This window comes from Notamacropus eugenii, chromosome 2, assembly GCF_028372415.1.
Source record: "Notamacropus eugenii isolate mMacEug1 chromosome 2, mMacEug1.pri_v2, whole genome shotgun sequence".
NCBI classification, from domain to species: Eukaryota; Metazoa; Chordata; class Mammalia; order Diprotodontia; family Macropodidae; genus Notamacropus; species Notamacropus eugenii.
The window spans coordinates 198316241-198373929 of record NC_092873.1 but is presented as its reverse complement, the minus strand read 5'-3'; the positions used below and the strand labels follow the sequence as shown (position 1 = coordinate 198373929).

General features: G+C 37.0%; 2 protein-coding genes across 9 annotated transcripts; one reads left to right on the top strand and one right to left on the bottom strand.

The window, feature by feature from the left end:
• Positions 1–3135: 3135 nt before the first annotated feature.
• ZUP1 (zinc finger containing ubiquitin peptidase 1) lies at positions 3136–30191 on the top strand. Of its 8 annotated transcripts, none has more exons than XM_072643129.1 (10): positions 3136–3257; positions 8326–8896; positions 12304–12411; positions 14952–15067; positions 18328–18496; positions 19093–19281; positions 21150–21315; positions 22982–23133; positions 23505–23725; positions 29935–30191. In XM_072643129.1, the coding sequence occupies exons 2-10, from the start codon at positions 8341–8343 to the stop codon at positions 29980–29982; spliced, it is 1725 nt and encodes a 574-aa protein (XP_072499230.1). In that variant the 5' UTR covers positions 3136–3257; positions 8326–8340; the 3' UTR covers positions 29983–30191. The 8 variants fall into 8 exon arrangements, with proteins under 8 accessions (XP_072499230.1, XP_072499229.1, XP_072499235.1 ...); XM_072643128.1 differs by having other exon boundaries at positions 3150–3274; XM_072643127.1 differs by lacking the exon at positions 3136–3257 and adding an exon at positions 3571–3713.
• Positions 30192–37212: 7021 nt separating this feature from the next.
• RSPH4A (radial spoke head component 4A) lies at positions 37213–56536 on the bottom strand. The gene is made up of 6 exons (XM_072643126.1): positions 55677–56536; positions 54375–54606; positions 41931–42653; positions 40033–40192; positions 38511–38628; positions 37213–37565 (listed from the first exon to the last, which is right to left on the bottom strand). Exons 1-6 carry the CDS (start codon positions 56387–56389, stop codon positions 37331–37333), a joined length of 2181 nt encoding a protein of 726 aa, XP_072499227.1. The 5' UTR covers positions 56390–56536; the 3' UTR covers positions 37213–37330.
• Positions 56537–57689: the final 1153 nt, after the last annotated feature.

The window sequence follows — 57689 nt, the reverse complement described above, 5'->3', positions numbered from 1 at the left end:
CTCTGTTTGGTATTTAAAGTTCTTTACCACCTGGTCCCTTTCAGGGGCAAGGTATTACCAGGCCTTTAGAGCTTCCTCCCTGATCCATACAGTTGACCTTCTTATAGTTTTTTAAGAACTTGACTCTCTTCAATCTCTGTGCCTGGAATGCTCTGAACCCTCACCTCTGCCGAACTTTTCTTACATCCTTCAAGACAGCTGAAACCACACTTTCAACAGGAGGTCTTTCCTGGTCTCCACCACCCCTTCCCCCAAGCTTTGTATATATCTTATATATAACTAGGTATTTATATGTTCACACATGTAGTGTGTGGACCTTGAGGGAAGAGACTGTTTACATTTCTCTGTATACCTTCTACCTTCATCCCATCTCTTATAGTCTTCTCTCAGACACTTGTGTTATCCTTTGCAGACTCACATCCCCTCATGCCTGGATGATTACAATACCCTTGTTGCCTCAAGTCTCTGCCTACCCCAGTCCATCCTCTACTTAGCTGTCAAATTTATTTTCCTGAAGAACAGATTTTACTGTTACCTTCTATGCAAAGTGGCTCCTTATTATCCTCAGGATTGAATGAAAAATCAGGTTTGTTTTTTAAAGCCTTTAATAACCTGCCTTCTTCCTGCCATTCTGGTCTTCTATGTTACTTCCCACTCCTCTCCTGTGACACTAGTTTCTTTGCTGTAGTAGAATAAGATAGACCTTCCCTTAATTCTGTACACTTTCACTGGCTGTCTCTGGTGCCTAGAATTTTCTCCTTGCTCATCTCTGCCTCCCGACTTTAGGCCTCAGCTAAAGTCCCCCCTTCTACACTGCTCCTTAATCTTCATGATGCAAGTAGGTGGTGCAGTGGATAGAGCGTTGGGCCTGGAGTCAGGAAGACCTGAGTAAAAGGGTTTGGACCTCAGAAGCTTACTAGCTATGTGACCCTGAGCAAGTCACTTAACCTCTACTTGCTTCAGTTTCCTCAACTGTAAAATGGGGATATTAATAACACCTACCTGCCATGGTTATTATGAGGATCAAATGAGATAACATTTGTAAAGCACTTAGCACAGCATATGGCATGTAGTAGGTGCTTCATAAATCCTGATTGTCTTCCCAATTTATTTATGTATGTGTCATATGTATGTAACATTTTATTTATGTGTGTGTATGTGTTTCACAAATAACACATGGGAGGCACTGGAGTTTTTGGACTTTAGCCTCTAACAGGTTCACTCTTGATCTGGTCAGACAGGAAGGACAAGAAGACAAGTCTGGAGGGGTTAATAATCTTACTTTATTCTAGTCTAGTCTTCTCAAGAGGGTTTGCTGACAATGAGAGCACCAACTCCTACAGCATTCTCTAATCACCTTTCTTGAAGTGGCCATTGAGGATATGGTAGGAGCTACAACTCCTGTGGGATCCCCTAAGCCTCAATAGGGGCCAGTTGAAGCAAACACAGATTTTCTCCAAGCCTTGATGGGGGCTAATCAAGACACACACAGCATGACAGTGTCATAGTCCCCTATGGGTTCACCACTTACTGACCAACGCCCATTTGTTTTATAGGGCAATAGACAAAGAAGGCATATTGCCAACAATTGCCTCACAAGCTAACTTTAGCAATATTGTCATTTAGTGCAAGAGCAGTAAGTACTACATTATGTCACCCCATATCTCACCTTGCAGTCTCAGTAGGACTATTTTATCACTATGATTCTGGAAATTACTATGTAGGATCCTTGGTGCTACTCTGGGAGTTGTTATCTAACACCTGGAAATGAGAAATTGCCATGGCCATGGAGCATGGGAAACTGAATTCTAAAAAGGATAACAAAATCTTCCTTACAGTATATGTATATGTAGCACAGTACAGTGCATGTGTACAGTATATGTACTTATAATATATGTGTATATGTGTGTATTTTATATATATAAAATTTGTTTTTACATGGTAGTTTTCATATTGTTTTTCCTATTACACTATGAGCTCAGAGAGAAGGAGCACTATTTTTTGCCTTTCTTTGTATCCCTGGTGATTAATATAGTGCATGATACCTAATAAGCACATAATAAATGTTTTTTGACTCATTGACATTAGGTATCCCATTTAACTTTTCTGGTCCTCCCTTTTGTCATCTGTTGAGCAAGGAAAATTGGCAGGCTCTCTGTTAGGAAGTTCATCTTGTTTCAAGCCTCTACAAAAACAATAGTTCACAGCTTTAGAGCTGGAAACAATGTAAAAAACCATTTAATTCAACCTCTGCTCAGTTTACGGATGAGAAACAGACTTAGAGAAGTTAAATGACTTCCTTAAGACCAGTGTAAGAGGCAAAATTTGAACTCAGATGTTCCGGGTTCCAAGTACAGCATATTCACTTATGAATATTGTCAATATTGTGTCCTAGACATGCCAGTTGTAACTGTTAACTTATTTTTTAGGGTTGATGTAATCAATAAAGGTAATGTATATAAATGATACGTGGGTCGATGCTATTATTAGGGAAATGATATCACCTACCTCCTTTGCAAGATAACATGAAAAGTGTTAAAAACCTTAAACTTCTATGTTGGATTGGGTAGTTATGAGCTGAAGGATAGGTTTTTTCGGATATTTCAAAGAAAAATAAACATCGACTTTCTGTACCCTAAAAATTATTTTTCTTCATTTACTATTAACACAAATTTCTTGACAGGTATCTGAAATACTTTATTGACAAAAGGATTTGGTTGTGAAAGTCTTCTGGTTGCCTAGTTGTTCTGGAGCTCGTCCCACCAAGTCACGCAACAAACAGTTCTAGATGTTGCAGGCAGAAAACCAACTCAGCCAGTTCCGACTGGGAATTCTTCCAACTTTTACATTCATCCTCGCCTTGGATTAATTTGTTAATTTCAGGACAAATCCAAGCGAAGACTCCAAATCCCAGCATGCAGCGCGGTGAAGGGGGTTAGGTTAGGAAAGAGGAAATGGGTTGAGAATCCAGTCTGCGCAGTAACGGAAGGAGGGCTATTTAAAAATCGAGGAGCCCAAGACTTTCGAAAGCGTCGCTGGGTGCAATCGACGGGTTCACTCCCACTTCTCCTGGGGGCCCGTGGCCCTTCTGGGGTTCCCCTCTGCTTTCTGTCGAAGACCTGGGAAGGGCGGCAGTCAGGCGGTCGAGGCGGCCTTTTAGGACAGCGCGCTTGCGCAGTGCTCTCTCCCGGCGGGGGGTTGAGGAGCCGTTAAGAAGAAAGAAGCTACAGTTGCTACTACAGTTGACCGCCGCCTCGGTACCGGCCGCCGCGGGGTGAGGGTGGGGGCGCTTCTTGCGTTCCAGATGCCCCCGGGGGCGGGGGGAGGGTCGGACCCGGGTGCTGGGCCCAAGTGCTGGGTTTGAGGCTCCCCGGGGCCCCTCTTGGTTTCTCGGACTCGGCTCAGGTTTCGTTTCGGCGCTGCTGACGTCAGCCCGGGGTAGCTCCGGGTGCAGGCTGCGATCTCCCCCAGAAGCTGAGCGGAGGGACGCGGGGAGTCCCGCCAGCCGCCTGCTCCCGCTCCCCCTCCTTTCCTGAAGATGGGGGAGGAGAGGGATCCACACACGGTCCGCTTACTGAAGGCCCTCCCGGGGGTGGGGGGATTCTCCCCCGCTCACCCCCTCACCTTCCCGAGCCTCGGTGCCTGATCGGTAAAATGGGTGCCCATTGAGCCGAGAGACGCCCTGCTCGGTGCTAGAGATGCGAAAAGCAAAAGTGAGTGGCTGCCCTCTTGGAGTTGGCTTTCGGTGCCACCTGAGGAAGACGAAACAGGGGCCTTAGCGGCTAGCGGACCCCAAGCCCACACGGTTTACGGGCTTGGAAACTAAGGCTTAGGCACTTGTGTTTTGGCAAAGGTCAGTGGCAGGTCTGGCATTTAGTCGTAGGCTCTCAGCTTCCAAATACAGGGATCTCCTTCGCCCTCCTGGGTAAAAGCATAACTGGGGGAAGGAGAAGGGTAACAAAGGGAAGGGGTAGGGTAGGCTGGAGAAAGAGATACCATGAAAGGCGTGGTATTTTACCTCTTATACATCCTGGTCTGTCCTTCTGATTGTCCTCCTGTGTTCATCCTTGGTTTTCAAAGAGGACCATGACATCAGAGAAAGGATGCCATGACTTGCACTGGACTTTGTTTTGAGTGAGGGAAGACTGTGCAAGGTCACCACCCTCACTTCTCCTACTGAGCCGTCTGGGTCCAGTGACCAGATATTCATCAGGATGCCTGGAGACTGCCCAGGATGCACTGGCAGACCTTGGCCTTTTCAGCTACTCACTTAGAGGGAGGTAACCCCCATTGAGTGAATAGGCCTCTTTCAGAAGTAGTCAGAGAGTGGCCCTTTTAATGAGCAAAAGAAAAATAACTGAATCCACAGGCTCTGATTCTAGTGGTAAGCACTTTAAGCCAGCCATTAAGTGGAGCTTGGGCAGAGACCTATTGTTTTCCTATCCATGGGCTTCCCAGTGCCTTGGGTTTCCTCTGCCTTGAAGCAAGCTTTTTGCCTTTATCCAACACGATGCAGTCTTCATCTCTGCGTCTTTTCCAGGCTCCACTCTAAAGCTTAGATTTCTAGTACCCTCCCCTTTATGCCCCACCCCCAATTACTTTGTCATCATTTAACTGTTTTCATGATTTTTCCCTTAATGGAGTGTTGGTTCCTTGACTACTGTGATTGGGGTTTTTTTTTTTTTTTTGTCTTTGCATCCCAGTGCCTAGCATTTAGTGTGGACTGAGTAAATGCTTGTTGAATGGATTAACTCACAAGGTTCCTATGGAAAAATGTCTACTGCTAGTTCCACCCCTGTTTCTTTCCATTAAATGTGCAGCAATTCAAATGGGCCTGGTTATCCAGATCAAGGAATAATTTTCTCCAAAGAAGATAGATGGTATTACTCTCTCATGTACATTAGTCTCATGAAAAATCAGGAGAGTTTTTTGGGCATGTTTACGTTCTTTGTCTTACCTAATATTTGAGAACTCTGCTAGTAATTTAATGTTAAATGTAGGGTTCAGACAATTACAATCTAACTCCTCCCGATCTGTGAGTTGTGCACTTTTTATTGTCTTATGTAGTGTTCTGAGGGGAATTTTCCTCATCTAAAATCATGCTGATCAACATGAATTTGGAAATTTTTTCAAAATTGTGAATATCAAATCATACTAATTTTAGCTCTTATTTTGCTAAATCCATATGCTATTTTAAAAACACATCAATTGTGGTCTTTTTAGGTTCATGTCTGTCTCTACTAAAGCTCCCTTCCATTACTACGTGACTGTGGAAGTACTGAAGAGGTACAGTTCTAGGCCTTCATGTGTCTTGTTTGAGGACCATTGTAACTAAATTTAGAGATTCTCTTCACTAGTTAGGCCACAGGCTATTTAGGAATAGCAACTCTAGTGACCATCTTCTAAGTTGGAGAGGAGCTGAAGTGGTATAAAACAACATATAAACACTGAAGAGAAGAAAGTGTAAAACACATGAAAATAAAAATCAACCAAAAAAATGAACAAAAGCACTGCTCTGTGGAACATCTGAAAAAAAATAAAGTACCGTAGGGTAGGGAGATAGACAAAGAAACAGCCCAAGACATTTTCAAATATATTTTTTTATGTATCATATTTTAAATGATTAAGTAAGAATCAACAGTACTTAGACATGTATAAGACCAAAAAAAAAAAAAAACCCACATGAATAAAGCACTTCACACTTCTGAAATCAAGATGTACCAGATTGTAACAGATCGTTAAAACTGGCAGAATATTGTTTTGATTAAATCACCAAGTGGTTTAGAAGAATGTTTAAAAGAAACAGAAAATCAATAAGAGAATTATAGGCAAAGTAATCTTTTTTTTTTTTAATTTTTTTTTATTTTTTTATTTTTTAATGTTTAACAATCACTGCCATACAGTTGTGATTTTATCCCCCCACCTACCCCCCACTCCCCCCTTCCCTCCCCACGACTGCATACAATTCTGTATAGATTCTACATATACTTTCCTATTGAGTATATTTTCACTATAGTCATGCTATGTAGTCAGACTAAGATAAATGAAAGAAATCGTATAACAAATCAGAACATGATACACAAACACATACACATACACAAACATGACCTGTTACATTATGTGAGTGACTTCCATATTTCTCTCTCTGAGTGTGGAAGGCATTTTGTCTTGAGAACCACCATTGGGATTTTTTTTTTTTTTTGTAAGAAGTTCTTGTGTTATTACAAAAATCTAAGTCTACCAGAAAAAACTCTCACACACTGTGGTTGTTGCTGTGCATAAAGTTCTCCTGGTTCTGCTCCTTTCACTCAGCATCAGGTCATATAAGTCCTTCCAGGCCTCTCTGAAGTCTTCTTGTTCATCATTTCTTATGGCACAATAGTACTCCATTACATTCATATACCATAATTTATTCAGCCATTCCCCAATTGATGGACATCCCCTTGACTTCCAGTTCTTGGCAACTACATAGAGTGCTGCTATAAATATTTTTGTACATGTGGGACCCTTTCCCATTTTTATGATCTCTTGGGGATACAGTCCTAGTAGCGATATTGCTGGGTCAAAGGGTATGCACATTTTTGTAGCCCTTTGGGCATAGTTCCAAATTAGGCAAAGTAATCTTAAAGTAAAACTGCTATTTGTGATAAATGGGGAGTGCAAGTTAAAGATATGTATTTACAGGATAGAAAAACCTTTAAAATGATTTTTTGAGTTTGAATTAATAACATATAAGAATAGAAAGATGAATATAACCTTCTGATAGAATGATTTAAAGACAGAAACCCAAATCTAGTAAAACTAAATTAAGTGAACCAAAATCTCTAACAAATAATACAAAAACTAAGAGGATTTTGTATAAGAAGAAAGGTACTTCTAGAATGGAAAAAAAAACAAATAGGGAAAAAGAATTTGCAGTAAATACAGAGAATAAGATCAGAATTCTAGGATCTGTAAGGAAATGTTACATACCTGTAATACCTTCCAGTGAAGCAGTAGTCAATGAACTTGAACAGTTTTCAAGGAAGAAATAAAATTCCTAATAGTTAAACCTTTTTTGAGCACTTGTAAGTAGTATTATGCAAGGCATAAAACGGAGTTAGGTTTCCTAATATTGTTTGCTACGGTCTAAGTCTGGGTGGGTAATCTGCAACCTTAAGGCTTCGTGTCCTTAAGTTCAGCCTTTTGACGGAATGCATATTTCACAGAACAAATCAATTTGGTCTAGGTGGATGTCCATCTCAACTTTTCTGTGAAAGGGGACGTCTTCTAGATAATCCTTTTTGGGAATGATATGCTGATTTCATCCAGTAACCATAGAATATTGAATACCTTCCTTAATGTGGTCCATAGTCATTCAAAACAGGTCAACATAACTGTCTTCAGCAGGGAGAACAACAAGTGGATAAAGAATGCCTGTTGTCCAGAGGAAAGAACCTTTTGGAACTGTCCTATCCACATGTAGTTGGCTAGAAAATACAGAAAAACAACCAACTGGAATCAAATATTGGATAGGAAGAAAGGAGAGGTTTTGATTGCTTTGAGGAAATAGTGCAGTGCTTTTTTTTTACTTTATGCTCTTGAGCTTCTCCTTGAAATATAGGTCTTTTACACCCAGTTATGGTATATGACTGCAGATCATGGAGTACCAGTCTCTAAGGAATCAAAATTTGGAGGCATTAGATGAGAAGTGTGGTAGATGTGAATAAGATGTATTATGTTGTCAACAATGAATCACCTGAAGAAAGTGGTCTTAAAGACAATAAAATATGTATGAAATAGAAATAACCAGTTAATGTAGTTAGAGCAGGGTAGTAACTCAGATGCAGTGTTAGTATCCATGTACCTACAATAAGGTCCCCTTGTGAAAAATGTATGTAAATACATAGATGAGAGTCATACATAATGTAAATGTGTAGTTTATCAACCAGGTAATTCATTGAAGAATACTGTAGGGTCATACAGTTACAAATACCACTATGATGGCATATTATAAAATCTCTAAAGTGATATAAGTCAATTCCATTTAGCTGATAATATGTACATTAACTACAACTAAGTAAAAGAGAAGACAAAGCTGGAAGTAGAAAAAAATTCAAGTGAACTCAGGCAGTGAATTTAATAAAATAGTTTTTGTTTGGCATATGATCATTTGTTCCTGTTTTTTCAGTGTTCCGGTTTGATTTTTTTAATATTGTTAAAAACCCTAGAACCATTGGAATCTTTCATCAGTGCAACAGTTGCCTACATCTAGAAAATTAAAAGGCCTTGAAATATTGGAGTAATATTTACTAACTAGAAGTAATGGTGTGCTTTCACTTCTAGGCCCCTGTGATAACTATGTTTACATGTGATATTTGTGGAGAACTAGTAGCCTCTGAACAAGACATGAAGACTCATCTTCTTTTGACTCATATGGAAAATGAAGTGATTTGCCCATTTTGCAAGTTGTCTGGTGTGAATTATGATGAAATGTGTTTCCACATTGAAACAGCTCATTTTGAACAAAATGAAAATGAGAGAGACTTGGAGAAAGTTAACCAAGTACAACGTAGAACTGTTGATAGAAAAACTGAAAAAGAAAACTCTCATCAGTATAGAATGGAAGTTAATGAAGATGTTTATTCTGCTTGTGCATCAAATGATCTGAAAATTACAGATCACAGTCACTCTAAGGGTGCTTCTTTAAAGTGTAAAACCTTTCATTCAGAGAACTTGACTGAACTCAGAGAGTTACAGGAAAATAGACTGAATCAATCTGACTTAACTGAAATAAGTGAATCATTGTCCAGTATCCCAGAATGTCCGTTCTGTGGGAAAATAGAAGCATGTAATGAAGATTTGGAAACACATGTGAAAAAAAAGCATTCCAATCTTTTAGACACTCCTGCAGAAGGTATCGTATATATTTTGTAGTATGAAAAAGGAACAAGTATTTCCTATTTGTGCACTAATTGTATTTAAAAGTTTCAGTTATAACAGGAACTGGACCTGCTGTTTCACTAGCATAATGAATTCCCTCTACCATTGCAGTTTGATAACCTACTTTTCAAGTTATAGTCTTAAGAGACTTGCCTCGGGCACTGAGAGGTCAGGTCCCTTGCTCAGGGTTACATAGCCAGTGTTTGTCAGAGGCATGATGTGAACTCAGGTTTACTGGTTCCAAAGTTGATTGTCCACTATGCTACTCTAGCTTACATAATAACGTGCTTACAAATAATAAGTCATGTTTATTTAGCACTTTAGTTTATTTATACTTTCCTGTGAACAGCCTTGCGAGGGAGGTAGGGCAGTTACTATACACATTTTACAAATGAGAAACTTCATTTTAGACAAACTTCAGCTTAGCCAGCCACACAATTCTATTGAAATCAGCATTTCCTTAGTATCTCCTATGTTCTGGGCCAGGGGTGGCGAACCTGTGGCCTGGAGGCCTGCAAGTTCCCTGCTCCTGTTCTAGGCATTATGGTAAATTTTGGATAAAACAGACAAAAACTAAGGAACCATTCCCCTCAAAGTACTTATTCTTGTGGATATTAAATGTCCAGTACTTTTTTTTAACCTTATAATGTTTGAAACTTGGAAGAAACTCAGGAAGGCCTGTTCAAGTCATGGTGACTTGAGCAAGTCACTTTTGGTCGCATTATTTCCCCATCTTTCAGAGGATGGAATAGTATAATCTCTAAATTCATATCTAACTCTAAAATTCTAAAGTATGCAGTGTATTGATTTTTTTTGTTGTGAGAAATCAAGTAATAGAAAACAAAATTGTTGCAAGTTTTCGGTGTTGTGTAAACATCATAAGGAACAATGAAATATGGCCACTATAATATTATTCCTGTGGGAAATGCATAATGAGTTCAAGCTCCTTACTTAATCCTCTGTCATGACAGTGCAACAGAAAGAGACCAGTTTGTTATTCCTCTCTCCCTTCCCTCTACTTTGTTCATGTTACTGGAAAGGAATACCAAAGCTGTTATTCCTATATCAAAGTGTAGCTGCTAAATGTAGTTTAATTATTTGGAAGAATTAAGAAAAACCTATTTGAGTTATTTCATTTTAATAAAAGACATTCAATAAACATTAAATACCTACTACGTAAAAAGTTATTGTGCTAGATTAGGCCTTCACAACGTAGGGCTTGCAGCCCACCAAAGGGAGTTTGGGCAGCCCATGAAAAATGTAGAGGATATCAAAGAAAGTAAAGATGTAATTAGTACTTTGGCCATGCCCTGCTTAACCTGCCTTCCACTAGTCACTACTGTATCCTCATGTAACTCAGCAGGTGGGTTGCCTCTGCACACTCACTCCTATTTGTCCCTATGGCAACCAACCATCATCAGTCTGGCTCTAGTCTGAGAGGAGTGATTTCATGATAAATAAAAATCTCAAGTATTCAGTGTAATTAATTAATATTAATTGAAATTTCCCATTTTAAAATATCATTTATTTGCAAAGTAGTTTAATCATTAATTATGCCTTTACTTGGAAAGTGAGCTGCTAATTACCTATCTACGACCCAAAGAAATGTAGCCTATTTTAATTTTGGCCCCTACCTACTGCCAAGTTGTGCAGGTCTGCTAGATGGTGGGGAAGATACAGAATTTAGTTAAAACATGAAAAAAAACAACATGAGATGATTGGAAAGGTAGGGAAAGACCGGATTGTGAAGAGCCTTGAATTCCACTGAAACGAGTTTGAATTTTACTTGATAGGAAGTAAGGAGGCCCTGAAGATTTTTGAGCAAAGGAATCACTTAATCAGATCTCTGTGTGAAATAATTACAACCTTGGTAGCAGAAATCAGTTGGAAAAGTAGAGAACGGGTGGTAAGATCCGTTAAAAGGCTATTTCAATTATTTAGACTGGTTGTGATGAAGATTACAATGTTATCAGTAAGTACGGGAAGGAGGGCATTAATATGAGTTATGGTGTTGATTGGACAGGACTTGTAGCTTGGTAGTATCAAAGGACTCATGACGCTGGATAAAATGGTACCACCATACAAAAAGGAGCTAGTTTAGAAGAGAAAAACAAACTGTTGTCAGGCATGTTGCATTTGAGGTGCCAGTAAGACAGGCAAATGGAGATATTCTAGAGGCATTACTGATGTGGTTCTGGATCTCAGAACATGAAGCAATGGGAGTGAAAGAGATTGCCAAGAGAGAAAATGTGTATAGGGAGCTTGGTGACACAGTGGATAGAGCACCTGAACCTAGAGTCAGGAAGACCTGAGTGCAAGGGTCTGGAGCTCAGATGTGTGACCCTGGGCAGCTCACTGTTTCAGTTTCCTCATCTGTAAAATAGGGATAATAAATAGCACCTGCCTGCCAGGGTTATTGTGAGGATAAAAAGAGATAATAGTTATAAAGCATTTGGCACAGGGCCTGGCACGTAGTAAGCACCATATGAGTTTTGGCTATTATAATTATCATCATCATCATTATTAAATAAAGGAAGAGAAGAGGAACAAAGATGGACTCTTAGGAATACCATTTTAAGGAGTCAGGAAGAAGACAGAAATCTGCAGAGAGGTGAAAGAGAAACTTTGTGAGTTTAGTGTCTGAAACCAAGAAATTTGAGGGCATACCCAGTAGTGGGAGGAGTATTAAATACCTCGTATGTCAAGGAGAATGAAGACAGGAAAACAATTGGGAGGTCATTGGCCTTTTGAGAAAGTGTGGTTTTAATAGAGGAGGTAGAACTCACATTGGCAAAGGCTAGTGAAAAAGAAGGTAGTGAAGAAGTGGAAGGATTTAAGGTAACACTATTACAAGATTAGGGAAGGATTTATGTGTGGTTTATTATGGTAGCAGGTTGTCAGCTTCTGCACTTGAAGAGCTTCCAGGGTTATTGAGATGTTTGCTCAGGGTTACAGCTGCATATTCTTCATGTTTGGGGAAATGATATTTGGTACTTGTATACATCTTTCAATTATCTCTGTAGATTAAAGTTTGGGACAGTGACCTTGGAGATAAAAAAACTAGGATTTGTTATTCACTGCCATTTATTTTCTGTAACTTTACTATGATTTTAGCAAATTATTTTAATGTACTGTTTATTTCCCAAAAGTACCTTGTGTATCCCCAGTGCTGTTTTTAGCCCTTGGCTTAATCTACATAAACACCAGTAAAACAGGTCGAGGTACACTTATTTAAAGGGATCATCAATCTGCCTAAGGAGAGAAAATAGCAATATGGCTTATATATGGAAGGGATAGACAAAGGCCTAACCCTGGGAATGGATCTAAAGAGTAGTTGTGAAAAACAAACAAACAGAGCTAATTTGATTTATATTTGTACAGGTCAAGATGAGCCATTTTATGAATGTCCAATATGTGGTCTTATCTGCACAAATTATCAGATCCTACATGAACATATCGATTTGCATTTAGAAGAAGGACATTTTGAAGGTGAGTTGAAAAATGAAAATGTTGGTAATTGCTAGGAAATACTCTTATTATCTTGTAAATCTTGGTAATTGCTAGGAAATACTCTTATTATCTTGTAAATCCATTATGTGATTTGAATTTCCCAAGACAAAATCAATTTTGGAGAAATACCCAAAATTAATAACGAAATCATGTCAGTAAAAATAAAGATAGTTAGGAAAGATTGTTTTTGCTTCTCTCTTTCTTATTTTCCCTTTTCCAATCACTTGCAAAGTTTTGTCAGTTTTCCCTCCACACTCCATCTTGAACCTGTGCCCTTTGCTGTAATCACATTACCATCATTCAGGTACTTGACACCTCTCACCTGACTATCAATAACAATTCAGTCATTAAACTCATGTTTTCCAGTCTTGCCCCCCTTCCCATTTTGTCTTCCAGCATTTCCAGTGGAAAATGTTTATTTTTTTAACTTGTTTTCAATTGGAAGGAGTATTAATTTTAACTGCGTATTTCAGTGTGTCTGTGCCAGTAATGCTTCTAGGACATTTAAAGAATTTCAACTGTGTGTTAGTGTGGAAAAACATTTTTCTCTTGTGATTTTTGTACTATCTGACTATGTCACTCCCACTCTCAAGAACCATTGTCAGCTCCCTGATACCTTTGAAGGCCTTCCCAGTCTTTTTTCAGGCTACTTTCTGGACTTTTTTTTCACATTACTTCATGTTCTTTTGTGTTCCACCTAACTAGGCTTTTTGCTATTTCCCAAACTACTCATTCCATCTTGTACTTCTGTGCTTTTGTCTAGGCTATCTCCCATGCCTAAAATGCGTTTCCTTCTCACCCTCCTCTTCTCAGAGTCCCTGGTTTTATTCAAACCTCAGTATTAAATGTCAGAATTCCTTCCTGAAGCCTGTGGTTGTTAGTATTTTTTCCTTTCTCAAATTATCATGTATATTCTCACAGCACCTCACAGATCTCTGTGCTGGGCCATCTTCTCCTTCAATACTGTTCCACTTGGTGATTTCATCAGCTCTTACGGATTCAATTATCTCAAATCTACATATCCATCCCAAACCATTCTGCTAGCCTCTAGTCTCATCTCCAGCTGCCTATTAGACATCTAGAGCTGGATGTCTTGTAAGCAATAGTAACCTCAACATATCCAAAACTGAAATCATAATTTTTCCCTCCAAATCCTTTTCCCCTTACAAACTTCTCTGTTACTATAGCTAGCACCACTATCCTCTCAGTCCCCTTGTCTCACACAATCCTTGACTTCTCACACTGCGTATCCAATCTGTTGCCAAAACCTATCAATTTTACCTTTGTAACATCTCTCAAATGTGCCCTCTTCTCTCCTCTGTTACTGCCAACACTCTGGTCCAACCCCTTATCTTCTCACTCTTAGACTGTTGCAATAACTTGTCAGATAAATTGCTTTCCTCAGACCTCAGTCTGTCTTTCTCCACTCAGCCATCAAAGCGGTTTTCCTAAAGGGAAGATCTGAATGTGTCACACCTACCCAGTAAACTCCTAGGATCAAATAGAAAATCCTGTTTGGCATTCAGAGTCCTTTATAACCTCGCCCAGGGGTAGAGAAGCCTATGTCTTCGAGGCCACATGTGGTCTAGGTCCTTGGGTGTCTATAGCCTTTTGACTGAATCCAAGTTGTACAGAACAGATACTTTTATTGAGGGGATTTGTTCTATGAAGTTTGAATTCAATTAAAGGACCACACTTGAGGACCTAGAGGGCCACAGGCCTTGAGGCTGTAGGTTCCCCACCTCTAACCTAGCCCTACTCTCACCCCCACCCTACTTTGTACACCTTACATGACTTTTTTGTTTTTGTTTTTGTTTTTAAAAACTTTTTAATTTAATTTTAATCAAAATAATTAATCAAAATTAATTTTTAATCAAAATTGTTAGTTTTGTCTTCTACAATCCTCTCCATCCCTTGTTGCATCACGAACTCTTTCCGTGCTATAAATTCAAAAGGTAGGTTCTTTCTTGTTTCTGTGTAGTTTAGTTATGAAGCTTTTATATGTCTTGTATCCATTTGGAACTTATCTTGAGATACAGTGTTGATCTGCACCAATAGCAGTTCTTAACGTGGATTCTCTGAACTTGTTTTAAAAAATTTTTTTTGATAAATATATATATTTTGATCAATTTCCTTTGTAATTTTTTGTATTTTATTCATTTTAAAACATTATTTTGAGAATGGTTCCATAGGCTTTAGCAGACTGCTGAAAAACGATTAAAAACACTTGATTTGTATCTAGCCTTTATTCCAGGCAACTTCCTGTTCCAATATAAGGATTATCAGCTTATGTAAGAAAGTTTTGTTTATTGTTTTTCCATACATGGAAGATACCTTATCATTTTGGAGGGATGTTTGGGGCTCAATGATCCATGCAAAACTATTTTACTTAAAAGTCATAATATAATCCTATCCTATTTTAAAAAATAAAACTTCATAGTTAACTGTGAAAGATAGACACTTTATTGTGTATTATGTTAATAATTTTATCTTTGGCCCCTTTGAAACTATGCTCCCAGAGGTGAATAAAGGCTCTACTGACCTGGAATTGGCTCGTCAGCTCCAGCAAGAAGAAGACAGACAGAGGATGTCTGAGGGCTCAAGACAAGAAGTGGAAGAATTTCAAAAATTGCAAGTATGGAAAAAAATGCACATAATAACTAGATTTAGATTTTTAAAAATTTATACCTTTAAAAATTTGAATTTTTTTTAACTTCTTCAAAATACTTTAACCTGTACTGCCCTTTTAAGTTCACAGCCACTTTACATGTAAGGGCAGTTGTAGAAAAAGATAGAAAGAGGTTACATGTCTTTCTCAAGGCAGAATTTATAGAAAAACACAGGTTTCCTGATAGCTAGTTGTTAGGAATTTTTTCCCTGTGAATTATTAAAGTATTATTAAGGAACATTTGCAGTAGAAAATATTTGTTTGTTTTTTAACTCTGATCTTTGTATAATGTTGTGCTAGTCAAAGATGCAATTAGAAGGGGTGTTAATTTTAACTGCTTATTTCAGTGTGAATTTTTCAAAAATATACAGTATACTGTGTGCCAGTAATGCTTCTAGGACATTTAAAGAATCTCAGTTGCGTGTTAGTTTGGAAAAACGTTTATCTCTAGTGATTTCCTCATTTGCAAAATAATTGGTGGCTAGTATGGAGAAATAGAAAGGTTAGATATTCCCTCGTCTTCCTTACCTTATATAAGTATGTGGCTTTTATCAACATGGGAAGTTTCCAATATACAAAAAGATTTCAAATATATTGATTGTATGAAAATTGGAGCACATTTTGCCATAGAATATGGTAGTTAGATTTTGAATCCATTCCTCAAAAACCTTATGAAACCAGAATGTATCTGTAATACTTTTTGCAATGAAAAAAATAGTAGTAAACAATACTGTTGCAGATTCAGGCTGAGCCTCAGTTTCCTCATCTATAAAATGAGGAACATTGATCTCCATAAGCAGTTCTCAAACTTCTTGGTCTCAGGACCCTTTTATAGTCTTAAATAATTGATGAGGACTCCCAACAAGTTTTTGTTTATGTGGGTTTTATAAATAAGATCATGGTAATATCATGAAAATGCTTTTGACCTCAAAGACACCCTTAAAGAGTCTCCCCAGACCACACTTTGAAAACCACTGAGGTGTAGACAGTCTCAATTTTACATGTAAATATAGTGGCTCTTAATCTATCATATTACGTAGACCCATTTTTCCTGACTAATTTTTCCTTGTTACCAAAGATACAAATCTTTTCTACTATAGATGTATAAATCAAAGCCTATGTATGGTCATTGTAATTGTTGAGGGTAAAAAATTGCACCACATTTTGGGGACTAGTAGACCAGAAACCATTTTTATTCATTGAATTGTTCTAATTCCAAGCATCTCTGCTTAGTGAGAAGTGCTACAGGGCAGAGTTTTCCCTGTGCCTTTGAAAATCTCTTTCCCAAGTTATTTTCAAGTTACCATTTATAGCATTTCCAAGCTAAAGACAGGATTCCACAATAAAATAAAACATAGTAACAGAGTTTAGGTAAGTTTGCTGTCACTTAAAATGTTAGAGCATTCTGGAGAATTATTTCCCCAAAACCATTCAGTACTTCTTCAACTATTTCTTCATCTGTTCAGATGGTAAACTCAAAGAGAAACCTTAGAGTCAGCACTAAACCTCTACTCTTTGTCATCCCCCTTCTCCAGTTAATTCCTAGTTTCCACACCTCTTTAACTTTTCTTCTCTACATTCATCAGCCACCACCCTAGTGTTAGACCCTCATCCCCTCATATATCTGCCAAAACGTATTCTCAAGCACAGTGCAAACCATTTCACTCTCCTGCATAAGAAACTTCAGTGGTTCCCTATTTCAGCTGGAATAAAATATATATATATGTATATGGTATTTAAAGCCCTTCACAATTTGGCTCCAACTTAAACCAGATTTTTTGGTGTCATGAACTCCTTTGGCAGTGTAATGAAATCTACAAACCCCTTAAAATGATATTTTAAAATTTATCAAATACAGGATTACAAAGGAAACCAATTAAAAACAAGTTTCATGGACCTAGGTTTGAATCCTCATCTTAGACTGATTTCACATTACTTGCTTAGCACAGTACCTGGCAGATAGTGCTTAATAAATGCTTACTGACTGATGACTCCTGCTCTCTACGTTCCAACCAGACTGGTTCTTCCCCAAAAATGACATTCTAACGCCTTCCTTCATGCCTTTACACAGGCTATCCTCCATCTAGAATGTTCTCCCTCATGTCTGCCTCTGTACTCCTCACTCTCCCTCAGGGGTGAGCTCATGTGCCACCTCAATAGATAAGACCTTTTGCCTGATGCTCTCCCCCCACCAATTACTTTGTACTTACTTTAGATGCAGCTGTATTTACTTGTCTGTGTACATATTGTTTCCTCTGATAGAATTTATATTCATGAAGATATTTTTGTCCTTATTTTCCTAGCACTGAGTACAGTGCCCAGCATAGAATTAAGCATTTGATAAATGTGTGATCAGTTGAATTGAAATCAATTCAACTTAAAGTCAGGAAACCTGGGTGTAAGCCCATCCTCCACAATAGCTTTATAACCCTGGGAAATCTTTTAACTGTCCTAGTTTTTTCATCTGTAAAATAGCACCATGGGATCATAGATTTAAAGCTTGAAGGGACCTTAAGAATCATCCAGATCAGTCCCCTCATTTTACATCTGAGGAAACGGAGGCTTACAAAAAGTTAAGTGACTTGGCCAAGGTCATATAGTTAGTTATTCAGTGAAAGAAGTAGAGTTCAAATCATAATACTTGCAGTACCTACTTCACAGGGTGGTTGGGGGCAGTGTTTTCTAAATTTTCAAATGTTATATAAATTTAAATTACTGTTATTTATTTTTTTCTCTGAACCTATGATTTTATTACTTTAGGGAACACCTGGTGAGGAAACTTAGTTTATAAAGTCATGTTGGCAGCTGCTCTGAAACTTAGAAGGCACCGAGAGGTTAAAGTGACTTATCCACAGTCACATGGAAAATAAGACTGTCAGGACTTGAACCCAAATCTTCAGGGGCTCTGACGTCCATTCTCTTTCAACTACGCTATGCTGCCTTTTATAACATTATTTAAATGGTACATTTCCAAATAGGTTAAATAATATTGCATTATTATTCATGGGATCATAGATTTTTGAGTTGGAAGGGACCTTAGATGTAGTCTAATTTGTCCCTCTCATTTTATAGATTACTCTCTGTGGCCCAGAGAGGCTAAATGATTTGCCTGTGATTGCATCAGTAGTAATAGAGCTAGGATTTTTATTTGTCTAATCCACCTACTTTCCATCTGTATTGACCTAGATGGACCAAATAATTAAATTATACATTTTTATTTCCAATAGAGACAATATGGTTTAGATAATTCTGGAGGCTATAAACAGCAGCAGCTAAGAAATATGGAAATTGAAGTACGCAGAGGAAGGATGCAGCCAATTGAGTTTCATAAAAGAAAAGCTGACATGCTGGAATCATTAGCTTTTGGCATAGATGATGGCAAAACAAGGACTTCTGGTGGGTATTTAGATCTTATTTCACTGGATTAATAGGGAGTTTGATTTTTTGATTGACTTTAAAAAATTTTGGTAGGTGTGCTTAGATTGGTACCTACACTTAGACAGTTTTTATAAGTAATAAGATTATGTGAAGTGTATTTTCTTCCTGAAATTATCCTGGTGGCATTTGTGTAAATGTGATATTGCTTTAACTCACAGCACAAAGGAAAACAACCTCTTATGTCCTCTTATGTTGTTATGAAGAGTAAGAGGCTTTTATATTAAGTGTAGGCTTTTTAAAAAGTAATTATGTGAATGGTAATTGGATTAGCCAGTACTTTAAATTTCTCCATTTATACATTTGGAACCTTGAAAATACTATTTATTTTGAAGCTGAGTTCTAATTGTCTCTTCTGTGTGTTACCTTCCTAAACTTATTAATTGTTTGTAGTGTTCTAAAATATGCTTTATACTTATATCTCATTTAATGTAGTGCCTTTAGTAGGCATCCAACCAGCATCTATTCTTGGTTTGATTTCTTCTTTCTAAAAAAAAAATAATCACTGTGCTCTGGAATGCTCTTACCTAGCCTTTTCATCTTATTTTCTCCTTCAGGAATAATTGAAGCCCTCTGTAGGCATTATCAGAATGAAGCGAGAGAGGTGAGACGAGTGTGGCTTTCCACAGGAGTAGACCATTTTTCTTCATCCTTAGGAGACAAAGGCTGGGGTTGTGGCTACAGAAATTTCCAGATGCTACTTTCATCTCTGTTGCGAAATGATTCTTATAAAGACTGCTTGAAAGGTACGTAAAATATTGTTTGCCTCTCTGAACCATTATCTTCGCCCGCATATATGAAGTATATGTTGTTTAGGAGGCAGTTAGTGGCTTAGCAATTAAAGATCCTCACAAATATTTATAATAATAGCTTTTCTTACTTGTGAGTTTTCAGGAGGATGGAGGATAAAGGAGGGGGATGGAAAGGTGAACAAGCTCTCCTGTTCACTTTCCCCTCCATTTAGCAGCATATACATTCTAAATGAATGATTTTTTTTGTTTCAGACACTATACCATAGAAATGAAGTATAGGCAACGTATAAACTTAATATGTCCTCGCTCAGTTTCTTGATGGATATTTTATAGTCAGCCAAGGCCTCTGATAAAGGATCAAAAGCAAACATGAGCACAATAGATTTTCTTCCAAACATTTCTAGGAAGACTTCTTTTTTTATTTACATCTCTAGATCTGATCTTAAACCTTCCATCTGTGACATGTAAGTGCTGACATCCTTAAATGGATTTGTGAGGAAGACGTAGCACAAAAATGGCCTCCCTGCCTCCCATTTATGTGCAGATAAGGGTCATTTGTGACATGAGAGTGATTTTTCACCAAGTTTTGTCATATCCAAGGGGTTCTAGTGCAGTGATTAGTAGGGACATATGTTTTCTGTTGTTTCTGATCCCATATCTATGGTTTGAATTCTTTGAATATTATAATTGGTTGGAGGAGTGGAATATAGAAGGGAAGAAAAAGGGGAAAATGTGGCTAATCCACTGGCTTTCTTTGCAGATTTGTTAGTTCTATTGTTGTGACCCTGGCTAAGGTCTGTGAAACTTAATTACCTGGAAATCCCAGACAAAAGAAGACTACAAAAAGGCCATTCTACCACCCAGAAGTCCTTTACCTATAGAGTTATGGTTCACTGGGAACTAAGATGGAGAGCCTTAGTGACTAAACAAACAAAAAAGGTGCCATTAAGTTCCTAAGTGTCCTAGGTAGAAGTACAATAATCAGGTTAACATGCACTCAGTGCTTCTTTATACTGCTGTTTGTCCTTCATTCTCAAAGAGGACCATGACATCAGAGAAGTGATGCCATGACATGCAAGTGAAGGAGAACTATGCAGTCTCCAGCTTCACTCTCACCTCTGGAGTCATCTGGGGCCACTGGCCAGATACAGACCAGAGCAACTGGAGATAGCCCAACATGCAGTGGGGAACGTTGGTCTTTTCAGGCTAAGGTCTTTAACAGGTTTGTTTGACTGAAGCAAAGCCTATTCAGTGATAAGAAATGAGGCAAAGAATGGCCTCTTTTGAAAAATGAATACTTCGGGAAGGGTAAAACTCTCAGGGTTTCTGGCCAACACAGAAACAATTCATTGATTCTGAGTCAATCCGGACCCAAACACTGACCAAATAGGGCTTGACCTGTGACCTAGTATTGGCCAGTCAATGAGAGCAGTAGTGATTTGGAGAGCCAGAATGATTTGGGGTTAAGCTCGGTCTTTTAAAGAAAAGGGAAAAAATGTTTCAGAGATTATATACTTCCCATATTGAGGTGTCTGGCGTCAGTGGAGGTAGATCAGTAGGTATATAGAGGGACCAGAATATGTTTTTACTACAAAACTTAAATGTTAGTGTATAGAAAAAGAAGTGACATGAAAGCTATCAGAATTGGAATAAACGTGTTTCTGGGTTTATAACTATGCAAAAGAACAATTATGCTTTTGAAATTTTGACTGTGATTGTCCATATAGTTATCGCTTAGTGCATCCTAACTGGAATGTTATTGTTTGTTGTTTAAAAGCACCAAAATAGAATATTTTAATAATTCAGCTATTCATAATGCTTTTGTGTTTATAATATGTTGTACGTTATTAACATAATTTCAGATATGTCAATTCCTTGCATTCCAAAAATTCAGTCCATGATTGAAGATGCATGGAAAGAAGGGTTTGATCCTCAGGGTGCCTCTCAATTAAACAACAGGTTACAAGGAACAAGAGCCTGGATTGGAGCATGTGAAATATATTCACTACTAACGTCTCTCAGGCTAAAGTACGTATCCGTTAACAAGAACTCTTGTAATCCCTTATTTTTCTCTTACTATTTCATTGCTTTTATGTTTTACTTTTTTAGTAATTCAACTAATTTTTAAAATCATTTTTTGTCATTGAGATCACATATGAAAATAATTCTTGTTATAAATTGCTAAGATGTACCCTTTTGTAGCACATATTTAGGATTGTACTTTTAAAATTTAGCTAATTTAAATGACTGTCAGATTATATTTTTTGTTTGTCTTTTCTTTAATTCTGCGCTTATACATATTAAGTATATACTATGTCATACAACTAAACTTATAAATAATTTTGGAAAACGAGGAATATTTTCATTTGATTATCTTTTAGACAACAGCTTCTCTGTTAGTGCTGTTGTTGATTTTGTACTTTCAACCAGAGATTATGAATATAAGTTTATTTTCAGTCATTCAAACGGCATCCTTTTGTTTCTTGAGTTATATTATTTTGGGCAATACTGAAAAAATGGAATTTGTCTCAAATGACAAGTATTTTCCCAGCAATTAAATTTCCAGACCCAAAAGAAAAAGATTTTACTTTGCTGTGATTTTTTTTCTCACATCTTCACAGTCTATGTGGAAGATCATTCATTGATAAAACTACTGATTAGTAACTTGATAATCAGTATAGATTGTCAATAGATTGTCAGTATTAGAATTATTTATATACCCACCCACTGCTTACGATTTTAGGTACATCTTTAGATTTCATTTTCTCTAAGGAAGAATTTGAGGAGAGGATTTATTTATATGTGAGTCTTATCCAAATTTATGATAATGATATTGTGATTGTTGATGGGCTTGCATGTAGGCATTGAAATTTTTAACGCTATTACTGTTAAAATTTTATTTCAAGTTTGATAGTTTGACCTCTCTTAAGTGGAGAGAATATTAGTTAAAACATAGGCCAGATTCTAGGTATGGCTTACAATAATTTCACAACTCTTAACTATTACTTGAGTCCTTTTATTGCAGTTGTAGCAGTGTGGCAGTCAAATATGAGCATTTTTGCTTGATATTAATAGCTAAATTGAGAGAATAAAAATTGTCATTGCTCTCTTACCCACATGCTTGAAGAACTTAGAAGTTAATCTATATCCCAAACTCCGCATAGATTATTTGTAGAGTCATTTAGAGTTCAGATGAAACATGTTTTTTTAATACTTTTTCTACAGATTATTTGGGTATTAATGTAATTTGTTATTACTCTTTTTAAATGAGGCTAATTGAGTCTAGGGTGAAGTAATGGAAAGAGTGCTAGACTTCTTCATAACCCATGGGTTTAAATCCGGCTCCATATACATGTGACCATGGAACAGTCACTTACCCTTTTAGAAGCTCACTTTTCTCATCTGCAGAATGGGAATAATAAGAATTGTATGGTCAGTATCACAGTCTTACAGGGAAAGTTCTTTGGAACCTTAAAGAACTATTTAAATGTGAGTTGTTACTTGGACAGCTTTGCAAACAGTCACTTGTTCAACATAAATAACTGACAGAAATTAAAATATTCCCATTTTATTCTTGGAAAAACACAGGCAGACAAAAGTAAATTTATGGACTTTTTGTTTCTATTTCTAATCATGAGTGTAAATATATTTTAATATATACATTTCTGAGCCTTTTTTCACTGAATTTTGATAGGTGTCGAATTACTGATTTTCACAAGTCTACTGGTCCTTTGGGCACACACCCTCGATTATTTGAATGGATATTGAACTATTATTCTTCAGGCAGAGAAGGAGGTCCAAAGGTAGTATGCTCCTCCAAACCTCCCATCTATCTGCAGCATCAAGGTTAGCCCTGAGTTTACACTTTCGTGTGGTATTTCTAGGATGACACATCAAGTGACGTTTTCGTTACAGAGGAGAATGTTTGGTGGCAAGGCTGGGTTGTACCTCGTCGCGCCTCTTTTTTGAGTAGGTCTTCTAGACCTCCATTCTCAGGATGTAAAATGAAAGATAACTGACTGACAAAAACAAGGGGAAGCATATTAGGAGTAAAAGAATCCCATTGTCCTACAAAAAAATACAGTGTGGTTGTTTTGTAAGTTATATGTCATGTATTGTTTATTTATTGTCTAATCTTGCTGGAGCAATATAAAGCATAAATCACGTGGATAAAATATTCAACAGCTTTGTTAACGGTTATTTTATTTTCATGTTAGGACACAGCCGAACTGTTATTGGAATTGAAGAGAGAAAGAACAGAACCCTGTGTTTACTAATATTTGACCCCGGGTGTCCTTCTTGGGAAATGCAAAAACTATTAAAACCAGATATTGAGGGCACCAGTCTCAGACAGCTCTGGAAATTTGTGGGAAATTTAAAGCATAAGCAGTACCAGGTAGTAGCTGTAGAGGGCGTGCTTTCTTCAGAAGAGAAAGTTGTAAGTATCTTAACAAAACGTTTTTCATAAAGATATTGAGCTATTGGCAGTTTAAAATTTCTGAAAAAAGTAGAGATCTCAACATATAATTGCATTTATTAACTGAGTAATCAGAGAGCTTTTACTTATATTTTCATTCAGTTACTGAAAAAGAAATGCTTTCTAGAGTTTACTCTTATTTCATATTTTCATGGCATTCATTTAGGACTTCAGAGTTTCTTGTACATTTTAAATTTAATCTCATAACAAGTAATTGGTGACTACAAACATTTTATGTGTAAGGAAGCATAATAGTGAGAAAGAGCAAAATGATCATTGATGTTTCCCAAAAAGTTACTGTCCCTCATGCCGTGACTCAGTCACGTGGAAACTGTCAGAAATACCTGAATATCCAAGACCTCGTACATTTCACCCTCAAGGTGTTGCTTCATCTTTCATATGATAAATTATTAAGGTGATAATTTTCATATTGGGTGAAGTTAAATGGAGCCTTTATCCACTTTGGATGAATACATGTCACTCTACATCTCATTTCTTACGAGGAAAAAGCATAGACCGTGGTTCTTAAGGAAAAACTCCCTTTTTAGGGACATATAATGTGTGTGTGTGTGTGTGATATAAAACATAAGATAACTTCACGTTAGCTGTCAAACCTGTCTGGAAAACTATTTTAGGAAGTAGGAACTTAATGGAATATTTCTTAAATATTTTGAAGGCATATTTAAATTTATATTCATTATTTACCTGCCCTCATGTTTTTCCCCATTACCTAGACAAAGTCTGACACTTAGGATTTTATAGGACAAGAGCTGATGCTGACATAGTCATATTTAATAACAATAATAGCTAGGCAGTTTGGCATTTATTCACAATGTGGGTTATAAAGATAGCAGAAATTAATACATGAAAATTTTTAGAAAGTCTTCAGTTTAATATTTCTTGTCAAGTTAAAGAATTTTTCTCAATTATAAACATACTCAGTGCTCAACCCTACCTCTGATTTTAGCTGGATAAAACCGAAGATTAATCTAGTAATAGAATTTGTAAGTTGCACAGTTACTAAAGTATAAGTAACCGCTGAAATCCTATTTGGGGTTGAAGATTACCTTAGGGTTGTGGTGAAATTCTAGGGTTATTTCTTCCTATCTGAAGCCAATATTTTGGAAGTATAGTGCCAAAAACAGCTGCTTCTCAGATTGTTTTTTTACTGTCAATATTTTTTGAACTAGAAATAATAGTACTGGGCTTGAACCATAAGATCTATATCTTTAAGGAACATTAAGGTAGAATATTAAGGATAGAAGGAAGGTTTTTGGTAGTGAGGGATAAGACTATATGCCAGACTTTTGTTTCCATAGCTGAGTCAGCTATTCGTAGTGTATCTGAATTTTATATATATATATAGTCACCATGCTTCTTACCATAAATAAAACATCAGTCATAAAAGGCTATGATCATGTAATCTTGCAGTTGCCTGATTTAATTTTCTTTGTCATTTTTCAATCTGTAACAATATTAAATATTCATTTTTCCCTAGTTATCTGAGACACTATCAGTAATAACCTAGGTGAATTTTTCATTTCTCATAAACATTTATCTTCGGTGTATGTATCACAGAAGGATATGGATTGGATTTCATTAATAAAGAGAATTCCACAATTAGGAAATTTCCTCTATCCCTGCAGGTCAGCACTTTGTCTGCAACTTATTGTTTTGTAGAGCACTGAGCCATGACTTACTCAGAGTCATATATTCAGTCCATGTCAGAGGTGAGACTGGAACCCAGGTTCTCTTGACTTTGAAGTTGGCTCTCTACTACACCACACTTGCTACTTCTCATACATACCCTCATTGTTGTCTGAAATTGTTAAATTAATAACTTCTTCACTATAAAGTTAGCAACATTTTGTTGGATTCTAAAATTAAGTATTTTGGAGATGTATTTAAATTTATCTGTCTATGCCCTGTGCTTTGTATTTTTCACAACCAGTAGTCTTACACCATATACACAGATGACACTTAAATATTCACTAATTAATCTACAGATTTCCCAGATTCTCAAAACAGGATGATTACGTTTTCCCCAAAAATGTTTATAAACCTATAAAATATGTCAAGTTTTACAAATCCTTTTTGAAACACTCAATATTATTTTCTCCAGAGACTGCTTCAATGTAAGGGAAGAGTAGTAAAGTGCAGCTATTTCAGAATAATTTTAGGCTTTGATTTGATATCTCCAAAAATGTGAGACTGGAATAATTTTCTAATCCTTACTCTTTTCTGCTGTAAGTGAATTGAAATTACTTATATCACCATTGCCTTTCAGCTCCCACTGTACACCACATCAGAATATATTCCTTTATCATCTCTATCTGACAAAACTCCTCTTTTCTTTCAAAGTCCTAATCAAATACCACTCCTGCTTTTTAAGAATTCCTTTATTCCCATCCTCCACCCTACCTCCCAGGTTAAAAGAAATCTTTTCCCTCCTTAGATTTTTCATCAAACATTACCTTGCTTGGGAATGATTGTTTTCTTTGGACAGATCACACTTAGTGTTGTATACGTCGGTTTTTTTCCTCCCATATTATTGTAACCTTCTCAATAACAGCTATCCACAACCCCATACGTTGCTTTAAGAGTGTGTGTGTGTGTGTGTGTGTATAGTATGTGTGTTGTGTATATGTGTATGTGAGAGAGAAATAAGGAAATAGACATATGGGGGAGTGGTGTGTATGGTTCTAGTGCTTGGCTAGTCTATAGAGTACCAGAAGTGGAAGCAATGTCTAATGAACCTAGAGGGGTAGCATATATTGTCAGTACAACAGAGTACTTCTACATTCTGTGTCATCAATGAGGTACACATCAGACCTGGTACTCAATTTAATTTGATTTATTCCACAAAGTGAATATCAAACAGTCTGATAACCAATTTGTGACTAAATTTATTTCCAAAAGCAAAAACAAAAATCACTTTAAAAATCTTTAGTGGCAAAGACCCAAAAGGCTGCAAGATAGGAATATTTTCAAAGACTCAGTGTTTGTATGCTTATTAGTGTTCCTCAATGTTAATTTCCCTTTTTCATATATTCATATCCCTGGCTTGTTCTGTATCTTTTTTCAAAACTGTTGACTCTTTCTCTCTCCCATAACCAGCTACAATGTAGAATACAACTCAATAGTTTTTATTATTTGTTGTTTATTAAACCGAGTTTTCCATGTTATTTTTCAGTTACCATTTTTTTCTCTCACTCCCCCATTTAAAAGGAAAAACTCTTGTGACAAATATGCAGTCATAAATCACTACAAATTAGAGATAGGCAAATGATAATAATGACGAGATTCCACCTCCCACACAGATTGGCAAAGTTAACAAAAAAAAAGGAAAATGATAAATGATGGAGGGACTGTGGATAAAGCAGGCAGAACTATATTCTTATGGTGGATCTGTGAATGAATACAATTATTGTCGAAAATGATTTGAGATTACAGTCAGTCCTCAACTTTCACAGGGGTAGCATTTCTAGAAAATGGCCTGAAAGTCAAAAATGCAGATCTACATTGGACACAAAGTGTAGTCTTTCACTAGAGTTTGCTGAAAATACATGTTTCTGCATGCAATTCTTTTTCACAAAATATTAATTCTGATAATATGTACTTTTCCTACTACATAAACCTTGAAATAAGGCATAAAATGCAGCACAAAAAAATAAAATTGGTAACATGCAAAAGTTTTTCTCACTAGTAATTCCCTAGAATTCTGTGACCTGTTTTGCTAACATCTCATTTACAAAACTTATTTCAGACATTATTCACTTTTCATCACATAGGAAACCAACAGTACCATAAATACTGTACAGTAAATAAAATTCTTAAAACTAAAACATTTTTTAACTTGACTCTTCTTACCTTTCACTGTGTCATTTGGCAGTGTGAGTTCATTGTACTGTATACTTTCCTCCATTGTGCAGACATAATGGATTTTCAGTTTGTTAGCATCAAACACATAGCTGACAGTGGGTGACTATAGACATGCCAACACAGAGTTTATCTAGCACTTCATTTTCTCACTAAGTCACACTACTGACTTTGTACCCTTGGATTTAGAGCCCAGAGGCCCTGCATTAGGCTTTGGAGGCGTAATTGCATCACAGAACTTTACTTTTAAAGGCAAACAATGAAAGTATGCAACAGATGCACTTTGCAAGCTCTTACAAGGTAGGGTGAAGAAGACCGGTAAAGCACGCCTAGTTAGGAGACCAGCTTCTCCAAAAACTTGAGCTCATCAGACCTATCTTTTTTTCCCCTTCTGTGGCACATAGCCAGAAATATGCACAGTTCCCAGGGCAAAAAGTTAAAATGAGGTTACTAATAAAACTACAGGCATGCTTAAAAGTCACGGAAGTTAAACATGCATGCAAAAAAATGACTAAACATTTTGATCCAGCCATACCACTGCTATGCCAATACCCCCAGAAGATCATAAGATGGCAAAAGGTCTTATCTCTATAGTAACTCTTTTTGTGGTGGCAGAAAATCTGGAAACTAAAGGGATGCCCCTGAATTGAGTAAGTTGTGGCATATGAATGTGATGAAATACGAGTATGTGTAAAAAATGAGGAAATAGATACATTTTAAAACATGCAGAAAGACTTAGATGATCTGATATAAAACGAAGGAAGCAGACCCAGAAGAACCATTTATACTATAAAATCAATATTTAAAAACACATTTTTGAAGATTTCAGTAAATGATGAATGATATGGAAGTTTTCTCTGTGAACCTTTCCTTTTTATAATTTCTTGGTCATACTCATTTTAAAGTAGATAAGCAGAACATGTTATTTCTCTTTAAAAAAAAATTTCTTCTACAAGATATGACAATTTTGCCTTTTTTCACTCCATTTTGTTCAGCTCCTCCCCCTAGTCTTATCTTTCCTGCAATCTCTAGTACATCATCTCCAAAGTCAGGGTGATTGCATCACCCCCAAGGGTGTGTGGTCAATCAGAGAAGATGCCCTTGTTGCAAGAGCCAGTTTTAGGACTTAGAACATAGCCAACTCTTATCCTCCATTACTCTGCAAATGCTATATCTTCCGTCTTAGCCTGGTGTGGGCCCTCCAGGGCATTTATAACCTAAACTGATAAATACCCACAGCAACTGCATCGAGTGCCATTGGGAAAATCCTATCCTAGTTTCTTAGTCTCATAACACTTTTGCTGTGTCAGGCACCCTTTCAAGAAACTGTTGCACTTGAAGGTCAGTGACCAGTGAGGAAGAGCCCTACCTTCCCCCTTTTGTTTTGGGAAGATTGAATGAACCATATAGAGTAAGGAGGTAGGGGATGGAGTGTGATCTGTATCAAAGATACCCTTAAATGATCTCTGCTCCACCCCCAACCCCATTCTACCTATCTTTTAAGCTTCCTTATTTACTTTACTTGGACTGTTGCAGTGGCTTCCTTTTTTGGTCTCACAGCCTCATGTCTTCCCAAATCCATTCCATCCTCTGCAGAGCTGCCAAAGTGATTTTCCTCAAGTACAAGTTTGATTAAGTCATTCCCCTACTCGAAAAACTCCAGTGGTCCCTGACTGTAGGATCAAATATTATTTCCTCTTTTATCTTTTTTTATTTTTTTATTTCATGATTTTAAAAAATTATTTTTAGTTTACAACATTCAATTCCACAAGCTTTTGAGTTTTAAATTTTCTCCCTCTTCTTCCCCTCTCTCTTCCCCAAGACGGCATGCAATCTGATAAAGGCTCTTCATATATATTCCTATTAGACATATTTTCACATTAGTCATGTTATAAAGAAGAATCATAACCAGTGGAATGAACCACGTATCTCATTTTAATTTCTGTTTTTGCAATAAGTTTTATCATGTCCATAATTATCAGTAGAGGAGAACATGTACAAGGTTTCCAACATACCCATTGGAGTCTGCTCATATTTGCTGCTGGTAAGAAGAGGAGATCAAAAACATTTGGAGACTCTTTCTATAATCTGTTACTTTGCTGGGGTGAGAGATAACTATGGAAAGATTTTGCTGCTGCTTTACAGAATTTAAGATAATGTTATTTCTTTTAAGACTGTAGCTTTATGAAGTAGGAGGCCTCAAATTTTATTTTAAATTGTAATATTGTAAATTATAATGTACATGTTCTAATAATTTTTACCTTTTAACTAATGTTTAATTCTTTCTCAAGGCTCGGATGAAAGCTTCTCACGTCTTTACAGCTGAGAGGATTCCATGAAGAACTACAATTCCCAGATGACCTGTGCCATTTCCCGACTTCAGAAATAACTCCTTTGTGCAGCTTGCTAATCTGTATGTTTACTAAGCGTTCAACTGTTGAGTAATTTTACAGGCTTTCTAAAATGTAATTTAGACTTTTTACTTTTAGATGTTGCTAGTTCCTTCATTATTTAATAATTGACTTAATAAACTGTTGCATTGAAAGAACAATGTTTTCCTGCCTCTTGTTAAAAAAAATTCCCATGTTATTGTTATAGGAAAAAGGATGGCTTGACTATACCCACAAATTAGAAATTGGCTATTTTTAAATATAACAAATATCTGAAGATGTCTTTGAACTCATATCTTCCTGACTCCTGGCCCAGTGCTCTATCCACTGTTTCATTGTGGTTTAGTCATTCACTTGGGTCTGATTCTTCATGAACCCATTTGGAGTTTTTTTGCCAAAGAACTGATATGGTTTGCCATTTTTGCAGCTTATTTTACAAATGAGGAAACTGAGGCAAACAGGATTAAGTAATTTGCCCAGGAAATGTCTGAGGCCATATCTGAACTCAGGAAAATGAGTCTTCCTTCCTGGCACTCTATGCACTACACCACCTAGCTATTACAAAGCAGCAATCATCAAAACCATTTGGTGCTGGTAAAATAAATTGAAAGCAGATCAACATCACGCTAGAAAAGGAGAAATCAAATGGCAATCCAGTATTCAGTAAACTCAAATCATAAATTACCTAGAAAAGAATTTCTTATTTGCTAAGATTGACCTGGAAAATTGGAAAGCAGTCTGGCAGAAATTAGACTTAGACCAACATCTTCTACTCTTCTACATTAAGTTAAAAATGAATACATGACTTGAATATTAGTGATGACCCTTTAAAAAAAAATAGAAGAGAAGCTTATACTTTTCATGTTAATGGATAAGGAATGAATTGTTAAAAGATAAAGGCAGTTATAAAAGTTAAACACAATATTTTTGATAACATGAAATTGAAAACTTTTGCTTAAACAAAATGAACACATTTTTTAAAATAATTTTTCCAGTTACATTTAAAGAATTTTTAACATTCAAATTTTTAAAATTTTGAGTTCCAGATTTTCCACCTCACCTCCCCCCTCCCTAAGATGGTAAACAAATTGAAATAGGTTCTATATGGGCAATCATGTAAAACATTTTAATATTAGTCATGTTTTGAAAGAACAGACCCAAAGGAAAAAAAACATGAAAAACAATATGCTTTTATCTGCATTCAGACTCCATCAATTCTTTTTCTAGATATGGATAGAATTTTTCATCATTAGTCCTTTGTTACTGAGAATGGGTCATTCCCAGTATTACTGTTACTGTGTACAATGTTCTCTTGGTTCTTCTCGCTTCATTTTCATCAGATTGTGAACGCCTTTCCAGGTTTTTCTGAAATTAGCCTGCTTATCATTTCTTGCAGAAATGGTAGTAGTATTCCAGTTCTGTCATATACCACAACTTGTTTAGCCATTCCCCACTTGATGGGCATCCCCTTGATTTCCAATTCTTTGCCACCTCAAAAAGAGGTGCTATAAATATTTTTGTACAAATAGGTTCTTTTTCTTTTTTTCATCTTTTTGGGATACACACCTAATAGTGGTGGTGATGGTCTTCCTTCTTGAAGAAGACCAATTATGTCAGGAAGGTGATGTCTTGACTTACAGATGAATTAGATTTAAGTGAGGTAGGGCTTTGCAAAGTCACCCAGCCACAATCTCTCCTTTTCTCAAAAAAAAAAATTATTTTTATTTATTTGTTTTCAGTTTTCTACAAATCACTTCCATAAATCTTAGATTTTCTCCCCGTCTCTCCCCCTTCCTTCCACCCTTCCTCCACGAGATAGCATGCAATTTTTTATGGTTCTACACATACATTTCTTACTAAATACATTTTCACCTTAGTCATGTTGCATGGAAGAATTAAAATGAATGGGAGGAACCATGAGAAAAAAACAAAACACAAAATAGTCTGCTTCATTCTGCAATCCAATTCCATAGTTCTTTCTCTGGATGTGGATGGCATTTTGCCTCGAGAGTCCATTGGAAATTTTTAGGTCCTTGCATTGCTATGAAGGGCTAAGTCTACCAGTAAAATTCCCACACACTGTGGTTGTTACTATGTACAAAGTTCTTCTGGTTCTGTTCCTTTCGCTCAGCATCAGTTCATATAAGTCCTTCTAGGCCTCTCTGAAGTCTTCCTGTTCATCATTTCTTATAGCACAATTGTATTCCACTACATTCATGTACCACAACTTGTTCAGCCATTCCTCAATTTATGGGCATCCCCTTGATTTCCAGTTCTCAGCCATCACAGAGAGCTGCTATAAATATTTTTGTGCATGTGGCACCCTTTCCCATTTTTATGATCTCTGGGATACAGTTCTAGAAGCAATATTGCTGGTTCAAAGGGTATGCACATTTTTGTAGCCCTTTGGGCATAGTTCCAAATTGCTCTCCAGAATGGTTGAATCAGCTCACAGCTCCACCAACAATGAATTAATGTGCCAACTTTACCACATCTTCTCCAACATTTATTATCTTCCTATTTTGTCATGTTACCCAATATGATAGATGTAATGTGGTACCTCAGAGTTGTTTTAATTTGCCTCTCTAATCAATAGTAATTTAGATCATTTTTTCATATGACCATAGATAGCTTTAATTTCTTCCTCTGAAAACTGCCTGTGCATATCCTTTGATACATTCACTCCTTCAGAGCCCTCTGTGTTCAGTGTCAAGACATAAAACATAATGATCTGGAAATGGCCCTGGATGTAGTGGGCAACCTTGGCAAAGGCCAAGCTAAGGTCTTTCCCAGGTCTCAGTTTGTTAAAATAATCAAAACCAACTCTTACAAAGTTAGAAAAAGCAAAATTGGACCCTGAAGAGGTCATGGTACATCAGTGTGGAATTATGTAGCTTGTAATATCATTTTTTGATGTGATCGATTTGCTGAATTTTTTTCCTCTCTTTAAAAAAAATTGTTATAAGGGATGACTTTTTGGAAAAGAAAGGTGGAGAGATACAGAAGGAAATCTAGGCAACATAAAAAGAAAATCAATAAAAATCTAATATTTTAAGAGGTAGAAAGCACTTACTTAAATTTAGCCTCAGGAAGACAGTTATACAAATAAAAATCTTTCGTTACCTTTAAATTATATCTTAGCCAACAGTCAAAATCTAGCTGATTTATTCCTTACCACCACCCTACCCTCCAACTCAAGACTGTGTTTTCTTTCTGCAGAAATAAAGACTTTTAAGAGTTCTTTGAGAAAGAACAAGGAAATGGTTTAAAATTTTTAGATTTTATTAACTTCTGCCATATGGTTCATCCTCAGGTACAGATTTGCATTTTTATCACTACCATCTTAAGGCAAGCTTCTCTAAAAAATACATTTCCAGATGTTCTGGAATGGTGATGTGGTATGGTATTCTATTATGTGTGATATGGTATTCTATTATAAAGTGTAACAAATTTTTTAAACATATGAACTCTGCCCATTCTATCCAGTATGTCTGGTGATAAAAATTTTATTTGCAATAAAAATACTCTTTCTCAGAATATATACTGAATTTATCTTTTCTTCTGCCCATCCAACAAAAAACTTTCTTCAAGTAAGTCATATAGCTGGTCCATTTAATTGAAATGTGAAACAAACTTCAAATCAGCTTTAGAAATATGAAAGATTTCATTCCATAATAACATAATGAGATAATTAAAGTAATCTAAAACCCATCCATTTCCCCAGTGTCCCAAAAGCCTTAGTACAGTTTTAAGCTATTAAAACTTAATAGCTTTAACATATTGATACATAGATTTGGAGATGTAGTGTGGTGGAAAGGGCCCTGATCTAGACCCTGAGAGTTGGATTCCTACATAATCTCTTTGAATGTGGCCTTGCCTTTCTGAGCAAAATAATTAATTGTGTAATTGTTGATCTTCCACGTTCCTTCTGCCTCTAAAACTCTGCTTTCTATATCCCAACAATCAGACTAAGAGGATTGCTTATTTCTAGCAATATTACCTATCACAAATTATAATTTTTTTTAAAAGTAGACAGTTCTTGGAGTTTCTCCTAGAAAAACAGTTGCTCTATTAACTCCAGAATGTTTTTTTTTTAATTGTAAAATAGTGATAACCAGTAATAATAACAGATTAGTGGCAAAATCTTGTGACTCACTATCACTGAGTAAAGAGCTGTGACTAACTACATATCAAAAATCAGGTAGTTAATTGTAAAGAGATCAAGTAATTGGTGGAAAGATTTGAGATACCTAATTTAGAACATTATAGTAGGTGACAGGGGAGATACACAAAAGATATGAAAACTTACTAGGTTTCTCCCTTTAAATAACTTGTAGTCTCATTGGGAACATCAAAAACATGCTCAAGAAATAATTAAACACAAGGAATATATCTGAAATGCAAATGACTCATACAAAATGGAAATGGTTACAGAAGTGCTTAGAGAATATAGAATAATTTTATTTTGAGTTAAGATGTAAATTGCCATCACTGATAATTTATATACTGAAGAACAGTACTGCTGATTAGTATGATTTGCATTTTCTTTTAACATCAACAATAAAAGCTTATGAAAATATTTTTCTTGGTTTTTCATACTAATTCAATGTGTTGCTTTGGTATTTTATTATATTTTATTAAATTAATTTTTAGGGATGAGGAATAATTGGAAGATTGACATATACTAGTTTTCATACCAGCAATTTTAGCAGAATAAAATATGTACATAATTTAAACAACATTTTGATATCCTATTTTAAAAATTGAGAATTTAAAAAATTGAGGTTTAGTTTCCATTGTAGCTGCTTCATTCAGGCATTTTTCAAAACAAAATTTAGTTCAGTTTTTAAAAATTGGATTTAGTTTTTGACTCATTAAATTGTCTTGGTTCTTGTTTTTACAGTTGCAAAAGTTTATACAAAACTGACTATTTTAACCATGGTAGCATCAGAACACCTTATCTGGGGCTGATAGTTATGGTTGTGTTTCCACTTTACCTGAACATATTTTATAATCAAAACAGTTAAAAGGTAACAGAGTTTTAATGTTTGCTGAAACATTTACAGTAGATTAAAGAAAAAAAAGCCAAAACTCAAAGTAGAGAAAGAACAGTGGACTTGGAATCAAGACCTTGGTTTGAGTCCCACTTCCACCATTTCCTTCCTATATCATACCATTTACTCAAGATACAGAATGTAGGGCAAGTCACTTAATTTCTCCACGTGTATTTTCTCATGTGTAAAAAGGGGATAATATCTGTTTTTCCTTGCTATGAGAATGCAATTTAATAATGTTTGTAGAAATGTTTTGTTTACTATAAGGCACTATATAAATGAAAGGCTTTTTCTCAGCGCAGGTAAATTTGTAAAAATGTATGTTAATTATTGTCCTTTTTAAATGTTTTCCATCTGCACTCTATGTACCCATTTATTAACATGTTTCCCCCATTAACTCTCCCACGTAAACTCTTTTGAAAGTAGGAACTGTTTTTGCCCTTCTTTGTGTCTCCTCATTTAGTCTGGCACCTGGCACATTCTAAGTGCTTAATTAATGCTAACTGATGGAAAAATTGTTTATTGAACAGTAAAACCATTGACCAGTAAAAGGTTAATACTTTCAAAAAGTTGAGAAGACCATAATTGAGTCTTTTTAAACTTAATTTGATCAGAACAGTCATATGCTGTTCTAATAGATACAACTGAAACATGCCATAACAGTCGAGGCCAAATTAGTTGCTTGTCATAGCAGTTGTCCCAAGAAGAACTTGTCATAACAGTTCTCTAAATCATAGTCTTTTTTGGTGGTAATCTGTTAGTATGTTCGTCTTCAGATGTTTGGAATCTCTTCCAGAGTTTGTAAAATGGATTAGTACACCTGTACGATTGTCAATAGTCATATAGGTGCAACTACTTTACTAAGCTGGAAGAAATGGCAAACCACTCCAGTATTTCAGCCAAGAAAACCCCAAATGGGGTCACGAAGCATTGGATACAACTCAACAACAACAACAACACTTTACTAAGAGACATAAATGTTATTATTAGACTAGCAGGGTAGAAGGCAGATAGATCATATCCACTAATACTAGGAGATCAAGGCATGGAATATGCTCCCCGAGAAATTTATCTCCCACTTTCAAGTTGATGATGATTGTGAAGGTAATGAGGTTCAACAAGGTTATAGATAAAAGACTAAAACTGTGGTTACATTGGAATAAGGAATTTTGGATGAAGGAACCCCCTCTCCTAATGCAGGTCAACACCTGTACAACTTACAACCTTAAGAGTTGTCTAGAGTGCTGAGATTTTAGGTGACTTGCCCAGAGGTCACATAACCAATATGTGTCTTCAGCAGAACTTGAACCTGGCTCTTCCAGGTTTATTCTGCCTTTTTATGGAATGGGGATTCTGTTTTGATTCTTAATTGCATAGCAATAGTATTTGTACTCTGGATCTACATCAGAACTTAATAAGTTCTTGTATCATAGACCCTTTTGGCAGTCTGGTGTCTAGGGACCCCTTCTCAGAATAATGGTTTTAAATAATTGAAGGAAATACTACATTTTAGTTAAAAGTTAATAAAAATAATGATGACATTATTTTTCCCTTATCCAAGTATTAAGGATCCTGAAGTCTATAATCTGTGGACTTCAGGATAGGAACTTGTGATCTATATAACGCTTTTCCCCTGAAGAATTTAAAAAGTTTTCCATATATATTCTTTCATTCTCTTTCTCACATAGTAAAGGAATGTTGAGGCCCATGTGTCTTTCACAGAGTTAATAACAGTATTATGTATATCTTGAGAAAAATATAAAAACTTAGGATTTTAAAATCATTTTCTCAAAACAAAACAAGCCAACACCCCTAAATTGACCATTTGCTCAAGCATAATTAAACTTAGATAAAATTTTAGAAGAAATTTTTTTTAGAAAAAGTTTAGAATTAGTGACAGCAGGGATTGGGGAGTGAAGGAAGCACAGAGAAGCTAAGCAACTTGCCCAAGGTCACACAATCAGTTAGTGGTCAAGTAAGTTTTCCTAATTTTCTATTCCATACTGCCCTTACTAATTTGTCATCATGTTTCATAGTGATATGAAGTGTCAGTGTCTCTACTTGAATTCTCCCATTTAAATCCCTGTCTATAACCATATAACAGTTTCATAGATGAAACCTCAGATTTCATATCTTCAAGGAATCACATTCCTGAACATTAAGTAGTTGCTATCATCACTCACAGATATAACCCCAAAGCACCTACTTATGAGGTACTGAGTTTGTTTTTTCCATTCTTATTATTAGTCATCTCCATCTTCCTCATCATCTTCTTCAGTCTCTTCAATTTTTTCTGATTCAGATAAAGCTTTCTCTTGGGCAACCTGGAAAGCCTGCTCCTCATCCACAGTGGGGTCATCTGTCTCCATGATTTCTGTCCCCCTGGGGTACTCTGGTTGAACAAGTGGTGGAAATGGAGGTGTATAATTGTCTGGATTGTATTTATGACCCCAACCTATGTAAAGATTCTCAAATTTCCTGTAAGTAAAAGGATGATTACAATATAAGTTTTTAGAAAGGTAAAACTTGAATGGATTATAACAAAGAATAAACATTGAAGAGGTTTACATTTCTCTAGACCTAAACAAAACTTCCGTTAGAAGTAGTAGAGGTGAAACATCCTTCAGGATCTATCTTATCAGAAAAAAATTCCTCACCCTAAGTACTAAATCTGATGGCTATCAATATTATTAATATTATCTCTGGAGCATGAACAGAGAGCATTTGGTGTACCAAAGAAATCTCAGGAAAATTAAGACTAGATATTAAAGATTTGTTTCAATAACAAACTTAACATCTTAACATCTTTAACATCTAGTCCAGTTTTCCTGGGAATTCCTTGGTTTACAAAATACCTCGTCATTTACATTTTTGTGCCTTTTAAATGTTGTTTAAATGGTTCAGTTATCTAAATATCCTCTTAGCTGAACTGAAAGTTTACATTAGTCTTCTCAAAGTCTTAGTTGTGTGTTGGTAAAGTCATTAGGAAAGAGAAGTAAGGATATATTTGTTCTAAGTGGCAAAAAGGACATTTACTCTCCTTTGGATCATAATTCCCTTCATTTGTATTTTGACTGCAATTTAAATAAATTGGCAGAGCCTTCCCTTACCATTATAGATCTCTCATGAAAAAAGCAAATATTCCTGGATGCAAATTGATTTGTCTGTTTAGATTTTCCTTCACTAAAAAAATAATAAAATGAATAACAGAAGCAATTAACAAGAGAAATTAACAAGGTAGAGACTCTTTGGTCTCAATACATTCAAATGATGACGGTGACAGAGAAAGATGATTGAATTGAATTATTCTGATAATTTCCTAAAGCATCTGCTTTGTTTTCCTTATGGGTCCAATTATTGTGTGAGATCTCTATAAATTATTAAGGGATATCCTATAATAACTGTATAGTTGTCAGTACTTACTTGCCATCAGAAAAGACATAGGCTCCAAGCCAAAGGTTAGATCGAAGGAATGCAATAGCGTATTGAGGAATCAAATTTGAAGATAACTGGGCTGTCCAAGGAGGGGTGTTCTGAATTTCTAGAAACCAAAGACAGATAAGACAAATAATTCTTGAGAGCCAAAACTGGGTAGTGGAGGAGAAGAAGATCAGACCTTAGAGTCGGGAAATCTTGTGCTAAAGTTCTATCTCTGACACATATTAGCTATATGAATTATAGTCAAATTACTTATGCTTTTGGTTCTACAGGTACCCATAAGTTACAGACAATTTGCTAATGCCATTGTTGGAGGGAATTTCCATATAATTAATTCTCTATTTCTAAGAAATCATATTCCTAGCCCTCTCCCAATAATGTTTTTAACTGTTAGGTACATGTAGGATATGTATTATGGATAGATATAATATCTCATTTTCTATAAATCTGCTAAAATACACGAGACAAGAAGATGAAACAGAAGCAGGAGAGCAGTTGCTTAATACATAAGATCAGAAGCTATCAAATAAAAGGTCAAGTCCTATAAAAGAAAGCATCGGCTACTGACTCCAAATCTACATTAAGTAAGGAAACAAAAACAAAGGAAGAATAAATATAAAAATGATGAGAAAGATGCTAGAAATCTAAAAGCCAGTATTATGACTCAGTTGACAAATATTTATTAAATGCCTACTATGTGCCTGGTATTGTACTAATGCTGAGGATGTAAAGACAATTAAACAGTTCCTGTACTTAGCTTCTATCAGGGGAGATAACATATCTATATGTGTGTATGTATGTATACATATATAAATACACACACATATATGTGTGTGTGTGTGTATATGTACATAAGATTTTAGGGTGGGGTGGGGGTAGGGAGCACTAACAGCCAAGGAGGAGTTAGGAAAGGCTTCATGTAGGAGGTGTCATTTGAACTGACATTTGAAGAAAAGTTTGAATTGTAAAGGAAAAGGTGAAGGAGTGCCATTACAGGCATGAATGACTTAAAGGCATGGAGAGGGGAAATGAGATAATGTGTATATGGAATAACAAAAAGGCCAGTTTGGCTGGACCATGGCAAATGTAAAAAGGAGTAGCATATAACAGCCTTGTGTTAGTCCTTTGTTGCCGAAGAAGACCATGCCATCAGAAAAGTAATGACATGACTTGCACTCGACTTTGTTTTGAGTGAGGGAGGGCTGTGCAGGTCACCAGCCTCACTTCTTCTCCAGAGCCATCTGAATCCAGTGACCAGATATTCATCAGGATGACTGGAGATGACCCAGGATGAGGCAGTTGGGGTTAAGTGACTTGCCCAAGGTCACACAGCTAGTGAGTGTCAAGTGTCTGAAGTGAGATTTGAACTCAGGTCCTCCTGACTCCTGCACTGGTGCTCTATCCACTGCACCATCTAGCTGCCCCCTGTACATACCATATATGTGCATTCTAGATATCTTATAGTATTTTTTTTTGTAATTATGAACCCATGTGTATATAAAAATACCTAAATCTTCAGAGATTGCAGTCAAAAGAGGTGGCCCCACTTCTTGTTCAGTGTTATCTGGTTCCTCTCTTTTTTCTTCTAATTCTTCATCTTCAACCTCTTCCTCTTCTTCTTCCCCTCCTTCATTTTTGGGTATCGGGTTAAACCAGTTACATCGGCCCTCAGGAACAAAAATTAGAAGGCTAATAAGAATCGGGGCAGCTCTGTGATAATAATAACTCACAACTATGATGACAAATTTTATGGTTTATAAAGTAATTTCCTAATCTAACAACTCTGTAATCCAAACAGGGCAAGAATCATTATTCCCATTTTTCAAATAAGGAACCGGAGACTCAAAGAGCTGTGACTTGCTGGTCATCACATAACTAGTAAGAGCTGAAGCTAGAGCTCATCGTCAGGTTCTTCAATGGAAATGGAAAGCCTAATGTTATTTCTATGGCACCACAAACTAGCTTATGTTAAAATACACTAAATTATGATAATTCTGGCAAAAATCATACTTTGAAGAGGAATTTCATTCAAATATACAGATAACTCAAAACAAAAGTAGATTATATCTACCATTTCTATTATAGTTCTACAGTGATTTTCAAACCTCCTGAAGTCAGGGAACATATATGTGTGCTTCGTTATCCCCAAAACCTCAGTGCAGTTTTAAATAATTAATGCTCTATCTGTGTATATGTACACACATACTACATATTTTCATATACGGCACTTTTGAGTCTATTTTTAACCATTATATCATCAATGATCCATTTGAAGAGGTCATTAGAAATAATATAAGAAGAATAAAGGAGTAGATATTAGGGCAAGAATATTTGTAATGTGTCAAAGGTCCATTCTGCCTTTGGTAGCTCCTAGCCATATGATTCTAGGTAAGTTACTTACAATCTTAGCACCCCAGTGAACTCTCCCAAAAAATGTGTTGCAGAACAGTTATCAATCTTTATTAGATGTCATTTCTCCATGTAGAATTCCCTAGCATGACACAATGGAAAAGAGGGGAGAGAAAGGGAAATGAGGTGGGGGAGAGAAAAAAAGAAAGGAAAGGAGGAAAGAAAGATAACCAAATAGATGAGAAGAGATGAGATGAGATGAAATGAGATGGGTATAGTTATAGTGAAGGCTGTGGTTTTTCACTTTTATTTTCTGTAGTTCATTATCTTTTTTATGTTTTTCCTTGTGTGGGTTATGCTAAAATAATTGTAGTATATTTCAACATACAAGTGGCAATAATTACATGTTCTCTGACATAGTTTTTGAATACTCTTGCTAATAAGCATACTACTATGGTGAAATAGGAGTGTAATTTAAAGAAAAGGAACAAGATCTTAAAAATGATATGCTTACATAAACTTAAAATATGAAAAAATAGGTAATTTCACAAATTCATCTAAATCCTACTTTATCTGAAGTAGTTCAAAGAACACTACTAGCAAGTGGTACACTTAGGGCAGCACAATGGGTTCCTATCCTATCCTTCGGGTCAAGAAGAACTCAATTCATATCTGGTCTCAGACCTGTTAGCTGTGTGATCCTAGGCAAATAATTTCTGTCTGCCTTAGTTTCCTCAACTGTAAAATGAGGATGATAACAGTATCTCTCTCAAGGAGGGAAAAATCAAATGAGATAATATTTATAAAGCACTTAACATAGTGCCTAGAACATAGTAGTCATTAATAGATGCTTATTTCCCTCCTTCCTACCCAATTTGAAAGTCTCTAATCAATAACATGTTTGGCATTCTGACTTGTATTTTTAGTTGATGTTTTTGTCTCTTTTGCTAAACTATAAATTCCTTGAGGAAACTATTGTCTTACACTTGTCTCCCACCCAGTAGAAATTAAATAGATAATGACTGATTGATAGATTGAGAACTGCAGGGAGCATACCTGAGGTAGAATATGTTGCACGTGATGAACCCAGTTGGACAGGGATTCTACTAGTTCAGTGACTTGGATGCCTTCAAAATCGGGATTCTTCTCAAAATTATCCCGTCCGCCTTCTGCCTCTTCCTCCTCTTCACCTTCTTCTCCAAAATGATAGAAACCTAGAGGACTAATATGAGTTCCTGCTGAAATTCGAGCAATCTGTGCCCGCAAGTAATTACTCTCATTTCCTGGAAAGGGAGGATAACTCATGATAGGAGCATCTAATCGTCCAGTGAAAAATTTCTTGATTTTCCTTGCAATAACAATTTGTGCTGGTGTCACTGATGGTAACCTTACCCAAGGCCTTCCTGGCTCATTACACACAAAGTAGGTATATTTGTTGGTCCCTGTTCTGCTTTCTTCTTTTGGTATCACTTGTGGGCCCTTATAAGAGGACTTAGGTAATCCATCTTCCTCATCTTCATCGATCTCACTTCCTTCAATGATATCTTCCTCTTCTATCTCTTCTTCATCTTCCCCTTCACGGAATTCCACTTCAGCCACAATGTAATTCATCTCCAGACCCAAGATTTTCCCCCAGAAGCGGCATGTCTGTATTGGTTGTGTGTCAGTGAGCTGTTTGAGGGCAAGAAAAATGCGGTAGGTTTCATCTGTACTCAAACCAACTCCGGCTTGTTCAAAATAGAAAGCTGATTCCATTATATTTGGAAGAGGGGATTCTGCCTTAAGAGAGAGACACATTAGTTAGAATGTCAGATACAGGCAGGGGTGTTGCAAGACTTAAATGGGATAATGGATATAAAGCATTTTGCAAACCTTAAAGTGTTATGTGAATGCCACTTATTACTATTACTATTACTATTAATTATAATCATTATTATTTACCTAACAGGTAATAATTTCATTCCTTGAGCCTTTTACTGCATTTCTGATGAACCCAAGCAATGCTTATAGAGCAACAGAAGAGTATGCTGACAAATGTTTAACTACCAGGCTCTCTGTAGGGGAAAACATATGCATGAGCACTTTTCAACTTAATCTGTATTATCAACATTTTCTTAAGTCTAGACAATCAACAAAACTATAAATCAAGCCCTGATTTATGGCAACTGTCAATTTCTAAGGTAATAAACTCACACTGAAAATTTATCATCTTTCACAAGCCAATAATAGAACTGACTCCTGCACACAAGAGAATCTATTTGTCTTCCTTTCTTCACCTGCATTCCCTTGAAAAGCTTTATAATTCCAGTCACAATACCTTGGTTCATCTTATTGCTCACACCCACAATGCTGTTCCCCCAACCTTTCAGACAGTTCATCTCAATTCTTTTAAGACCCAGCTCAATATCATCTTGTAGGGATGAGTCCATCTTTTTAACACCCTTATTACTTTCCTATTTTATACCCTCTTTTATTATTTATATAAGAGGCTTTTATCCTATCATCTTAACTTACTTTATTATTTCAAGGATCTCTGATTTCTTTCTTGTAGGTATTCCCTTGCAGGGACACAGATCACAACCTTTCTATGAGTGGCTGGGGCAGAAAAATTCATCAACTTGTAAGCAAGTTGATAAGCCTTTTTATACTTATAGATTGGTCCTCAGATGACAGACCCAGATTTATCATCTTACATTTTATTTGGATTGAACCTGTGATTTCATGGCTATTGAGAAGTCCTGGTAAGGAACTTCTTCCATCAGCAAATGTTTTATACTTATTGACCCATTAATAGATAAATCATACCAGACTGATTTCATTTCCTTCATTGACAAGACTCAAAAGAGTATCATAGAAACAGCACATCTAAATTTCAAGAAAGTATTTGAAAAAGTCTCTCATGGCTGGTCATGGTGCCATATCCTTCTGCTTACTTCCAGGAGAGTTCTGTGCTGCAGTAGGGCTAAAGCTAATCAGTTGTCTGCAGTAAGTCTGACACTAACACAGCGAATACCTGGGAATGTCAGGCCACCAGGCTATTTAGATGGGGCAAACTGGCTCAGTTTGGAAAAGTGAGACAAGTCAAAGCCTTCATACCAACCAGCATTTGGATCAGGTCCCCAATTATGGCTCTTGCATTTCTAGCCTAGGTGAAACGGATATAGTTAAAAAAAAAAAAAGAAAGAGAGAGAGGGAGGAAGGAAGGGAGAAAAATAAAAAAGAAAGAAAGAGGAGAAAGAAGGAAGAAAGAGAAGGAATAAAATAAAGAAACAAAAAAGAGAAAAGAAAGTCTCTCACATAGCTAGTATACAATTAATTATGAAAGCAGAACTAGTTGAAGGGCTGGATTCATGCAGAGTAGTCATTAAAGGCTTGATGATAGCTTAGAGGGAGATCACTTGTAGAATGTCCAAGGAATCTATCCTTGGCCCTTTGCTGTTCTTATTTTTATCATAGCCTTGGGCAATGGCATCAGATTTTTAGGCTACATGTAGCTGAGATGAATACCCAAAATGGTGGATGAAAATCAGGAGGCAAAAAGATCTCAATCAACTAGTCCAGGGGTGGGGAACCTGCGGTCATGAGGTCACATGTAGCCCTCTAGGTCCTCAAGTGTGGCCCCTGAGGTAGAATCATGGGATGAATCTAAGAAAATGAATTTAATAAGGTATAATGTCCTACATATGGGTCCATAAAATATGTACTAGTGCAGCGAGTGAGTTATGTGGGACACAACAGTTCGTGTGAAAAAAGCCTAAGTTTTTGTTCACGGGCTGCAAGCTCAAAATGTACCAGCTTTCAAAATGACAGTAGTTCAATATGGTGGCCAAAAAAGCTAACATGATCCTAGGTTATGGTAAGAGATTCCTAAGGTTCAGAATGAGGGCTGTGATGTTTCCACTGTACTCTATCTTCATCTGATTACATCTAGAATATTGAACTAAGTCCTAGGTTCCCTACTGGTAAGCTGATATACATCTAGAGGAAGGTAACCAGGATGATGAGGCCAGAGACAATACCATAGTTCATATAAGAAGCATTTATTAAGTGTTTAGAGGCAGCTAGGTGGCACAGTGGATAGAGTGTTAAGCCAGAGTCAGGAAGACTCATCTTCCAGAGTTCAAATCTGGCCTCAGACACTTTCTAGCTGTGTGACTCTGGGCAAATCACTTATCCCTGTTGGCTTCAGTTTCCTCATCTGTAAAATGAACTGGAGAAGGAAAGGGCAAATCTCTCCAAAATCTCTGCCAAGAAAATCTGAATGGAGTCATGAAGAGTTACATACAACTAACAACAATAAATTAAGTGTCTATTATGTGTCATTCACTGGGAATACAAAGACAAAAAGAAAACCAATTCTTAGCCACAAGGAGTTTACTTTCTACTTGGGCAGAGGGAGGAGAAGAGGGAGGCAGCATGTACACAAACTAGTAATATAAAATATATACGAAGTGAATGAAAGTGCATGTAGAGTATATGTGGGGAGGGGGTCAAGAGCTCTAACAACTGGCCAGGTCAGGAAAGTACTCCTATAGGCATGATTTTTTATACTTCATAAAGTTATAATTTTTCACATTTCATGTAGCAGGTGGCACTTGTTCTGAGTCTTTGACAAATCTGGGGATCTTAAGGAAGAGAGGAGAAGAGGGAGTGCATTCCAGGCACTTGAAACAGTTAGTGAAAAGGAACAGGGATGAGGACTAAATGGGGCATTTACAGAAAAGTAGCCTACTTTGGCTTCTAAGTAGAGTGATTGATTAATTGTTGTCCTCAGTTCTTAAAGACAACCAAAATGACATCACCATGTTAGAATTAACTTACAGTGTGTCCAACTGTGGCTGATCAGACCAAGATGAGCTCAGAAGGCTCTGCCTATCACAGGTCAGGCACACTGTAGGGGCTGTCATATGGAAGAGATATGGCTTTAGAGAGCACAACTGGTTGCTATCTGTGGAAGCTGAGGAGGGGCAGACTTAGGCTTGGTGTTTTGAAAAGATAGTTATCTAATAGTAGGAATGGGCTGCTTGGGAGGCAGTGGGTTCCTCCTCACTGGAGTCTTCAAGGAGAAACTGTCACTTTTGGGAACCGTTGTAGTAATAATTCCCATTAAAGTGTTAGTCAGAGTAGGCCTCCAAGAGTCTGATTCTATGACTACTCTTTGGGTTCAGTCATTCAACTCCTACCAAATCTACAACTTCACACTAATGGTTATTCTGTTTTTGTATCCTTCAAAGTACTAGAAGGCATTACATAAGTCATTATTGAATAAGGGAATGAAAATCATCATCAGATCAAGTCTAGCATCCAAGGTCCTCCAATATTGGAAACCACTTTACCTAATCAGGCTTTGTACTCTTTCTATTCTAAACTTGTTTCTTTAAACTCTCTCTTGCTCCTCCAATCCTTGTGTCCCCCATACACATGCACACACACACACACACACACACACACACACACACACACACACACACACACGCTTTTTATTTTTGCTCCTGTGTCTTGCTCATGCTTTTCCTCCAACCTGGAACGTATTCTGCTTTTCCTTATTTATAACCTTTATTCTCCTCTTTTATGATCAAGGTGATATTGATGAGCTTTCTTCTTCATGAAGTCTAATGATTCCAGTCCATACTTATCTCTTCTAACTTTTTCGGCATATACTATGTACCTTACAATTAATCATTGTGCCATTATCTTCTGCTAAATTATGTATTCTATAGTTTAGAAATGTAATACTTTATTTTTCTCTCATTATTTTATATGTATGTCCTAATCTCAACGTAATTATATTGTAAACTACTTGTCACCAAGACCCTGTCTTATATTTATTTTGTACTCTCCAAAGCACACAGCTGAGAGTTCAGTACATAATAACCACTTAATATTTACCTAATAATAAACCAATTTTTTTTCCTCCAATAACATTTACCTAACAGTGAACCAAACAGTCTGGTTTAGTTTGCTGTTGTCCAATGTGGCCTGAGATTTAATAAAGACTTTTGGTGCTCCTTAACATTCCCTATCAGTCTTTATTTACACCTGGCATGAAGCAGGTGGTCAGGGCTTAGCACTGTGTCTGGCCCATAGTAAGTTGTGGATAAATGTTCGTTGATCAATTACATGTTGTTGAATGATTTCTGGGCTAAAGCTTGAAGCAATTGTATCAAGCAGTTATAGAGAAGAGACAAAGGAAATAATAGTAGTATTTAAATGTGTAGATTGCCTATAAAAAACATCGCAATAGCATGGTTTAATGGAAGGAACATTGGAGGCTCAAGCTTTAGAATCTTCTTCAAAGATTTAGTAATGGACTGAATGAATTTCTAGTGTGCCATACACTATTCATATGAACTTAACCCAGTAACAACCTTTATCTCAATTTCTTCACCTGTATAATGAGGATAATAATATTGCCTACCTATTGCAATGAATTATAATGAAAATTACATAAGATACATGTGAAAATGCTTTTTAATTTCTAATGTAACATAAACACAAAGTATTACTGTTATATGAGAGGCAACATAGCATAATAGATAGAAGACCAGTCTTGGAGTCAGGAGGATCTGGATTCAAGTCCTCTCTGTGATAAATATTACCTATAGGACCCTGAGCAAATTGCTCAACTTCTCAGTATCTCATCCAATTTTTTTGAACTACAAATCACAGAGAAGCTACAGAGGAGTCAAACAGGGGTTCCTAGTACTGATGGAATCACAAATCCATCTTTTCTATTACCAAAATATACATTATATGAAAATATGCCAACTGGAACTTCACTACTGAGAATTATATATATTTAAGATTAGTTCATCCTGAATCCTCCAAGGATGTTTATTTAATAACCCTCCAAAAGAACATTCTAATATATGCTGTCTCACTTATAAAATAAGTCTTTGGCATTGATCCTTCAAAATAATTTACAGTAGAACTAAAGAGAATTATGGATACTTAAATGTGGTTCTTCAAAACAAAATCTGAGTGTTCATTTCATATGAAAATATTTAAGTGTTTAATCAGAAATCAATTAAGCCTATGATGGATTGTTATTAAAAAAGGGTATGAATAATTATGAATTTTCTGATTCAGGAGTTTTTAACCTTTTTTGTGTCATGGACTCCTTTGTCAGTCTGGTGAAGTCTTTGAATCAACCTCCTCTTAGATTCGTATTTTTAAATAACTGAAGGAAATTCTAAATTTTTATGAGAAATTAGAGAAAATAAATGTATATTTCTTTCCCATTCAAATTTGTGTACCCCTTGAAATCTATCCATAGGCACCTTGCTTTCTGTTGACCTCTTACTCCCCTGGTTGTCATTCACTCCTTTTGGCAGGCATACCAGCTTGCTAACTAGATTAGTTTTGATTGCAAAACCCATGCCAGCGTCATGACACTCCCCTTCACTGTGCCCACTCCAGAAAAATGTGTATCCAGTTCCAACTTAAGTAAGATGGCTTTTATTTGCCAACCTTGTTTCACTCAGGGCAGTTATTTAGATGCTATACCTGTTGAGTTCTTACAACAAGAGCAGTTTGTCTTTCAGGTCTATTGGATTTTGTGTTGTCAATTAAGGTAGGCAGGTTCCTTGTGCCTATGGTGAATAGAATCATCTTTGCAGATGTTTTCATACATTTTGTACATTGACAATGCGATTGCCACTCACAGGAAAACGTCATGCCACCATCATCAGTGTCTATGCTCCCATCATGACAAACCCTGATGAGGTCAAAGAAAATAATATGAAGACCTAGAGACCTTTATCATCAATGTGCCAAAATAGAACAAGCTTATAATTCTGGGTGACTTTAATGCTAGAGTAGGCTTAGACTACCAGACTTGGCAGCTGGAAACAGCAACAGCAATGATCATTTGCTGCTGAAGACTTGTGCACTGCATGACCTTCTCATCACCAACACTGTTTTCTGTTTACCTAAATGCAATAAAACTTCATGGATGCACCCTCGCAGCAAATACTGGCATCTAATAGATTATGTGATTGTTAAGGAGAAGAGACAGATAAGATGTGAGAGTGACAAAGGCACTGTGTGGTGCAGAGTGCTGGACTGATCATAGACTTATCCCTTCCAAGCTAAATATTCAAATTCATCAAAAGCGCCGCCCCTAAGGTAAAATGACTACCAGAAGAATTAATGTCAACAAATTAGAGCTACTCTTTGAGCATGAACAGCTTCTTACTAACTTGGAGGGAAAGTTGAGCCAACACATAGTTGGCAACAGTGGAGCAGAAAAGGAGTGGGCAGCTTTTAGAAATTTGCTCATCTGCTCATTTGGGTCAGAACACTCGCAAACACCAAGACTGGTTTGATGAAAATGATGGGGAAATGCAGAAGCTGTGAAATGAAAAATGAGAACTCCACAGGATTTACCAGCAGGATAGTTCATCCACCTCTAAGAAGGCAGCATTTAATTCCATCAAAAGCAAAGTACAAGCAAAGCTTAGAGAGATGTAGGATTCCTGGTTCAGTAAGAAGGCAGATGAAATTCAGTTTTATGCTGATAGTAACAATCCAAAGCACTTTTATGATTCCCTAAAAGCTATTTATGGACCAAAAACCTATGGTGCATCACGACTACTCAGTGAGTACAGTGAGTGACACTCAGTGAGTGACAATGAGGTTGATGCATGCATTGCCAGAGCTAGCTCAGTGTTTGAAAGCTTCCGAAGAAAAGTTTGGGAGAGAAGAGGTATCAGACTGACTACTAAACTGAAGGTCTACAGAGTCATTGTGCTGACCTTGTTGTATGCCTGTGAAACATGGACAGTCTACTGCTAGGAAACTGAATTGCTTCCATTTGAACTGTCTTAGGAAGATTCTGAGGATCACCTGGCAGAATAAGGTATCAGACCCTGAAGCCCTTGCTCAAGCTGAACTGCCAAGTATTCAAACTAGGCTTCAGAAAGTGCAAGTCCAATGGGCTGCTGTTGTTTGAATGGGAAAAGTATGCTTGCCAAAAAACTTATTTTATGGAGAACCCACATGGGGCAGTCAATCACATGCTGGTCAGAAGAAGCAATACAAGGACCCTCTCAAGGACTTTGGATTTGACTGTGCAACATGGGAGATACTGGCACAGGACCACTCAACATGGGAGATACTGGCACAGGACTGCTCAACATGGTTTGCCCACATCAGAAAGGGCACTGTGCTTTATGAGCAAAGCAGAATTGAGACAGCACAAAGTAAATATTAGATGTGCAAATTTGGAGTATCCACCCCAAATACTCACATGGTTTATCTGTGCCCAACCTGTGGTAGAGCATTTTGAGCTTGTATTTGTCTGATCAGCCACAGTTGAACATACTGAAATTTCACTTTATCAGAGTGATATCATTTTGGTCCTCTTTGAGAACAAAGGACAAAAACCAACCAACCAACCCCCCTACTTAAAAATCCCTAATCTAAATCAAGATTCAAGTTAGCCACAGGGACAGGAATATAAATGACATTTTTGTTCTCCTAGGATAGCACTTGCTTAAACTAGCAAATTTATAAACAAAGAGATAGACTCAAGATGGCATCTAAAAATAGTGTCATTGAAGCTTACTGTGGAAGCATCTGGGAAACAATAATAAGTTCATGCTATACAGGCAATTAGGAAACAGAATTATATTTTCTATTTGGAAAAGTGCGCATCGGAAATCTCTGAGTTACTGAAGCATGTATTAAATACTGTCCTTATCTCTGCTACTTGCTTACTCTGATGGGGAAAATCATTCACAAATTCTCATAGCATGTGCAAGAATGATCTCATTTTTCCACTGTCTTGTCAGCCCTTCCTGAATCATCTCACATTCTCATCTCTTAACATCTTGTGTAAAAAAAAGATAAGAGTACTATAAGAAGGCCAGTCTGGGTAAGGATTCAAAGGGAACCCCAAATAAATGACAGACATTCAATTGTTCTACCTTTGTTCATACAATAAACATTTATTAAGCATTAACTATACAACACTTTTAGAGTTTATGAAGTACTTTCATTATTTGATCTTTTCAATAACCCTGTAGGTAGGTAGCATAAGTATTATGTCTATTTTCCAAATAAAGAAACCAAGGTCCATTGCCTATTTTTTTGTATCCCAAGAGTTTAGCACAGTGCCTAGCACCATAGTAAGAGTTTAATAAATATTTAGAGACTAAGTGACTGACTTGTACAAGAGTATACAGTTGGCAAATGGTAGAACCTAGGCTCAAATCCATCACATTTGGGTTTCTTCTGTTATATTATTCTACCTCTCTGTGGAGGGCAGTTAGTGTCACTGGGCCTGCAGTCAAAAAGACCTGAGTTCAGATCCAGTCTCAGACACTTGGGAAAATCATTTAACACCATTTACATCAGTTTCCTCATCTGTAAAATGAGCTAGAGAAGGAAATGGCAAACCACTCTGGTATCTTCACTAAGAAAACCCTAAATGGGGTCATGAAGAGTTGGACAAAACTGAAGTGGCTGAAAAACAACAATCTCTCTTTAGTAATATTTTTGATGTATTTTTACATAAAATGGCCAAAATAGGGTCAGCACAACTCAGGAAGTGCAGAGCTCATGCAGCATAGCCCAGGAAGCTTGGAGCACAGCCCAATGTGGCAGGAACAGAATCCTGAACAGACTTCAGGGAGCCCCTGGCAGCACCAGTTCCCAGACTGCTCAACCCACAAACAGCTTCAAAAGTCAGTGGGAGGGCTCCTTCACCTGGGAGAGAGGAGCGAGGTCTGGAGTGGCAACCCTGGGAGACCTCCACCTAAAGACCCTAGGGAATTGAGCAGCTGATCTGAATCTCAGCCCTGAGCTTGGCCCTTACAAAGAACTCAAAAGTCAAGTAACTGGCTGGGAAAGTGCCCCCAAAAAAGAAAAAGAATAAGACAATAGAAGGCTACTTTCTTGGTGAGCAGGTATTTCCTTCCATCCTTTCAGATGAGAAGAAACAATTTAGGTCTTCAGAGGAAGACCTAAAAGTCAAGGTTTCTGCATGCAAAACCTCCAAAATAAACATGCAATGGTCTCAGGCCATGGAAGAGCTCAAAAAGGATTTTGAAAATCAAGTAAGAGAGGTGGAGGAAAAATTGGGAAGAGAAATGAGAGTGATGCAAGAAAACCATGAAAAGCAAGTCAACAGCTTGCTAAAGGAGACCCCAAAAATGCTGAAGAAATTAACACCTTAAAAAATAGACTAACTCAAATGGCAAAAGATGCCCAAAGAGCCAATGAGGAGAAGAATGCTTTAAAGAGAAGAATTAGCCAAATGGAAAAGGAAGTTCAAAAGCTCACTGAAGAAAACAGTTCTTTAAAAATTAGAATGGAGCAGATGGAAGCTAATGACTTTATGAGAAACCAAGAAATTACAAAACAAAACCAAAAGAATGAAAAAATAGAAGATAATGTGAACTATCTCATTGGAAAAACCAACCTGGAAAATAGATCCAGGAGAGATAATTTAAAAATTATGGGACTACCTGAAAGCCATGATCAAAAACAGCACCTAGACATCATCTTTCATGAAATTATCAAGAAAAACTGCCCTGATGTTCTAGAACCAGAGGATAAAACAAATATAGAAAGAATCTACCTATCACCTCCTGAAAGAGATCCAAAAACAGTAACTCCTAGGAATATTGTAGCCAAATTTCAGAGTTCCCAGATCATGAAGAAAATATTGCAAGCAGCTAGAAAGAAACAATTTGAGTACTGTGGAAATACAATCAGGATAACACAGGATCTAGCAGCTTCTACATTAAGGGATCAAAGGGCTTGGAGTAGGATATTTCAGAAGTCAAAGGAACAAGGATTGAAAACCAAGAATCACTTACTCAGCAAAACTGAGTATAATATTTCAGGGGGAAAAATGGTCATTCAATGATATAGAGGATTTTCAAGCATTTTTTGATGAAAAGATCAGAACTGAAAAGAAAATTTGGCTTTCAAACACAAGAATTAAGAGAAGCATGAAAACGTAAACAGGAAAGAAAAATCATAAAGGACTTTCTAAAGTTAAACTGTTTACATTCCTACATGGAAAGACAATATTTGTAACACTTGAGACTCTTCTCAGTATTTGGAGGGATTGTATACACACACACACACACACACACACACACACATATATGGAGAGAGACAGACAGATAGACAGAGAGCAGAGGGTGAGATGATTAAGAAGGGATGATATCTAAAAACTAAATAAAAATTAAGGGGTGAGAGGGGAATATATTGGGAGGAGAAAGGGAGAAATGGAATGGGGCAAATTATCTCTCACAAAAAAGGCAAGAATAAGCTTATTCAATGGAGGAGAAAAGGGGAGAGGTGAGAGGGAAATAGTGAAGCTTACTCTTTTAACATTTGGCTTAAGGAGGGAATAACATGCTCACTAAATTTGGTATGAAAATCTATATTATGCTACAGGAAAGTAAGAAAGAAGAGGACTAGTGGGGTCAGGGAGATGATAGAAGGGAGGGCAAATGAGAGAAGGGAGTAATTAGAAGTAAACACTTATGGGGAAAGACAAGGTCAAAAGACAGAATAGAATAAATGGGGGCCAGGATAGGATGGAGGGAAATATAGTTAGTCTTACACAACATGACTATTATGAAAGTCTTTTGCAAAACTACACGTATATAGCCTATGTGGAATTGCTTGCCTTCTCAGTGGGGATGGGTGGGGACGGAGGAAGGGAGAGAAGTTGGAGTTCAAAGTATTAGTAACGAATGTTGAGAAATGTTTTTGCATACAACTGGGAAATAAGAAGTACAGGTAATGGGGTATAGAAATCTATCTTGCCCTACAAGAAAAGAGAGAAGATGGGGATAAGGGAAGGGAGGGGTGTGATAGAAGGGAGGGCATATGGAGGAAAAGGGGTAATCAGAATGCAAGTTGTTATGGGGTGAGGGAGGGGAGAGATGGGGAGAAAATTTGGAACTCAAAATTTTGTGGAAATGAATGTTGAAAACTAAAAATTAATAAAAAATATTTAAAATTTAAAAAAATAAAATGACAAAAATATTGTCCCTGCCACAGGGAAAGTAACTAGACTTCTGATTTCATTGTTATAAGGACCTCCCAGATAAGAAATCTCTCTCTCTTTACCAATAGTTTGGTACCTCCTTTCCAACTTAACAGTCTTACAGAGTTTACAGAGCACTGAAAGGTTAAATTATTTGCCCAGAATCACAGTTAGTGGGTTTCACGGCTTCAAGGCCACCTCTTTATTTAAGATACCTTACTATTTCTCTCCTCTGCCACAAAAAACTTTAAAAATAGATTTAAGTAGATAAGACAAGAATATAAGGAGACTCTAGAAATATTTAAATGCTGAAGTACAACTTTACAAATTTGATGGGAAATCCAAAGCAAAAGAATGATTAGTGTAGGTAAGGTAAACTGCAAAATGCTACTTGAAGAAAATTTAACAAAGACAAAGGTAAAAATAGAGAGGACTATGAAATAAGAAGGTATGAATTTTAAATTAAAAAAAAGGTCATAGTGACTTACAATTTCATCTTCCTGTTCTTGATCACCTTCTAAATTCCCTTGGAGAAAAAGTACTTTTTGCTTCTCTGCTAGTTCATATGCCAAAGGTACTTCATGTTCATCTTGGAGTGTGTCCAATTTCTTATTAAAATGAGTCTTCTTCACATCTTGACTGATATTTTCAAAGATGTCAACAACATTTTCAGGACGTTGATCTAAGATTCTAGTCAGTGTCTTAGAAAGATGATCATATCTACCCAAAGAGAGAAATTCCAGAAAAGTTCATTAGACTTTCTAAGTGTAGCAAATAAAACTGATGAAAGTGCAAAGACTCAGGCACTCAAGGAGCTCGAAAACTTGCAGACTTACTGAGACATTAATTGATAACACACTGGAGATACCTTCTGTCTCCTCAGGAAGTCTCTAGCACTTTCAGAGGGAGAAGGCACCTTAACATAGGTGACACAGGGTTCTGTCCTGGGCTCTCTTCATTTCTATACCATTTCATTTGGGTTTTTCATCAGCTCCCATGGATTTAATTTCCATCTTTATACTGATGATTCTCAAATCTACTTATTTTATATATATATATATATATTATGCCTTAATCTCTCTGCTGACTTCCAAACCCCTATCACCATTCCTTTGCAGCTGGATGTCCAGCCAGACATCTTAAACTCAACATGTTGAAAACTGAATTCTTCTTCCCCTTAAATCCTCCCCACTCCTCCTACTTTCCTATTACTGTAGAGGGTAACACCATCCTTCCAGTGCTTCAGACTCATAACTTAGGAGTCATCTTTGACTCTTCACCCTCACATATCCAATCTGTGGTCAAGGTCTATTGATTTCACCTTTGCAACATCTCTTGAATTTATCAAAATCTATGGAAAATGAAAACTATTGATAATTACTAAGAATAATAACAATAATTCTAGCTTTAAATAATCAAATAGAAGCAATATTTTAACTATTTTACCCTATTTTTGCTTTTGTGAAAATATAGAATATTCTTTACATTATTATATTATACAAAATGAGCTATTTTACTACCACTGTCTTTGATATTTAAGTAGACAGATTCAACTCACTACACATAAAAACCAACCAGGCATTCAGCAAAATGTTTGTTGATTAATAAGGATAATTGAGAACCATTAATTTATGGAAAGAAATGTTAAGTGGCTAGCGAGATCACCATTTCACAGTCTTTTATCACTTTCTTTACTAAAGTGACTCTTCTGGAGACAGACAGCTATACATACACATCCACTTAGTTCCTTATATTCCTCTTTCCTCAGTTTCCATTTATCCAAGACTCACAGATTTAGGCCCGATTTCGTGCTTTTCCTCAGCAGATATGCCTTAGCATTCTGGGCAGCAATCTCTAGCTTACTAGGTGGTGCAGGTTCAGGTGCACGCTTTTGATTCAGCCCAGGTTCTGGTTGATTGTGACCAGAGTTACTGATGGATTCATGATGATACAAAATGTCCAAATGTGATGGTTCTTGTGATGGACTGATGTTCAGGTCCTGGGGAAGATGCCAGGGTTGTTGGGAGAAGTAAGAGGAGGATTCCTCTGATCCAGCTAAGTGAGGAGTTGATTCCCTTTCATGAGGAACTTGTTCTGAATGGCTAGGATGAGGCTCCCCAGACCCAGAAACTTCATGAATATCCTGTTCAGGCGTGGTAGGTGGAGCAAGGCCCTGTGGATCTGGCCTCAGCTGAGAAGGACCTTCTGAACCTGGTTCTGAAGGGACAGGGCTAACTGCAGGGTCTGGTTCTGCTGAGGGAACTCCAGAGGCTCTCCCCCCAGATCCAGGGCTCTGAGGCAGGGTACCATCCTTGGACTGGGGCTCAGGTGCCGGCTTCTTTTCCTCTTTTAGGGGGTCAGCTACCTCGGGTTCAGAGTCCCGGGACGGAGAAGGCAGAGCAACTTCCCCAGGCAGCCCGCCTTCCCTGGCTCCCTCCTCTGGTTTTTCCTGCTTATCTTCCTTATGAGGTTCCTCGGGCTTGGAGGAGGCAGAGACTTCCATGGCTTTTGCAAGAGACGATAGATGTGGACTTGTGGGCACTAGCTTTCGATGAAGGGGTGCCCGTGGGGCGCGAGGACTAGGGGCGCCGGCGGATCTGCTCCTGGGACTCGGGTGGCTTGGGGACCCGTTTCCATAGCAACCGCCTAGAAGGAGGGGCGGAGCGTCTCTAAGGTAAACACAGCGCAACTTTGCTTAGACTGGTAAAGGGGTGGGGGAGTGGGGTGGGACCTGGGGAACTGAGAAGTGATTTGATCATGATCCTGCCCTTCCCACCAAATCAACCAACTGTGTACCTTAAGTAATGGATAGCCCCGCCCAGAAGAAAGATGACTGAATTCTATCCTTTGGGGAACATTACTGGTGTATCCATATAGACCGTGTTGGGGAGATGGATGTAAGCTGGTGGAGGACTTACTTACACTTGTAAAGAAGGCTTGAACGTAGAGAGGAGGTGACTAGTTTCAACTATGATATCGCCACCCTATTTAGGCTGAGCTATGAGCAGATCCCAAAATTATTGACTTCCAATTATTGACTGTACAGCGGCTTGGTTGTAAGATGGAAGATGGGAAAGAGGATGTAGAAAAGTTAACAACAGGTTAAATAAATTATGGCTACTTAATTACATCCCAGTCTCCTCAGAGATTAACTCTCAAAGTCCCTGGTTTCTGGGTGGGGTTAGGGGACGGTTTCCTAGTTTGACAATTGAAACTTCCATAAGGTATTTCTTGCTTTGTCATTCCTCATTCATTTAACACTCACCTATTAACTATTATGTGCAGAAAGCATTGTGTTCCGGCAAAGGGGAGAGGGGAGAGAGGAAGATGAAACAAGTGACCCCATTCCAGTTCATCTCCAGCAGATTTCCTCCTCTATCATTTCCAGTCTCCCAGTAATCTTCATTTTCTTACTTTCTAGTGACTGCTTACTTACTGCCTACAAACATAATCATAACAATCCCTTTCTCAAAAACTCCTCACTTGATCCATCCAGCCACACTAGCTATCATCCTATATACTTCCTCCCTTCTATGAGAGAACTCTCACAACTCCTTGAGAAGCTCATTTAAATCGAATGCCTCTGTTTCCTTTCCTCTCACTCTCTTCTTAATTCTCAGCACCCTGGCTTTGAACCTCATCATTCATCTGAAACTATTTTCTCCAAAGTTGCCAATGATCAATTTGCCAAATCGAATTGCTTTTTCCTTAGTCTTCATTCTTATTGACACCAGCAGCCTCATATACTGTTGATCAGCCTCTTCTTGATACATAGTCCCTCTAAGTTTTCATGAAACTGCTCT

Excerpts from the sequence above, each read along its gene's own strand:
- RSPH4A (XM_072643126.1), bottom strand. The coding sequence starts at position 56,389 with ATGGAAGTCTCTGCCTCCTCCAAGCCCGAGGAACCTCATAAGGAAGAT. Across the intron at positions 40,193-41,930 it reads TGCAACATATTCTACCTCAG|GGCCGATGTAACTGGTTTAA; the intron begins GTATGCTCCCTG and ends TTTGTTCCTGAG. Across the intron at positions 37,566-38,510 it reads TATGTCTTTTCTGATGGCAA|GAAATTTGAGAATCTTTACA; the intron begins GTAAGTACTGAC and ends TTTTACTTACAG.
- ZUP1 (XM_072643127.1), top strand. Across the intron at positions 8,897-12,303 it reads TTTAGACACTCCTGCAGAAG|GTCAAGATGAGCCATTTTAT; the intron begins GTATCGTATATA and ends ATATTTGTACAG. Across the intron at positions 12,412-14,951 it reads AGAAGAAGGACATTTTGAAG|AGGTGAATAAAGGCTCTACT; the intron begins GTGAGTTGAAAA and ends CTATGCTCCCAG.